The sequence below is a fragment of the Phyllostomus hastatus genome, unplaced genomic scaffold (genome assembly GCF_019186645.2).
Source record: "Phyllostomus hastatus isolate PE091 unplaced genomic scaffold, TTU_PhHast_1.1 phas_contig_98, whole genome shotgun sequence".
Taxonomy (NCBI): Eukaryota; Metazoa; Chordata; class Mammalia; order Chiroptera; family Phyllostomidae; genus Phyllostomus; species Phyllostomus hastatus.
This window is the reverse complement of record NW_025333999.1, coordinates 1,965,028-2,037,116: the sequence shown is the minus strand read 5'-3', so window position 1 is coordinate 2,037,116 and position 72,089 is coordinate 1,965,028. Positions and strand designations below refer to the sequence as shown.

At 39.7% G+C, this 72,089-nt stretch overlaps 2 protein-coding genes and 2 pseudogenes across 2 annotated transcripts; 1 reads left to right on the top strand and 3 right to left on the bottom strand.

Annotated features, from left to right (window-relative positions):
- Positions 1-3,148: 3,148 nt before the first annotated feature.
- On the bottom strand, positions 3,149-4,074 carry LOC123828391 (annotated as a pseudogene).
- Positions 4,075-26,712: 22,638 nt separating this feature from the next.
- LOC123828375 (olfactory receptor 7A17-like) lies at positions 26,713-27,636 on the bottom strand. Its single transcript, XM_045853272.1, has one exon. The coding sequence runs from the start codon at positions 27,634-27,636 to the stop codon at positions 26,713-26,715; it is 924 nt and encodes a 307-aa protein (XP_045709228.1).
- Positions 27,637-49,199: 21,563 nt separating this feature from the next.
- On the top strand, positions 49,200-50,156 carry LOC123828538 (olfactory receptor 2Z1-like). The gene has a single exon (XM_045853586.1). The coding sequence runs from the start codon at positions 49,200-49,202 to the stop codon at positions 50,154-50,156; it is 957 nt and encodes a 318-aa protein (XP_045709542.1).
- A 1,345-nt stretch (positions 50,157-51,501) lies between these two features.
- On the bottom strand, positions 51,502-55,177 carry LOC123828537 (annotated as a pseudogene).
- Between the last annotated feature and the right edge of the window lie 16,912 nt (positions 55,178-72,089).

Sequence of the window (72,089 nt, the reverse complement as noted above, 5' to 3'; positions counted from 1 at the left end):
CTGGATCCTCTGTATGTCCTCCTTGGAGAAGTGTCGTTCAACATTCAACAATCAAAGGAATCTTGTACACCAACAATGAAATATCAGAAACAGAGATCAGGGAAAAAATCCCATTTGATACAGCAACAAGAAAAATAAAGTACCTAGGAATAAACCTAACCAAGGAGGTAAAAGACTGTACTCAGAAAACCACATAATACTGAAGAAAGAAATTAAGGAAGACACAAACAAATACAAGCATGTACGATGTTTGTGGATTGGAAGACTATTTCTTTAATAATTTCATGAGACTGTCAGAGTAGCCCTAAACTCCCTCCCCAACTCTACACCTGTGATTTGCAAATAAATAAAGATTTAATTTATTGAAGTCTTTATTGTGGCAGAACTTCCCTTTAAGCTTATTGCCAGCCCAAAGTCAACACACTGTTGTAATAAGTGTATCTATATTTTTGATAATTGCTGCACACAAATGGTTCAGTTGGTTGGAGCATCATCCCATACACCAAAAGTTTGTGGATTCATCCTGGTAAAGCACATACTAGGTGAACAGTGGGATACTGGTTGCTTCCCAATCAGTGGTTGGACACACTGATTGGGAAGCAACCAGTCAATGTTTCTCTGTCACAATGGTGTTTGTCTCTCCCTCCCCCTTTCTCTCTGTGTAAAATCAATAAACATATCGTAGGGTGAGGACTTTATTTTTTTAAAAAAGCCTTGAGAAATTAGAAGACTTACAGAATATAATCATTAATATAGACCCCCCCCCAAAATGCTATACCCAGACCAAATAAAAAATTTAGACATTTTTCTCTGCATAAGTAAATACTTAGTGGTCACAGAACCTGCCCTCCACCAGAAAGGAACCTGGCATGGATGGATACTTGTGACATCACTTACTGCCCTCCCTGACAGGTACTTTGCAGTCTCCAGAGATTCTCATCTCTCCTCAGCCCTCACATTCAGGATATTCACTGTGGAATTTATGCAGCAACAACCCCTCCTCTTTTAATTCCTTTCTCTGTTGTCTCTGCATTTCAAATGTCACCTCCATCTATCAGGCACCCCACCCACAGCAAATACAAGTATCAGATTGGGAATCATTATGAATATGTGAAGAGCAGGCCAATTATATAAGCACTATCTACATGAAGAGACCCAAAGATGGTACAAGGAAAGGAAGAACTCCCTCCCTCTGTTAATCTGTGAGTTAAGTCCCCAGACTCCAGAAGTCTGGAAGGAAAAGTTTTATTTCTTTTCAGCCAATAAATGGCAAGCTGAAGGCCCGGGGCAGGGGTGGGAGTGTTCATATTCAGAAGGGTTTGATCCTTTAGAGTGGAATTTCCACATCAGCTCATTAAACATATTTTTACTCTCACTTTTTTCTCTAAGATCATTCAGCTGTTCAGGTGGGAAATGCAGAAATAAAACTTGACTGAATTGAAATTTACACAAGTGGTAGGTAGCCTGTATGCAGAGTTGTCCCCAATTCTTTGTCTGTTTCCAGTCTTTGGCAATGTGACTGTGAAGCTCCTCCCATCCAGAAGAGGAGTTATTGCTCCACCTTTGAAAGGGGGTAACTTACAATTTTGTATTTGTATTAGCCAATAAATATTGTGGAAGTGACAGTGTACTTTACCATGGCTTGTCATTTCGGATGTTCTCACCTGGAATTTTTAGTACACTAGTGGCTCAGCTGTGAGAACAATCCAGGTGGAACTTCCAGAGGAGGAGGGGACATGTGGGCAGAGCTCACTTACCCAGCCAAGACCTCCCTAGATCAGCCACAATAGCTGAGCCACTAGTGTACTAAAGCCCAGCACAGGTCAGCAGACACACCCCAACTGACCTATAGCTGACGACAGACTCATGAGGAGACCAGCAGAGATCAGAACACCTCCCCACTATACAAACCAATTCGAAAATAAAGGAGTTATATTAAACCATTTGCTTTTGGGATGGCTTGTTATATAGCAATAACAAACTGATGATATAATCAAAGCAAGCAGAACTGAGGGCAATTATACTAATCTGCTACTTCTTTTAGCATTTGTACTGATGGAGGAGAGCATTCACAATTGTGCTTTTATTCAGATGTATTTCAGATAACTGCATAAAAGCAAGTACACTGAGGTTCCCTACCAGGCAGTCAGGACAGTGTGGAATGATGAGCATGTTTGTGCAGGAAAATTGGTGATCTCTTTTTTCTTGACTGGGCAGGATTTTAACTCCTGTGTGATTCGTCCTTTAATGACAAAGACTGAAGACATTCCTGAGTACAAATGAGATATATATTGTACGATATTCATATTGGTCACTCACTGTCCCTTTGGTTGATTTGGAAACATTTGGAAAAGGGGAGACATTTCATTTAGAGCACTAGAAGCAGTCCCATCTGCAGGAAGCACACTGAAAGTTTTCAAGCAGAAACAGCAAAATACTTCAGAAAAAAACACAAAACACTCCACATAATTCTTCACCCCTCATACATGGACATCATATTCCACAATTCAATGAATAGATGTGCAGCATGAAAAATATTTTGTATAATAATAAATTGTCTGGCTCTTTTTCCTTCATTATATGTATGGCCATCGGTTACATATTACATCAGTCTATTTACTAAAATGTATATTTCATAGTAGACTCTTCTTGGAAACATGGTATTGATAGTCAGTTTTTTCCAGGGCCTATGTAGGCATGTGGACACACAGCTGAATAACAGAATGAAGTATACAAAACCAGGAGACCAGCTATAAAACCTACCAGCATGTTCAAGTCTACATTATCAAGAAGCATAGTAAAAGTAGTGCTATAGAAAATGATGATGACCATGTCAGTGAAAACTGTGGTCTCAGATGTACCTGTACAGCAAGATTACATACATGACCTCAGTATCCAAGTGTGCATTAGTCCATAAAGTAGTATAATTCATGACAATTTTTTCAGTAAAACAATATAAATATTACTTGGAATGACATAGGTCATAAGAAAATAAATATACTAATATAATTCATGTTAACTCATGAGATATATGAGAATTTCTAATTACACATGGTCCAAAGATTATATTAACTTGTGTCAGATCTTCTTGTTCTGAAGTTTTGAACATTTGAACATCAGGGGCCTCATATAGTTGGCCCTTAAAAGCCTACCTGCCAAGGAATCTTTCCAAGGCCATCTTTATGTCCTTGTTCCTGAGACTGTAGATGAAGGGGTTCAGCATGGGTGTGACCACAGAGTAAATCACTGAGGCAACTGCACTTGACTGTGAGTGGTGGGTACCAGCAGAGCCCAGATACACGCCTAGGCTAGTACCATAAAATAAGGAGACAACTGAGAGGTGAGATGCACAGGTAGAAAATGCTTTATACTTCCCTTGAGCTGATGAGATTGCACATATGGAGGACACTATCTTAGAGTAAGAATAAAGGATCCCAGCCAGGGGACCACCAGCCAGCAACCCTGCTGAAAAGTACATCACCATGTCATTAGGAAAAGTGTCAGAACAGGCAAGTTGGACCACCTCTTTGAGTTCACACAAAAAGTGGGGGATTTCTAAGTCTGAGCAGAAGGACAGATCCAACACCATTAAGCTTTCTAACAAGGAATTCAGAATACTAATAATCCAGGACACCAGAACCAGCAGCCCACAGAGGTGGGGGGTTCATGATGACCATGTAGTGCAGGGGGGTGACAGATGGCCACATACCTGTCATAGGCCATGACAGTAAGGATTAAGTCATCTAACCCTGCAAAGTGTATATAAAAATACATCTGGGTGATGCAACCTGCATAGGTGATGATTTTGCTCTGTGTCTGGATGTTCACCAGCATCTTTGGGATGGTGGTGGAGGTGAAGCAGATGTCTACCAAGGACAGGTTGGAGAGGAAGAAGTACATGGGGGTGTGGAGGTGGGAGTCTGAGCTGACAGCCAGGATGATGAGCAGGTTTCCCAACACAGTGATCAGGTACATGCAGAGGAAAAGCACAAATAGGAGGTGCTGCAGTTCTGGTTCCTCTGATAGTCCCAGGAGAACAAACTCTGAAATGTGTGTAGCATTGCCTGGTTCCATATGGTGTAGGTGACTACCAGAAAATAGAAGAAAATAAATTACTGATTTTCACATTAGTAACTGAGAATAAATGCTACATTTTTCTTTTAGAATCCAAAAAATAATTTCTATATTTGGTTAGGATCTGGTTCCCATTAAGGCATGTCTATTGCCATTGTTCATTAGAATTCCCTTTTCTACCATCAACTCATTCTTCAAACACCATGTATATTGCTGTTTTATTGGGAATATAGTTCATGCACTCGAGGAATATACTCATATGTTGACTTTAGACCATCTTCGAGGCACTGTTCAGAGTATGGGATGATGAAAAACAGAAGTCTCCACAAACTAATGATAGTCAAAGAATATAATTAGACAAAAATAATACTATAACATATCCAATAATGCAGATGCTATATAGAAGAGTAAATCACATTACATGGAGAGAGTGGGGAGAAGATGTTTCTTATTTTAATTTTCATTGCAATTTTCTTATTACCATTTAACCCCCTGATATTGCCTACTCCCCCACAATCACACACTGTTGTCCATGTCCATGAGTCGTTTTTCTTTTGCTCAATGCCCCACCCCCTAACCCTCCAATTCCTATCTGTCACCCTGCAGTTTATCTATTCATATGTCTCTATTTTGCTTGTTAGATCACTTTGTTCATCAGATTCCACATATAAGTGAAACCATATGGCATTTGTCTTTCTCTGACAGGCTTACTTGACTTACCGTGAAGTTCTCCAGGGCTTTCCATGCTGAGGGTGTTCTTTTTTATAAAGTTTAGCCAAGGTTTGCCAACAGACAACACTTTAACAGGCACCTCAAAGAAGACTAAGCAGGAGGCTAAGGGTGAGAAAGTGTTTTCCACACAGCAGGGACAGACAGTGCAAAGACCCTGAGTAAGATGATTGTTTCAGAAAGTCAAGGCTCAGAAGGAGCCAGTGTGTCAGGGGCAGGAGAGGTGGTGTCAGAGTATTAAGAAACATGGGGGCCTGCATGTTGCTGTTGAAACTTTGAGTCACAGAGAGTCCCCAGTACACACTTATGTAAACTTGGCACTGTATTATTCCAGTTGCAAAAACACCCTGTGAATTGAAAAGAACTACCCCTTAGTCCTTTCTCTTGATAGTGTTCTGCCCACTGGGTGATAAGTCACCTTGGAGTACATGAGTCCAGGTACCCCTGCTCTGAGCACTGCTCTCAGGTTATGGGGCACACACACACACACACACACACACACACCTGGCCTACTCATGTATGTGGTCTCCATGTTTGTCTCACTCACTATTTAGGCTATGAGTACACACAACTAAAGATGTCCAGATCAGGTTTCTTTTCCAAAAAGAATTTAGACATGCTACCACCATACTGCTATGGTTAGCCTGCATGCACAAATAAGCTTGTAGTTCTAGATTGGAATGTCCATTTTATACCCTGTATTTAAAGAAACATAAATGTGGAGGGAGAGAGAGGAATAAAAAGGACACCAAGAAGAAAAAATATCTGTTGATAATAAGCTCAGGTGATCTCTGAGAGATGATGAGGAAGAAATGTCTTTGGATTCTGGCAGCTTTCCAACCCTAAGTACACTCCCTTGAAGTCAAGCAAAAATAATAAAGGAGAAAAGGTGTATTTGTCCAAAACACAAAGGTAGTTACCTACATATGGTGTGGAAACACCTTGCAGATTGACTACCCCAAGTAAAAACTGACCAACAAAATAAACTAGTATTTCACCAAAGTAAATCTCTTTAATATCAAGTAGTGGAAGACTGGCTTTTCCTGTGCCTATGCTATAGTTATTTGACCAGTGGGTTTTTATAAGGTAAAAATGCAGCTGAGACAAACCCCTCCCTCACTTTTCTCATATGGCCCCTTTCCTTTTCTTGGACTTTGGATTTGGATCTCATTTTTGGCAAATCAGCAGATACTGTCAGTTCTGGTTCTGGTCTTCATCCAACATGCAAAGGCCTCCCCAGGACGTGACAAATAAAGCCTGCACATGCCATGACAATCCATCCTTTCACACGAAGTAACTTTCTTCATGTAATGGAAGCCCGTCCACCGTATCACGCAAACATTTATTTCACCATACTGTGCCTTCACCATCACAGTGGGGTGGGGGAGAGTGATGGGGGAAAATGGAGACAACTCTACTGGAACACTAATGAAAAATTAGTGTGGAGATAAAAATAAAAAATAAATAAAAATTAGAAATTGAAAAATTTCTAGAAATTTTTCTAGAATTTTTTCTAGTGAAAATTTTTCTAGTGAATTCAGAAATTCACTAGATTTCAAACAAAACAAAACAGTGCCAGATCTCAACAAGCAGGGCTTCACCTGCTTTGTACACCTCTGTAGTCTTACAAATGTGTGTATATATTTGTGCATTTACCCAGCAAGCCATTTAAGTAAAAGTGAAGTAATGGAAGGAATGACAGGGAGAATAAAACCTAATTAAACAGAGTGATTTAGCAACTGTGTTAAAGAAAATGAGGGGAGCATCAAAAACTAATGAAAACAAGATATAAATACCAATGTGCATTAGTAGTTAAATTGGCAAAGGCACAGACACAGAAGGTAATGCATGATGTTCGTGGACATGGTGGCAAAGCAGAAGCTCAATTTTCTTTGTTGGATGATTCAGGAATTAGACCTAAGTAGCCAAGTACAATTAATACATGGTAAGGTTGTATTTCTATATATTTGGAAAGGTTGGATTGTTGAATAAAAGCTGGAAAAATAAACATCCACCTGGAAGAAAATGAAGTTGATCCTTTCTCTCTGTCACATTACATAAAATCTGGGGGATTGCCTGCTCACTGGAAGAGTAACTAGTCCTTTTAGGTGAACAGAATGAAAACCATATATTAATATTGATGGGTGGGCCAAACCACCCCAATCAAGTCAAGAGATTCAATAGTAAAAAGACAGATATATTTTACAAATAAAATGCAAAACATTTTTATGGCCAAAACATCCCTAAAGTCATTAAAAATAATAGTTTTTCTTTTTTTTTATTTTTACTTTCTTAATTTTTATTAAATTTATTGGGGTGATATTAGTTAATAAAATTATATATGTTTCAGGGGTACAACTTTCTAATATATCACCTGTATGTTGTATTGTGTGTTCAGCGCCCCAAGTCTCCTTTTTTCAACATTTATCTCCTTTTTACCCTCTTCTACATCCAACCACCATAATTTTTAAAACTCATTGAAAAGGCTGACAATGAAGAAATAGTAACCATATAGCAATGTTCCAATTATTCAAAAACATCAAATATGAATCTTTGATCAAAATCAGAAGAAGTTCAGCAAACAACAAAAAAGTTCTTTCACACCTGTCAGCCTGGAGAAAAACTTAGAAAAATGTCACATTGACTGGGGTGCAGACCTTTATACAGGTAAAAATGGATGCTCTTTTTTTTTCCTGGCAGAACTGTCAAGTGTTACAACATCGGGAAAACAGTCTGAAGGCAGCTGCACACACTACAGGGACCTGTGTCTCTAACACAGGGCTCCTCAGTCTCTGCAGCACTGACATCCTGGACCAGGTCTTTGTCTGAGGGGTGGTCTCTCCTGGGCATTGCAGGATGTTCAGAGCATCCCTGGACTTTACTGACACCTCCCATGTGAAAGCCAAAAATGTCTCCAAACATTGCTCAGTGGCCCCTGGGGGAACAGTATTGCGTCTGTTGGAGAACCAGAGTTTTAACATAACAATCTCAAAATAAATATTTTGCATATTGTTATATTGTTATAACAGCAATGTATTGAGAAAGTGTACCTTAGATTTCAGGTGTGACCTGCAGAGCCACACCACAAAATATTATGTAGATATGGAAATAATGAATCACTGTCTTACACCCTTTTTGACTGAAGGGAAGACCATAGATATTGTTGAATAAAAAGGGAAAGTGGACATATAGAAAAAAAACTGTACAACACACAAAGAGCATTTCTGATGGGCCAGGATGCTGTTTATGCATTTGTACAAAAGCCCATGAGTGTGTATGTGAACATAATGTAGGAAGAGAAGATTTAAAGAAAGAAACTAAGCCCTAATGGAATAAAGATGACCAGCAGGAATGTAATTAGGTTACGTATACTGATCACAAAACTACTGTATGAAAAATAATTAAGTGAGAATCAAATTAATTTACATTAAAATAGAAAATAATAACAATATCAACATGGGCCACTGATCCCAGATTAAATTTCCAAAGACTTGGAAATTATAAAGACGTTTTTAAAATCAGGGAGAAAGCAGTATCTAAATTACAATTTCTTCTTATATAGAGATATATGGATTCAAATTATCTTATGGAAGGTACAGGTAATCTTCAATCAAATCTTTATAAAGAATGCCTTCCACTTTAACAAGAACCTAATCAACAAGATAACAAGCAAGTAAAATATAACCAAAGACCTTGAAATTGAGAAGAACAGGCTGACAGTGACCAGAGCGGGGGTGGGGAAGGCATAATGGGGCAAAATGGTGAAGGGTTTACAGGAACAAGTATAAAGGACACATGGACAATAACAAGAGGGGTGGAAATGGGAAGGAGGTGGGGAGGGCTGGGGAGAAAAGCAGCAAACTACTTGAACAACAATAAAAATTTTGTTAAAAAAACAATAATAATGCTGCTGTGAACAGTTTGTTCATAATTTTACTATACCCATGCACTCCTTTCTTTTGGATATGTAATTAACAGAAGAATTGCTTAATCATATGGCATATTTATGTTCATATTGCACTAGTTCCAATATTTATGAATAATCACAAACTTCTAAAAGACCTGGGGTCATAAAACAAAATGAGCTAGTCTTTTAAATGCCTTTTATTTGGATACCTCCCTCCAGCATGCATTGATTTTGTATGTTGTGCCTTTGCTGAATTCATGAATGTACATGAAAACTATTGTGTGAAAATAAAAATAAATAAAAATAACAAAAAGGGTAAAAAAGAGTGCCTTCCAGAGGACGGTAGAAGATGATACCAATTTTGAAAATAGAGCTAACCACAGAAGGCCAAGGGAAAATAAAGAATGATGGAGATGTGAACAAGTTGGCAGTATATGTGTAGGGTGATTCATTAGTGCTGAGTACACAGAAGAACATTCACTCTCTTTGTTTGATTATAGTAAGGATTCACAAGTGAAGAACATAAAAGTAACAGCTGTATATTTTTCAGTAAGAAAAGTAAAAAATTAAAAGCAATGGAGAGAATACAATGTGACTGAGTGATAGATTTGAGCCCACTCAGTTAATAAATACTCACGATTCTCCACATGTTGTACATAAAAGTACTCAATGACAACAACAAAGTTGGTGGGGAAAAAAACCTCCAACTCCTTGTTTAGAAGAATGCAATGAAAAACAGGAAGCAAAGCATGCTGACCCCACTCTGCAAATGTCAAGAATTTGGAGACAATTTACAGTAGAAAAAACAAATGAATAACTAACACACAAATGTATTCAGGTCACAGGTAATGAAGCAATGGCAAAATTAAGCTATTTAGCACACCTCTTTTTACTTATCAAATAAACTCTTTTTCATACTAATCAAGTACCCAGAGTGAAAGAAGATAGTGTGGAATGTACATCTCATGACCACTGTTGCAAGGTAATATTTGCAAGACATATATTGAATATGGATCTGCCTCATCAATATGGAAACAGTCCTGAGTATGCCCCGTGACAAAAATAAAGAACTGCCCTCACTTGACTGCACAGCTCTCCACACCTGGTACTCTATTTCCTACTCCCTTTAGTTGCAAAACTCATTGCACATGTTCTACTTTCACTTGACATACTTGATGCCTCCCATTCCCACCTCAACTGGGATTCCATCAATGAGTTTTTAGCAATGACCCATGTGTTGCTGATTTCAATGTTCACTTCTCTTTTTAGCATCACAAACAAATCATGAACTAGTTAATTGGGCAAGCAAGCAACCATAGGCTGATGGCTGTCAAAACCTCAGGTGAATGTGCTTGGCTTTGGCTCTCTCTGACCCTTTTCTGAAGCACCTGCTGCACCCTTGGCCTCACCTGATCAGGAGCTCTGAGACGATGAACTCCCAGTAAAGAAAGTCTAGTCTCCTGGATGGATGATAATGGAGGAAGAAGCTCTCTCCTCAGACAAGACAGCAGGAAGGAGGCAAGCATTGGTCTCCTACACAAACGTATGGTTCCAAAAGCAACAACTAGTTCCCATTCAGCCCAAGGTCACACATGCTGAGAGATTGGAGATGAGGAGCTATTTGCAGCTCCCTATGTCTGCTCATTAGTTACATTTGTATCTTGTTATTCCAACCTCTAACTGCATGAAATCCCAGTGGGTCTAGACAGAAGGGGCCATTTTCCTGGAGATTCTGTGTTCCCTAAAGATCAGTTGGGAAGTCCAGGGAATCCTATATTTAGGATACTTAGCCCCTCCTCATAAAGCCTGTGGGTTCCAAAAGATTAACCTCCCAGCACTTTATCCCTAGCCTCATTTAAATTTTTCCAAATTTAAGACTGAGCATCCAGTCTGGATTAGAAAACTCAAATCCACAAATGTTGAATTGTGATAGGGACTTGGCCCCTCATGTCCACAGAAAATTGCTATTTTTCTTTTCAACAAGGGGGAGAACTAAGTTCCTTTGAGTAAACCTTGAGTGTTCCACACTGGACTTCATGATACATTGGCCAAAACAATTTGGAATTTCAACCTCATATCACAAGAGCTGTCATTTAGTCCCTCACTATGAAATATTTGTTACTTGTAATAAATACATTTAGATTTTTTTGCACTATGATCTAAGCTTGGAATTGGAAATAAATAGGTTCTTCCCATAGCCTCCAGAAGAAAGGTAGCCCTGCAAATGTCTTGACTTTAGCCCCATGAGACCTCAGGAATATAAGAGCATAAATGTGTTTGTTTTTAAAACACTGGTGTGATAGGTAACTTTTCATTAGCATTAAAACTTGAATACAGACATTTATCCAAACAAATTTTGTTCAAGAAACTGAGTTAATGTGTCTCGTTGCATTCATTTAGTCTCCCCTGGGTAAAAGCATTTTGTATTCCCCCCTTAAATGGAAGACACATATAATCATTCTATAAATATTCAGCCTGTCTGGCTGGTAGAGAATTTCTTCTTGCCAAAGTGTCAATGGACTTCATATTTTATGCTTTTGAGACATTAATATAAGAAAAGGAAATCATTTTAATTTATGTGTACTATTTACTTTAAATTTTTGTGTCTAAATTTCTCCATCTTTAAATTTCATATTTAAAATTATTAAATTAAATTTTATATTCATTCTTTTCATTTTTATCCTTTCAACTTTCTCTTAAGTTTCCTTTCAAATATGAGATTATATATGAGTCTCTATTTGTATACATATATGTGTGTATTCATTTGAAATAAAAATGTACACAAATAAACATGTATACATGCATACAGTTTTATCTTTGAACCCAGTATATTTGGACCCAACAAAACACCTCCACATCTCATTTATTTCTTGCAACATTCATCTGAAGTTATGTTTGCTATCCTTCTTTACCTTCAGAAATAAGGAAACTGGAGCTCAGGTTTAACAATTACATTGAGAAGCCATTAAAGTTTATTGTGCACTTTCTTGACTTATTACACAACTGGAAAGATAAGGTATGGACTACAATTTTTATGGCTTTTATTCATCACATTGTATATTTTAATCATGCTCCAGTTGTAGTATACAATTATACTTCAATAAATTACTGAGAAGGTAAAAAGCATATCAGTGTGTGGATTGGAGTAGGATCTAGAGCTCAGGTAGCTGATTCACACTGAGAAATGGTAGAAGGTGTCTCTTGTACCTGGTAAAACAGCAAAGTGCAATCTAAAGAAGAAAGTAAATAAACAATATGAAGGAGAAACAAATTCACAGATACAGAGAACAAACTGATGGTTACTAGAGAGGGAGGGAATAGCAGGAAGGAGATTAAGAAGTATAAACATTCAGTTATAACACAAGTCATGGGGATGTAAATACAGCATAGGGAACAGAGTTGATAATATTATAATAATTATGTACAGTGACATGTGGTTACCAGACTTACTGTAGTCATCACTTTGTAAACTATATAAATATTGAATCACTATGTTATATACCTATAGTTATTATAATTTTGTATGTTAGCTATAATTAAAAATAAATTTAAAAGGTACAATCGGCAATAACTACATTGGGGAGGCTAATGTAATCTCCATGGTTTTCTGAATGTAGAAGAGGAAGGGAGAAGATAGAGCTGGTATCAGAGCAAGGATTAAAAATGCTACACTGCTGCCTTTAAAGATGGGTGAAAGGCAGTGATGTCAGAGAAATGGCAGCATGAGAGATCCCCTTGGTCTCTCCCCCAAAAATGTCAACAATTTGAATAGCTATAATTTGACAAAGGATTCCCTGCTCGATGTACATGTATGCCTCAGAGATCTGCACATTGAAACATTTAAAGGTGGGCCAGAGGGAACAAACAGGGGAGGCAGGAAGAAATGGTGGACCCAGAAAAGGACGCAGCACAGGGGCTTAGATGCAGCTTTCAGGCAGTTGACATTCCAGACAAAGAAAAAGAGCCATTGAGTCCTGCTGTTCTGTAGACTCCCAAAGCTCACCTTCTGTCACCTTGGGGGTCAGGTTGTGGAGCACTTTATCTGCAAAGCCAGAGATGGTTACTATAAAATCACTATTTCCCCTGAGTAAAGGTTGCACCCTGTCACTAACCCCAAGTTGTGCGGCTGAGGGGGCTCCACAGAGGTCTCAGTTCACCTATAACAAGAAGGCAAAACAAAAAAGTCAGTCTGGTTATCTCAGAAAACCCCACCCTTGAGCATTGCTGCTACACTGACAGTCAGCTACTGGGGTCAACTTTGGGATTTCACAGAGCTCCAAAACTGTTGACTCAGTGCCACTTCTTACAAAATAATGGCAAGGCCTCTTCCTAGTATTCTGCTAGAGAAGTGCCACACTACAGAGATGCCTAGACAGAGAAGTAACCCATCAGGTAGTTTGAATGACCATGGTAATGAGGCAGCTTAGAAAGAAAATAAAAGTCTCCAGAAAGCAAACTTGAACACATGGAAATATGTGCTAAAAATGACAAAAAAAATTAAGATTGCAATACTGAACATACTGAACAAGATGCAAGAAAATACAAACAGACAATTTCCTATTTAATCATTTTTAAAGGTGAATTCAGTGGCATTAAGCACATTCACAATGTCCATCTATCACCACCTTATATTTTCATCACCCCAAACAGAAATCCTGTATGTATGAAGCAATTGCCCCGCATTTTCTCTTACCTCATTATCTGGTAACCTCTTTTTCTCTGTGAATTTTCCTACTGCCATCATGGTAGATCCACTTCATCATCTTTATCTCTGAGTTTGATATCATCACACGAAGATAAAAACTTCATCTAGGAAGACCTTTCCACAGGGTAAGACTGATTCTGGACATCACTTGCCATAAATCCTGAATTGACTCTCCACTAATTTTAGAATTAATCACAATTGTTTAGCCAGAATATAAGATTCTCTGTTATCTGGTGGCTAATATAAGGAAATAAGTCAGACAAAAATATTCAAATACTGTATATTATCTCCATCTAAAAATAAGAGCTTATAGACAGAGAACAGATTGTTGATTGCTGCAGGTAGAAGATGGGGATATAGGTAAAAGGGATGGAGCAGGTCAAACAGTACAAACCTCCAGTTACAAAATCAGTAAGTTCTGGGGATGTAGTCTACAGCACAGTGACTACATCTAGTAACACTGTACTGTGTATTTAAAAGTTGTCAAGAGATTAAATACTAAAGGTTCTCATCATAAAAAAAACATTTTTATAATAGTGTATGGTGATGGATGATGACTTGACTTATTTGGTGGATCATTATGTTGTACAGATGAAACTACTATGATGTTAAGAGTCAATTATATGTTAAAAAAAAACCCCCACACACATTTATTACCATTCAGTTCTTAAGGTCAAAAGTCCAAAACATGCCTCATTCTATTAAAGGTCAAGGTGTCTGCAGAGCTGTTCCCTCTTTAGGGGGCTGTAAAGGATAAGCTGTTGGTTTGCCTTTTCCTGGCTCTGGAAGATGACAACACTCCTTGGCTTGGTGCCCCATCCCCATCTTCAAAGTCGGCAATGGTGAATCAAGTCTTTCATGCATCACATCACTCTGGCCTTCCTCTTTCTCGGTTAAGGAAATATGATGACTTTGGGTCCACTCAGATAATCAAGGATACTCTCCTGATTGAAGGTTAGCTGATTAGAAACCCTAATTTCATCTATAATCTAATTCATGTAGCCTAATATTCACAAATGTTGGGGTTCAGGAGGTGGACATCTTTGAGAGGCCATTGTTCTGCCTGCCAAAATACATGACACAGTTTTAGCCAAAGACATGTCAATGGAAGTCTGTTAGGTGGAACTTTGTGGAAATCCTATAGTTTTAAATTTAAATAATATTTTTAATTAAAAATATCAATACAAACTCACATGATATTGAGCAATGCAAGCATAACATTGAGCAAACTATGGCAGGCATGAAAATACACATTGCAACATTCTATTTATATGAAGTTCAAAATAGGCAAGAAGTAATCTATGCTGTTAGAAATGTGGACAGTGGGGAGAAGCAGTGGCTGCAATTAGGCACAAAGGAAACTACTGAGTGGCTGGACATGTTCTATTTTTTGGTCTGAGTTACGATTACAAGGAATGTATTAGGTTTGTGAAAGTTCATTGAACATTTAATATGATAATTTACCACATGTATGTTTTACTTCAAAGAAACAAAAAAATTCCTTCTCATACTCTCCAATACTACCCTCCTAATTCCTCCCAGTCTTCCTGTATTGCTGATAAATTGAGTGTTTGGAGTTGCAGCAGCTATTCTGTGACCATGAGGACAAAAAATACACACAAGGAATCATGGTGCAAAAAAATAAGACTATTTCTTTAACAATATCCTGAGACTGTCAGAGTAGCCCTGAACTCCCTCCCTAACTCTACAGCTGGGATTTCCAAATAAATAAAGGTTTCATTTATTGAAATCTTTATTGTGGCAGAACTTCCATTTAAGCTTAGTGCCATTTCTAACTCAACGCACTGTTGTAATAAGTGCTTCAGTATTTTTGTAGTTGCTGCAACAAATGGTTCAGTTGGTTGGAGCATCGTCCCATACACCAAAAGTTTGTGGATTCATCCTGGTAGAGCACATACTAGGTTAAGTGTTCATCCTCCTTGGGGTACATAGGGAAGCAAGCAATCAATGTTTTTGTTTTCTCACACATTGATATTTGTCTTTCTCTCTCTCTCTCTCCCTTCCTCTCTTTGTAAGATCAGTAAACATATCCTAGGGTGAGGACTTTTTTTAAAAAAAGCCTTGAGAAATAAAAAAACTTACAGAATATAATCATTAATATAGACCCCCCAAAATGCCATACTGAGACCAAATAAAAAAATTAGAGATTTTTCTCTGCATAAGTAAATACTTAGTAATCACAGAACCTGCCCTCCACCAGAAAGGAACCTGGCATGGATGGACACTTGTGACATCACTTACTGCCCTCCCTGATGGGTACCTTGCAGTCTCCAGAGATTCTCATCCCTCTCAACCCTCACATTCAGGATATTCACAGTGGAACTTACACAGCAACACCTCCTCTTCTTTCAAATTCCATTCTTTGTTGTATCTGCATTTCAAATGCCACCTCCATCCATCAGGCACCCCACCCACAGCAAATACAAGTATCATATTGGGAATCATTATGAATATGTGAAGAGCAGGCCAATAAAAAGTAAAGCACTGTCTACATGAAGAGTCCCAAAGAGATGGTACAAGGAAAGGAAGAACTCCCTCGCTCTGTTAATCCATGTGTTAAGTCCCTGGAATCAAGAAACCTGAAGGGAAAAATTTTATTTCTTTTCAACCTAGAAATGGCAAGCCTGAGGCCAGGAGCAGGGGAGGTGATGTTCATATTCAGAGGGTTTGACTCTCTAGAGTGGAATTTCCACATGAGCTCATTAAACATATTTTTACTCTCACTTTTTTTCTCTAAGACCATTCCGTTGTTGGGGGGGATGCAGAAATAAAACTTGACTGAATTGAAATTTACACAAGTGGTAGGTATACTATTTGCAGAGTTGTCTCCAATTCTTTGTCTGTTCCTAGTCTTTGGCAATGTGACTGTGCAGCTCCTCCCATCCAGAGGAGGAGTTATATCTCCATCTTTGGAACTGCAATGGACTTACGAATTTTTATTTGTTTTAGCCAATAAATATAGTAAAAGTGACAATATGCTTTACCATGCCTTGTCATTTCAGCTGTTCTTACTCGGAATGCTGGCTCAGCTGTGTGAACAACCCAGGTGGAACTTCCAGAGGAGGAGGGGACATGTGGACAGAGCTCACTTATCCCAGCCTAGGCCTCCCTAGATCAGCCACAATAGCTGAGCCACTAGTGTATTCAAAAGCCCAGCCCAGGTCAACAGGCACACCCTGGCTGACCCATAGCTGACTAAAGACTCATGAGGAGACCAGCAGATATCAGAACATCTCCCCATGACACAAACTCATTAGCAATAAAAGGGAGAGGAAAGATGGGGGCTTTGCTCCAGGGAGCATGATTCTCAGCTTCTGTGCAGGGGAGGGAAACTCGTGGATCGGCAGAGGAAGAGAGCAAGTGGCCTAGGTTACTGAAACATTTTTGAAAACAGGATATCAAAAATTATAGTGGACATTGAAAAACCAGACGGTAAGGAGACTGCTTCAGGACAACAGGGACACAGGGATCAGCTCGGGGACCAGGGGGGTTGCAGTCTCCAGGCCCGGTGCTCCCGGGTCTGCCTCAGGGCACCCGGGGTGAACTGTGGAAGTGTAAGCCCCCTTGGGAATCCTGACTCTTGCGCTGTGAACCCGGGAGGGACGCGGCGCTTAGTGAGTTCCTAGAGCCCGAAGCTGAAAAATTTGGTGGATGGGCACGCTCCTTTACGATCCCCAGAGATTGTACCGTGAATGCAGAAAAGTTTCGAGTGCTTCCCGAGAACACAGCACCCACCGCAGTGAAATGTGGGGGAAGGGCACATCTCCTTGTGATCCCTGGAGCTTGCATTGTGAAACCAAAAAGACGCAGGAACCCTGCAGGGCCCCAGAGCCCAGGAGACCAAGGAAGTGAGCTCCCGAGAGTGTGCTCGGGAGGGCCCAGGGTCCTGTAGGGGAAAGTCAGATTGCCTCTGGGGAGAGCGCCCTGCTGGCCCTGGGGATAGTACCTGAGAGACTTACTGAGATTTGACTGGAGTGATAAGCATTTCAAAAGCCCCTCAGCCTGCTAAAGCCAGCAAGACCAGAAAAACTGGTCTGGCAAGTAAGAAACCAACAGGAGGTTCTTTTGTTGTTGTTTTGTTTTGTTTTGTTTTGTTTTGTTTTGTTTTGGCTGTTGTTGGTTGATTGATTTTATTTTGTGTTTTAAGTGACTTTTTATTTTTCAATTCTTATTAATTTTATATCTCTCAGTCCCTTATGTTTCTCTTCCATTCATCCTAGTATTATTCCTTCCGCTCCAAATTTATCTCTCCTGTACCCCATCTTCTGCTCTTTTTCCCTTTTTTTTTGACCCTGCAAGTTACTGCAAATTTGTATTATCTTTTTCTCACTTTTCCAACATTTTTTATTTTAATAGTATTTTGGTACTCTTTTTCTTTCTGTATAATCTTCTTTTGCTTAGCTGCTTATACTGTCATTTGATAGGTTCCCCCTGTTATCTCAGTCACAATGTGTTGATAATTTACTATCCTTCATCTGTGTTCCATTAGTACACCTCTCAAGGTTCTATACTCCTTATTCTTGTTATCTAGATCTCATAGATTCTGCCACAAGATTGTTGCTTTAATATTACTGTAAATAAGACCTAGTCCATACAATTGTAAATACTACTCAACACCCCTACCTGATCTCAGCCCACTTCACAATTTCCTGAACTATATTATTGTAGGGGTTGTCTCTATTCTTTTACACACTACTCCTATTTCCTAATCTTTATTCCAACCCTACCTCAGAATCTGACCTCCCACAGCCTCACAGCTTTCTAGATCCAACTAACAATCCTTTTGTCCCCAGTAAGAGTCTTACCTTCTTTCCATCCTTTCTAAAACGTGGATAGTGGGTGGAGGATCATGGTTAACACTATATGTAGCCAAAAGATATCACATCGCTTCTCTACTGGCTGCTAATGTAAATATCATGGTATACTGTCTTGCTGTCTTGAACCATTTTGCCTTACTCCTCCAACTGATCACAAAAAAAGAGTGGGGGGGGGGGAGCTGTGAACACCAGGATACATGAAGGAAACTGCACCACTGAATCTCACACATATTCTACCACAGAAGTTCACACCATAAACACAGGGAACCAGAACAGATCAATTTAAGAAACAGAGGCTAACAAGAAGAATCCCATGAACAATGAGAAAACAAAGAAACAATCCCCAAATTAAGGGAAAGAAGGAAGCCTCAGAAAAAATGCTAAATGAAATACAGGCAACTCAACTATAAGATATTGGGTTTAAAATGATAATAATCAGGAAACTCAATAAACTCACAATGAGCAACCAGAAACTAGAGGGAAGCTACAATGATCTTACTGCAAACTATATAAAGATGAAAGAGGAAATAGAAACTCTCTACAAGGGCCAAGACAAAATGAAGAATGCCATTTCTGAACTGAGGAACACAGTAGAAGGAATGAAAAGCAGGACTGATGAAGCAGAAGATTGGATTAGCGAGCTAGAGGACAAAGTAGAAAGAACACCCAGAAAGAGCAAGAAAAGGAAAAGAGGCTCAGAAAGAATGAAGAGGGATTAAGAGAAATGCAAGACAATATGAAACGTAATAATATCCATATAATAGGGATACCAGAAGGAGAAGAAGAAGAGCAAGGGATAGAAAACCTATTTGAAAAAGTAATGAAGGAAAACTTCCCTAATTTGATGAGAGAAAAAGTCACACAAATCCAGGAAGCACAGAGAGTCCCAATCAAGAGGAACCCAAAGAGGCCCACCTCAAGACAAATCATAATTAAAATGGCAAAATTTCAAGACAAAGAGAATATATTAAAGGCAGCAAGGGAAAAACAGGAAGTAACATACAAGGGAGCCCCAATAAGGCTAACAGCTGACTTCTAAATGGAAACACTCCAAGCCAAAAGAGAATGGCAAGAAATATTCCAAGTAATGAGAACCAGAGGTCTGCAACCAAGGCTACTTTACCAAGCAAGGCTCTCAATCAAGATAGAAGGCCAAAAAAGAAGCTTCCCAGACAAAAGAAGTCTAAAAGAATACGCCTCCACCAAACCAGCTCTGCAAGAGATTGTAAAGGGACTGCTTTAAGGAAAGGAAGGAAAAGAGAGAGAGAGAGAGGAACACATGTACATAAAAGACAATGAATAAGTACCTATCAATAATAACCTTAAATATAAATGGATTAAATGCTCCAATCAAAAGACATAGAATAGTTGAATGGATAAGAAAAAATGACCCACACATATGGTGCCTACAAGAGACCCACCTCAGGACAAAAGACCTACACAGACTGAAAGTGAAGGGCTGGAAACAAACCTTCCAAGCAAATGGACAGGAAAAAAAAGCCAGGGTAGCAATACTCATATCAGACAAAATAGACTTCCAAAAAAGGTCCATAAAGAGAGACCCAGAAGGTCACTTCATAATACTCAAGGGAAGAATCCACCAAGGAGACATAAACATTGTAAATATATATGCACCAACATAGGAACACCCAAATACATAAAAAAAATCTTAGAGGACTTCAAGAAAGATATAGACAGCAACACAATTATAGTGGGGGACTTTAACACCCCACTATCAAAAATAGACAGATCTTCCAAACAAATAATCAACAAAGATATTGTGGCATTGAAAAATACCCTAGATGAAATGGACTTGACTTATATATACAGAGCCCTCCATCCAAAAGAAACTAAATACACATTCTTTTCAAATGTACATGGAACATTTTCAAAGACTGACCACATGATAGGACACAAAACAAGCCTCAACAATTTCAAGAAAATTGAAATCATACCAAGCATTTTCTCGGATCACAAGGGACTGGAGCTAGAAACCAATCCCAAGGAAAAAAAAACCAAAACACTCAAAATCATGGAGATTCAATACCATGCTATTAAACAATGAATGGGTCAAGAATGATATTAGGGAAGAAATCAAAAGGTTTCTGGAAACAAATGAAAATGAACTCACAACAACCCAAAACTTATGGGACACAGCCAAGGCAGTCCTGAGAGGGAAGTTCATAGCAATACAGGCCCACCTAAAAAGTTAGAAACATTCCAAACAAACAACCTAACCCTATGCCTACAAGAACTCGAGGAACAACAACAAAGACAGCCCAGAGCCAGCAGAAGAAAAGAAATAACCAAGATCAGAGCAGAATTAAATGACATAGAGACTAAAAGCACAATTCTAAGGATCAATGAATCCAAGAGCTGGTTCTTTGAAAAGATAAACAAAATCGACAAGTCTTTAAGCAGGCTCATCAAGAAAAAAAGAGAGAAGACCCAAATAAACACAATCAGAAATGAAAGAGGAGACATTACAACAGATACCACAGAAATACAAAGGATCGTAAGAAATTACTACAAAGAACTGTATGCCAAGAAATTGGAAAACCTAGGTGAAATGAACAAATTTCTAGGAAAATATAATCTTCCAAAACCCAATGAAAAAGAAGCGGAAAGCCTGAACAAACCAATAACAGCAAAAGAAATTGAAGCAGTAATCAAAAAACTCCCAACACACAAATGCCCTGAAGCAGATGGTTTCACAGGAGAATTCTACAAAGCATTTAAGAAAGAGCTAACCCCTATCCTTCACAGACTATTCCAAAAAATCCAAAAAGATGGGAGACTCCCAAACTCTTTTTATGAGGCCAACATCATCCTAATTCCAAAACCAGGTAAAGACACAACAAAGAAAGAAAACTTCAGGCCAATATCACTGATGAACATTGACGCTAAAATCCTCAACAAAATACTGGCAAACCACATCCAACAATACATGAAAAAGATCATACAATGTGACCAAGTGGGATTCATTCCAGCTATGCAAGGATGGTTCAAATTCACAAATCAGTAAATGTAATACATGACATAAACAAAAGCAAAGACAAAAACCACATAATCATATCAATAGATGCAGAAAAAGCATTTGATAAGGTACAGCACCCATTTGTGATAAAAACACTTGGCAAAGTGGGAATAGAGGGAGCATTCCTCAACATAATAAAGGCCATATAGGAGAGATGTACAGCCAACATCATACTCAATGGGCAAAAATTAAAATCTTTTCCATTAAGATCAGGAACAAGACAAGGCTGTCCACTTTCACCACTTCTATTCAATATAGTACTGAAATTTTAGCCACAGTTATCAGACAAAAAAAGAAATAAAAGGCATCCAAATCAGAAAGGAGGTTACAAAACTGTCACTGTTTGCAGATGACATGATAGTGTACATAGAAAATCCTATAGACTCCACCAAAAAACTGTTTGACCTAATAAATGAATTTGGCAAAACAGTGGGATACAAAGTCAATATCCACAAATCATAGGCATTTCTGTACACCAACAATGAAACAGCAGAAGCAGAAATCAAGAAAAAATCCCATTTGAAATAGCAAAAAGAAAATTAAAATACCTAGGAATAAACCTAACCAAAGAGGTAAAAGACCTGTATTCAGGAAACTTCATAACACTGAGGAAAGAAATCAAGGAAGACACAAACAAGTGGAAACATATACCGTGTTCATGGATTGGAAGAATTAATATCATCAAAATGTCCATACTACCCAGAGCAACTTACACATTCAATGCAATTCCTATTAAAGTACCAATTGCTTATTTCACAGACATAGAACAAATACTTCAAAAATTTATATGGAATCATAAATGACCCTGAATAGCTGCTGCAATTTTGAGAAAGAAGAGTAAAGTAGGAGGGATCACAATACCTGACACTAAACTATACTACAAGGCCACTGATATCAAAACAGCCTGGTAATGACATAAAAACAGGCACATGGACCAATGGAGCAGAACAGAGAGCCCAGAAATAAACCCAAGTCTCTATGGTCACTTAATATTTGACAAAGGAGGCAGCAACATAAAATGGAGTAAAAATAGCCTCTTCAACAAATGGTGTTGGGAGAACTGGACAGCCACGTGCAAAAACATGAAACTCAAGCACCAACTTACACCTTATACAAAAATAAATTCAAGGTGGATTAAAGACTTAAATATAATATGTGACACCATTAAAGTCCTAGAGGAGAATGCAGGTAGGAAAATCTCAGATATTTCACTCAGAAACTTTTTTACTGACATGTCCCCCAGAGCAAGGGACATAAAGGAAAGAATAAACAAATGGGACCTCATCAAAATTAAAAGCTTCTGCACACCTAAAGAAAACAGTATCAAAATTAAAAGAGAACCAACTGTATGGGAAAACATATTTGCCAATGATACCTCAGACAAGGGTTTAATCTCCAAAATATATAAAGAACTTACAAGACTGCACTCTAAGAAGACAAGGAACCCAATTAAAAAAATGGGCAAAGGACTTGAACAGACACTTCTCCAAGGAGGACATACAGAAAATCCAAAGACACATGAAACGATGTTCAATATTGCTAGCTATCAGAGAGATGCAAATTAAAACCACAATGAGATACCACTTCACACCAGTCAGAAAGGCCATCATAAACAAAGCAACAAACAACAAGTGTTGGAGAGGTTGTGGAGAAAAGGAGACCTTAGTGCAGTGTTGGTGGGACTGCAGGCTGGTACAACCACTATGGAAAACAGTATGGAACTTCCTCAGAAAACTAAAAATAGGTCTGCCTTTTGACCCAGCAATTCCACTGCTGGGATTTTATCCTAAGAACACTAAAACACCAATCCAAAAGGACCTATGCACCCCAATGTTGATAGCAGCACAATTTACAATAGCTAAGTGCTGGAAGCAACCTAGATTCCCATCAGTAAATGAATGGATCCAAAAACTATGGTACATTTACACAATGGAATTCTATGCAGCAGAAAGAAAGAAGGAGCTCCTACCCTTTGCAACAGCTTGGATTGAGCTGGAAAGCATTATGCTCAGCGAAATAAGCCAGGCAGTGAAAGACAAATACCATATGATCTCACCTTTAACAGGAACCTAAACAACAAAACGAAGAAACAAGCAAAATATAACCAAAGACACTGAAATAGAGGGCAGGCTGATGGTTACCAGAGGGAAGAAAAGAGGGAATTTCAGGGGAGAATGGGAAGGGTTTACAGGAACAAATTTAAAGGACACATGGTCAAAAACTAGGGGGAGGGTGGTAATAGAAGGGAAGTGGGAGGGTTGGTGGGTGGGCTGGATTGGGAGTAAAAGGGAGAAAACTGTACTTGAACAATGATTAAAATAAAAAAATATAATAATAATAAAGAAAGAAAGGAATTAACTTCCAGCCAAGACGCAGGCATTCGTTCATTCATTCAGACTGGTAGAAGGTGTAGAGTCAGGCAGCCAGGGCAGAGAGGACTCACAGCAAGAGCCAACTGCAACACTGAGTGGGTAAGGGAGCTGTGAAAGACAAGGTAGTCCCACATTTGTGTGCAGATAACCAGGAAGAACACCTGAGGAGTGAGACAGACTACATAACAAATGGTTCCAGTGCAGGGAATAAAGCCTCAAAACCTCTGGCCTTAAAAACCCGTGCAGGTTGTAGTGGCGGGAAAAACTCCCAGCCTCACAGGAGAGTTCATTGGAAAGACCTACAGGGTCCTAGAATGTACAATAACCCACCCACCTGGGAATTAGCACCCAAAGGGCGCAATTTGCTTGTGGGTAGAGAGGGAAGTGACTGAAACTGGGGCAGGATATGAGCAAACCACATTATTTTCTCTTCGACCCCAACCACATACAGCACCACAATGCAGAGACCTGGGTTGCCCTGCCCTGGCGAATACATAACCATCCGTTCCTTACAATGTAACAGCTTGGCCAAGACAAAAAAAATATATATATGCACCTAATGAAAGAACAGATCAAAGCTCAAAAAATAGAACTAAGCAATGAAGAGATAGCCAACCAATCAAATGCACAGTTCAAAACATTGGTAATCAGGATGTTCACAAATATGGTTGAATATGGTCACAAAAATGGAGGAAAAAGTGAAGGTTATGCAAAGTAAAATGAAGAGAAATGTATAGAGAACTAACAGTGAAAGGAAGGAAATGGGGACTCAAATCAATGATTTGGAGCACAAGGAAGAAATAAACTTTCAACCCAAACAAAATGAAAACAAAAAAAAAACCTCAAAAAAAATGAAGAGAAGCTTAGGAACCTCCAGGACAACTTTAAATGTTCCAGCATCCAAGTCATAGGGGTGCCAGATGGACAACAGGAAAAGCAAGAAACTGAAAACTTTTTTGAAAATATAATGAAGGAGAACTTCCCCAGTCTGGCAAAGGAAACAGACTTCCATGAACTCCAGGAAGCTCAGAGAGTCCCAAAAAAGTTGGACCCAAGGAAGCACACACCAAGGCACATCAGAATTACATTACCCAAGATTAAAGATAATGAGAGAGTCTTAAAAGCAGCAAGAGAAAAGGAGATAGTTACCTACAAAGGACTTCCCATAAGACTATCAGCTGATTTCCCTAAAGAAACCTTACAGGCAAGAAGGAGCTGGAAAGAAGCATTCAAAGTCATGAAGGTCAATAACCTACATCCAAGATTACTCTATTCAGCAAAGATATCCTTTGGAATGAAAGGGCAGATAAAGTGCTTCCCAAGCAACGTGAAGTTAAAGAAGTTCATCATCACCAAGCCCTTATTATATGAAATGTTAAAGGGACTTATCTAAGAAAAAGATGATCAAAAATATGAATAATGAAATGACAACAAAGCCATAACTATCAACACCTGAACCTAAAAACAAAAACTAAGTAAACAACAAGAACAGATTCACAGAAATGGAGATCAGATGGAGGGTTATCAGTGGGGAGAGGGAGTGGGAAAATGGGTAGAAAAGGTACAGGGAATAACTGTAATTTGTTGATACAAAATAGAAAGGGTAGGGGGAGGTTAAGAATAGTATAGGAAATAGAGAAGCCAGAGAATTTATATGTACAAACCATAAACATGAACTAATGGGGATGAATACTGGTGGGAGTGGGTTTGCAGGGCAGAGGGGATAAAGAGGAGGAAAAAATGGGACAACTGTAAAAGCATAATCAGTAAAATGCACTTTTAAAAAAGAAAATAAAGAAATTACATTAAACCATTCATCTTATTAGGATAACTTGTTATATATTTTTTTAAAAAATAAAGAAATTACATTAAACCGTTCATCTTTTTAGGATAACTTGTTATATAGGAATAGCAAACTGATTATATCAGAGAAAACTGAACTGAGGGCAATTAATAATCTGCTACTTCTTACTTTTATCTTTTGTACTGATAGAGGACAACATTCACAATCATGCTTTTATTCTCATGTATTTCAGATAAATGCATAAAAGTGAGCCCACTGAGGTTCCCTTCCAGGTAGTCAGGATAGGATGGAATGTGCATGTTTGTGCAGGAAAATTGGTAATCCTTTTTCACACACTGGGTAGGATTTTAATTCCCGAGTATTCATCCTTTCATCATAAAGACTGAAGACATTCCTAAGCATAAACGAGATATATATTATATGATATTCATATTGGTCACTCACTGTCCCTTTGGTGGATTTGGAAACATTTGGAAAAGGGGAGACATTTCATTTAGAGGACTAGAAGGAGTCCCATTTGGAGGGAGCACACTGAAAGTTTTCAAGCAGAAACAGCAAAATACTTCAGAAAAAAACACAAAACAATCCACATAATTCTTCACCCCTCACACATGGACATCATATTCCACACTTCAATGAGTAGATGTGCAGCATGAAAGACATTTTGTATAATAATAAATTGTCTGGCTCTTTTTGCTTTATTATATGTATGGTCATCTGTTACATATTACATCAGTCTATTTACTAAAATGTACATTTCTTAGTAGACTATTATTGGAAACATGGATTTGATAGTCAGTTTTTTCCAGGGGCTATGTAGGCATGTGGACACACAGCTGAATAACAGAATGAAGTTTATAAAACCAGGAGATCAGCTATAAAACCTACCAGCATGTTCAAGTCTACATTATCAAGAAGCATAGTAAAGGTAGTGCTATAGAAAATAATGATGACCATGTAAGTAAAAACTGTGGCTTCAGATGTTCCTCTACAACAAAATTATATACATGACCTCAGTATCCAAGTGTAGTTTAGTACATAGGAGTAGTATAATACATTACTACTCTTTCAGTAAAACAACACAAATATTACTTGGAATGATACATGTCATAAGAGAATAAATTATGCTAGTGTAATTCATGTTAACCCATGAGATATATGAGAATTTCTAATTACACATGTGTCAGAACTTCTTGTTCTGAAGCTTTGAACATTCTGGGGCCTCATATAGTTGGCCCTTAAAAGCCTACCTGCCAAGGAATCTTTCCAAGGCCGTCTTTATGTCCTTGTTCCTGAGACTGTAGATGAAGGGGTTCAGCATGGGTGTGACCACAGTGTACATAACTGAGGCAACTGCACTTGACTGTGAGTGGTGGGTACCAGCAGAGCCCAGATACACGCCTAGGCTAGTACCATAAAATAAGGAGACAACTGAGAGGTGAGATGCACAGGTAGAAAATGCTTTATACTTCCCCTGAGCTGATGAGATTGCACATATGGAGGACACTATCTTAGAGTAAGAATAAAGGATCCCAGCCAGGGGACCACCACCCAGCAGCCCTGCTGAAAAGTACATCACCATGTCATTAGGAAACGTGTCAGAACAGGCAAGTTGGACCACCTCTTTGAGTTCACACAAAAAGTGGGGGATTTCTAAGTCTGAGCAGAAGGACAGATCCAACACCATTAAGCTTTCTAACAAGGAATTCAGAATACTAATAATCCAGGACACCAGAACCAGCAGCCCACAGAGGTGGGGATTCATGATGACCATGTAGTGCAGGGGGTGACAGATGGCCACATACCTGTCATAGGCCATGACAGTAAGGATTAAGTCATCTAACCCTGCAAAGTGTATATAAAAATACATCTGGGTGATGCAACCTGCATAGGTGATGATTTTGCTCTGTGTCTGGATGTTCACCAGCATCTTTGGGATGGTGGTGGAGGTGAAGCAGATGTCTACCAAGGACAGGTTGGAGAGGAAGAAGTACATGGGGGTGTGGAGGTGGGAGTCTGAGCTGACAGCCAGGATGATGAGCAGGTTTCCCAACACAGTGATCAGGTACATGGAGAGGAAGAGCCCGAATAGGATGGGCTGCAGTTCTGGTTCCTCTGATAGTCCCAAGAGATGAAATTCTGAAATATGTGTACCATTGCCTGGTTCCATATGGTGCAGATGACTACCAGAAAATAGAAGAAAATGAATAACTAATTTTCCATTAGTAACTCAGAATAAATGCTGCATTTCTATTTTAGAATCCAAAAAATAATTTCCATATTGGGTTAGGATCTGGTTCCCATTAAGGCATGTCTACTGCCATTGCTCATTAGAAGTCCCTTTACTCCCATCAACTCATTCTTCAAACACCATTTATATTTGCTATTTTATTGGGTATATAGTTTATGCATTTGAGGAACATACTTGTATGTTGATTTCAGACCATGTTCCAGGCACTGTTCAGAGTATGGGATGATGACAAACAAAAGTCTCCACAAACTAATGATGGACAAAAAATATAATCAAATAACAATAATAACATAACATATCTAATAGTGCAGATGCTATATAGAAAAGTAAATCACATTAAATGGAGAGAATGGAGAGAGGAAGTTTCTTTTTTTTTTTTTTGTAATTTTCCTATTACCACTTAACCCTCTGATATTCCCGCACCCTAATCACCACATTGTTGTCCATGTGCATGAGTCTCCTTTCTTTTGCTCAATCCCCCACCCTCTAACCTCCCACTTAATAGCTTTCATTCTGTGGTTTATCCATATGTCTCTATTTTGTTTATTAGATCACTTTGTTCATCAGATTTCACATATAAGTGAAACCATATGGCATTTGTCTTTCTCTGACAGGCTTATTTCACTTAGCATAAAGTTCTCCAGGGCAATGCATGCTAAGGGTGGTCTTTTTCTATAGAGTTTAGCCAAGGCCTGACAACAGGCAACACTTTAACTGGCACCTCAAAGAAGACCAAACAGGAGGCTAAGGGGAAGAAAGTGTTTGCCAGGCAGAAAAACAGCCAGTGCAAAGGCCCTGAGGAAGATGGTAGTTTTAGAAAATCAAGGCTCACACTGAGCCAATGTGTCAAGGGGCAGAAGAGATGGTGTCAGATGATATTAAGAAACAAGGTGGCCTGCATGCTGCTGTTGAAACTTCAAGTCACAGAGAGTCCCTTTTGCACACTTTGAAAATCTTGCACTTTATTAATCTTGTTGCAAAAGCATCCTGTGAACTGAAAAGAATTTCCTCCTGAGTCCCTTCTCTTGATGGAGTTCTGCCCCCTGTGTGATAAGTCACCTTGGAATACATGAGTCCAGGTACCCCTGCTCTGAGCACTGCTCTCCATTTACGAGGCACACGTGCACACACACACCATGGCCTCCTCACGTGTGTGGTCTCCATGTTTGTCTCACTCACTATTTAGGCTATGAGTACATACAACTCAGCTGTCCAGATTAAGTAACCTCTCCAAAAATAATTTAGACCTAGTACCTCAATATTAAGCTTGGGTTCCATATTGGAATGTCCATTGTATGCCCTGTATTTAAAGAAACATAAATGTAGAGGGAGAAAGAAGAATAAAATGGACACCAGGAAGAAAAAAATATCTGTTGATAATAAGCTCAGGTGGTCTCTGAGAGATGATGAGGAAGAAATGTCTTTAGATTCTGGCAGCTTTCCAACCTTAAATACACTCCCTTGAAGTCAACAAAAATAATAAAGGAGAAAAGATATATTTGTCCAAAACACAAAGGTAGTTATCAACACATGGTGTGGAAACACCTTGCAGATTGACACCCCAAATGAAATCTGACCAATAAAATAAACTAGTATTTTACAAAAGGAAATCTTTTTAATACCAAGCAGTAGAAGACTAGATTTCTTGTGCCTATTCTATATTTATTTGACCAGTGGGTTTTTATAAGGTTAAAATGCACATGAGACAAACTCCTTCCTCACTTTTCTCACATGGCCCCTTTGTTTCTGTTTGACTTTGGGTTTGGATCTCATTTTTGACAAATCAGTGGGCACTGTCTAATTCTGGTTCTGATCTTCATCCAACATGCAAAGACCTCCCCAGGATGACCAATAAAGCCTGCACACACCATGACAATCTATTCTTTTACACTGAGTAACTTTCTTCACATGATTTAAGCCTGAGCACATTATCATGCAAACATTTATTTCACCATACTCTGCCTTCACCATCACAATGCCAGATCTGAACAAACAAGGCTTCACCTGCTTGGTTTACCTTTACATTTTCATAAATGTATGTGTATATATGTGCACTTACCCAGAAATCCATTTAAGTAAATGTGAAGTTATGAAGTGAAAGAAATGGCAGAGGTAATAAAACCTGGTTAAACAGAGTTATTTAGCACCTATGTTAAAGCAAATTGAATGGAGAAAAATGAGATTTCTGGCCAACATGGAGGTCTAAGTTGACTCACTGTGACTCCTCGTACAAACAAAAGAAGGACAACAACAAATTTAAAAACAAAATGCAACCAAAACTGACAGAAAATTGAACTGTATGGAAGTACAACAACTAAGGATTTAAAGAAGGAACATTCATCCAGACTAGTAGGAGGGGCCGAGAGGGGCAGCTGGGCAGAGAGGACTCCTGGCAAGGCAGTGGCTGGTTGAGTGGGTGGTCACCCATTAGCGTGCAGATAAACTGGGAGGAACAACTGGGAAGTGAGACAGAACACGCAACCCAGAATTCCAGTGTGGGGAATAATGCCTCAAAATCTCTGACTAAAAAAACCTGTGAGAGTTGAGGCGGCGGGAGAAACTTCCAGCCTCAAAGGAGAGTTCACTGGAGAGACCCAGGGATCCTAGAACATACACAAACGCACCCATGCAGGAATCAGCACCAGAGGGGCCCATTTTGCTTGTGAGCCGTGGTGAAAGTGACTGAAAGCCCACAGAAAGCTGACCAAGTGTCATTGTTCCTTCTCTGACCCCCCCCCACAAATAGTGCCACAATGCAGTGATGTGGGTTGCCCTACCCTGGTGAATACCTAAATCTCTGGCCCTTACTATATAACAGGCATGCTGAGACCAAAAAAAAAAAAAATGCCCCAAATGAAAGAACATATCAAAGCTCCAGAAAAGATACATCTAAGCGATGAAAAGATAGCCAACCTATCCAGTGCACAGTTCAAAACACTGGTAATCAGGATACTCACAAAATTGGTTGAGTATGGTCACAAAACAGAGGGAAAAAGTAAAGACTACACAAACTGAAATAAAGGAAAATGTACAGGGAACCAACAGTGATGGGAAGGAAACCAGGACTCACATCAAGGGTTTGGAACAGAAGGAAGAAAGAAACATTTGACCAGAACAGAATGAAGAAACAAGAATTTAAGAAAATGAGGAGAGGCTTAGGAACCTCCAGGACAACTTTAAATGTTCCAGCATCTAAATCATAGGGGTGCCAGATGGACAACAAGAAATGCAAGAAACTGAAAACTTATTTGAAAAATACTGAAGACGAACTTCCCCAATCTGGCAAAGAAAATAGACTTCCATAAACTCCAGGAAGCTCAGAGAGTCCCAAAGAAGTTGGATCCAAGGAAGCACACAACAAGGCACATCAGAATTACATTACCCAAGATTAAAGATAAGGAGAAGTATCTTTAATCTTTTCTTGCTGCTTAAAAGCAGCAAGAAAAAAGGAGACAGTTACCTACAAAGGAGTTCCCATAAAACTGTCAGCTGATTTCTCCAAAGAAACCTTGCAGGCAAGAAGGGGCTGGAAAGAAGTATTCCAAGTCATGAAGGTCAAGAACCTACATCCAAGATTACTCTATCCAGGAAAACTATCCTTTGGAATGGAAGGGTAGATGAAGTGCTTCCCAGACAAGGTCAAGTTAAAGGAGTTCATCATCACCAAGTTAAAGGAGTTCATCATCATTATATGAAATGTTAAAGGGACTTATCTAAGAAAAAGATGATCAAAAATATGAACAATAAAATGACAACAAACTCACAAATATAAACAACCAAACCTAAAAAGAAGAAGAAGAAGAAGAAACTAAGCAAACAACTACAACAAGAACAGAATCACAGAAATGGAGATCACATGGAGGGTTATCAGTGGGGAGAGGAGGGAGGACGGGGGAAAGGATACAGGGAATAAGTAGCATAAATGATAGGTGGAAAATAGACAGGGGAGGTTAAGAATAGTATAGGAAACATAGAAGCAAAAGAACTTATACGTATGAGCCATGGACATGGACTAAAGGGGGGGCAGGGAATGCAGGTAGGATGGGTGTGCAGGGCAGAGGGGAATAAAGAGGGCAAAATGGGACAAGTGTAATAGCATAATCAATAAAATATATTTTAATATTCTTAAATAAATAAAATGAAAAACAAATGAGCCAGGAGAAAACCACAAAAGGAACCATGCAATTAAGCAATAAAAATAAAAATGGGATAACTAATTATCCCATTAGTTATATGGGAAATTAAAATGAGAACCATAAAGAAATACACACCCACTAGAACAGCTAAAATTAAAAAGACTGGCTTTACCAAGTGCATATAGAACAATGCAACCTCCATATACTATTTGGGGAGTATAGATTGGTGCAACTACTTGCAAAAGCTGTTTGGCGGCATTACTAAAGCCGAACATATACACATTATGTGATCCAGCAATTCCACTACAGACATACATACATATGAGCATCAAAAGATATGTCCAAGGATGTTGAAAATAGTGGCACTATGTGTAACAGTCTCAAACTGGAAACAGCTCAGACATCCACCAACAGTAGAATGAAATGAATTTATACAATAGAATACAGTAGTCTTCCCCTTATCTGCCATTTTGCTTTCTCTGGTTTCAGTTACCCATGGTCAACCACAGTCTAAACATATTAAACAAGAAATTTCAGAAATAAACAATTACCAAGTTGTCAAAAAATTGAACAGAACATCAAAAACTAATGAAAATAAGGTATAAGTACCAATGTGTATTAGTAATTAAATTGGCAAAGGCACAGATACAGAAGGTAATGTATGATGTCCCTGAACATGATGGCAAAGCAGAGCTAAGTTTTATTTGTTGGATGAATCAGGAATTAGGCCTCAGTATATAAGTACATTTAATACATGGTAAGGTTGTATTTCTATATATTTGAAAAAGTTGGATTGTTGAATAAAAGCTGGAAAAATAAACATCCACCTGGAAGAAAATGAAGTTGATCCCCTACATCTGTCAGGTTACATAAAATCTGGGGGATTGTCTGCTCACTGGAAGAGTAACCAGTTCTTTAGGTGAACAGAATGAAAACTATATATTAATATTGATGGGTGGGCCAAACCACACTAATCGAGTCAAGAGACTCAGGAGTAAAAGACAGACATATTTAACTAAATAAAATGCAAAACATTTTTAAGGCCAAAAGTTTCACCAAAGTCAACTAAGAAATAACAATTTTTCTTTATTTTTCTTTATTTTTATTTTTACTTTCTTGAATTTTATTGAATTTATTGGGGTGAAATTGGTTAATAAAATTATGTAGGTCTCAGCACCTACTATCTAACATATCACCTGTATGGTGTATTGTGTGTTCAGCACCCTAAGTCAGGTTACCACCATTTATCCTCCTCTAATCCTCTTCTACATCACCCCACCAAAATAATTTTTAAAGTCATTTTAAAGGCTGATAATGAAAAAGTAATAACCATATAATAATATTCAAATTAAAAAGACCATCAAATATGGTCTTTGATCAAAATTAGAAAAAGTTCAGCAAACAACAAAAAAGTTCTTTCACACCTGTCAGCCTGGAGAAAAACTTAGAAAAATGTCACATTGACTGGGGTGCAGACTTTTATACAGGTAAAAATGGATGCTCTTATTTTTCCTGGCAGAACTGTAAGTGCTACAACATTGAGAAAACAGTCTGAAGGCAGCTGCACACACTACAAGGACCTGTGTCTCTAACGCAGGGCTCCTCAGCTGCTGCAGAACTGATATCCTGGGCCAGGTCTTTGTCTGAGGGGTGGTCTCTCCTGGGCATTGCAGGATGTTCAGAGCATCCCTGGACTTTACTGACACCTCCCATGTGACAGCCGAAATGTCTCCAAACATTGCTCAGTGTCCCCCGGGGGAACAGTAAATTGCCTCTGGTGAAAAACCAGAGTTTTAACATAACAATCTCAAAATATTTTCTTATATTGTTATAATAGCAATGTATTGAGAAAGTGTACCTTAGATTTCAGGTGTGACCTGCAGAGCCACACCACAGAATATTATGTAGACATGGAAATAATGAATCACTCTCTTATACCCTTTTTGACTGATGGGAAGACCATAGGTATTGTTGAATAGGAAGGAAGTGTGGACACATAGGAAAAAAAAACTGTACAACACACAAAGAGCATTTCTGATGGGCCAGGATGCTGTTTATGCATTTGTACAAAAGCCCATGAGTGTGTATGTGAACACAATGTAGGAAGAGAAGATTTAGGAAACAAAGTAAGCCCTAATGGAATAAAGATTACCAGCAAGAATGTGATTAGGGTAAGTGTACTGATCACAAAACTACTGTATGAAAAACAATTAAGTGAGAATCAAATTGATTTATACTAAGAGAGAAAATAATAATAACTTAACAATATCAACATGGGCCACTGATGCCAGAATAAATTGTGAAAGACTTGGAAATAAAAGAATATTATAGAAAGGCTTTTAAAATCAGGGAGAAAGAAGTATCTAAGTTATAATTTCATCTTATATAGAGCAATATGGACTCAAATTATCTTATGGAAGGTACAGATAACCTTTAGTCAAATCTTTACAAAGAGTGCCTTACAGAGGATTATAGATGATGCCAATCTTGAAAATAGAGCTAACCACAGAAGGCCAGAGGAACAATAAAGAATGATGGAGATGTGACAAAGTTGGCAGTAGGTGTGTAGGGTGATTCATTAGTGCTGAGTACACAGAAGAACATTCTCTCAATGTTTGTTTATAGCAAGGATTCACAAGTGAAGAATATAAAAGTAACAGCTGTATATTTTTCAGTAAGAAAAGTAAAAAATTAAAAAGCAATGGAGAGAATACAATGTGACTGAGTGATAGATTTGAGCCCACTCAGTTAATAAATACTCACGATTCTCCACATGTTGTACATAAAAGTACTCAATGACAACAACAAAGTTGGTGGGGAAAAAAACCTCCAACTCCTTGTTTAGAAGAATGCAATGAAAAACAGGAAGCAAAGCATGCTGACCCCACTCTGCAAATGTCAAGAATTTGGAGACAATTTACAGTAGAAAAAAACAAATGAATAACTAACACACAAATGTATTCAGGTCACAGGTAATGAAGCAATGGCAAAATTAAGCTATTTAGCACACCTCTTTTTACTTATCAAATAAACTCTTTTTCATACTAATCAAGTACCCAGAGTGAAAGAAGATAGTGTGGAATGTACATCTCATGACCACTGTTGCAAGGTAATATTTGCAAGACATATATTGAATATGGATCTGCCTCATCAATATGGAAACAGTCCTGAGTATGCCCCGTGACAAAAATAAAGAACTGCCCTCACTTGACTGCACAGCTCTCCACACCTGGTACTCTATTTCTTACTCCCTTTAGTTGCAAAACTCATTGCACATGTTCTACTTTCACTTGACATACTTGATGCCTCTCATTCCCACCTCAACTGGGATTCCATCAGTGAGTTGTGAGCAATGACCCATGTGTTGCTGATTTCAATGTTCACTTCTCTTTTTAGCATCACAAACAAATCATGAACTAATCGGGCAAGCAAGCAACCATAAGCTGATGGCTGTCAAAGACCTCAGATGAACGTGCTTGGCTTTGGCTCTCTCTGACCCTTTTCTGAAGCACCTGCTGCACCCTTGGCCTCACCTGATCAGGAGCTCTGAGACGATGAACTCCCAGTAAAGAAAGTCTAGTCTCCTGGATGGATGATAATGGAGGAAGAAGCTCTCTCCTCAGACAAGACAGCAGGAAGGAGGCAAGCATTGGTCTCCTACACAAACGTATGGTTCCAAAAAGCAACAACTAGTTCCCATTCAGCCCAAGGTCACACATGCTGAGAGATTGGAGATGAGGAGCTATTTGCAGCTCCCTATGTCTGCTCATTAGTTACATTTGTATCTTGTTATTCCAACCTCTAACTGCATGAAATCCCAGTGGGTCTAGACAGAAGGGGCCATTTTCCTGGAGATTCTGTGTTCCCTAAAGATCAGCTGGGAAGTCCAGGGAATCCTATTTTTACTTAGTCCCTCCCTATAAAGCCTGTGGGTTCCAAAAGATTAACCTCCCAGCACTTTATCCCTACCCTCATTTAAAATTTTTCCAAATTTAAGACTGAGCATCCAGTCTGGATTAGAAAACTCGAATCCACAAATGTTGAATTGTGGTAGGGACTTGGTCCCTCATGTCCACAGAAAATTGCTATTTTTCTTTTCAACAAGGGGGAGAACTAAGTTCCTTTGATTAAACCTTGAGTGTTCCACACTGAACTTCATGACATATTGGCCAAAACAATTTGGAATTTCAACCTTATATCACAAGAGCTGTCATTTAGTACCTCACTATGAAATATTTGTTACTTATAAGAAATACATTTAGATTTTTTTGCACTATGATCTAAGCTTGGAATAGAAAAGTAAATAGGTTCTTCCCCGTAGCCTCCAGAAGATAGCTAGTCCTGCAAACGTCTTGATTTTATCCCCATGAGACCTCAGGAATATGAGAGCATAGATGTGTTTTTTAATCACTAGTGTAGTAACTTTACATTAGCATTAAAACTTGAATACAGACATTTATCCAAAGGAATTTTGTTCAAGAAACTGAGATAAAATGTCTCATTTCATTCAATTAGCCTCCCCTGAGTAAAAAAACATTTTGCATTACAATCTCTCCTTAAGTGGAAGACACGCATAATCATTTTGTAGATATTCAGTCTCTCTAGCTGGTAGAGAATTTCTTCTTGCATAAGCATCAATGTGCTTCATATTTGATGCTTTTGAGGTAGTTATATAGGAAAAGAAATTCATTAGATTTATGTCTACCATTTACTTTAAATCCTTGTGTCTAAATTTCTACGTCTTTAAATTTTATGTTAATTTAAACATTCATTCTTTTCATTTTTATCTTTTTCAACTTTCTCTTAAGTTTCTTTTCAAATATGGGGTTATGTATGAATATATTTGTGTCTATATGTGTGTGTGTATTTGAAATAAAAAATGTGCATGAATCAACATGTATATGCATACATACCACTTTCTCACTGAACAGTTTATTTGGACTCAACAAAATATATCCACATGTCTCATTTATTTCTTTTTTTGCAAGGAGGGAATAGTATTTATTTATTTTTAATATGTTTTATTAATTATGCTATTACAGTTGTCTCAATTTTCCCCCTTTGCCCTACTCCATCCAGTACCCTCATTCTCTCCAGCAATTCCTCCCTTAGTTCATGTCCATGGGTCATGCATATAAGGTCTTTGGATACTCCAGTTTTTATACTGTTCTTACCATCCCCCTACTATTCCATACCTACCAATTTGTACTTCTTAATCCCTGCACTTTTTCCCCCATTTTCCCCCCTCCCCTCCAAACTGATAACCCTTCAAATGATCTCCATATCTTTGATTCTGTTTCTGTTCTGGCCATTTGTTTAGTTTATTTTTTAGATTTAATTGTTGATAGTTGTGAATCTATTGACATTCTACTGTTCATAGTTTTAATCTTTTTCTTAAATAAGTCCTTTTAACATTTCATACAAAAATGGCTTAGTGATGATGAACTCCTTTAGCTTTACCTTAAAGTCTGGGAAGCACTTTCTCTGCACCTTCAATTCTAAATAATACCTTAGCTGAATAGAGTAATCTATGTTGTAGGTCCTTGCTTTTCATGACTTTGAATACTTCTTTCCAGGGCCTTCTAGCCTGCAAAGTTTCTTTTGAGAAATCAGCTGACAGTCTTATGGGAACTCCTTTGTAGGTAACTACCGTATTTTTTGGACCATAAGACACCCCTAGGTTTTAGAGGAGGAAAATAGGAAAAACAATTTTTGAAGCAAAAACTGTAGTAAAATATTTAATAACATAAATAACATAATATTTCACCAATGTAAATGTAAAGTTACATTCAGACTATAAGACTCACACCCCTTTCCCTCCCAAATTTGGGGGTGCATCTTATAGCCTGAAAAATACAATATCTGCTTTTCTCTTGTTGCTTTCAAGATTCTCTCTTTGTCTTTAAGTTCTGGCATTTTAATTATGATGTGTCTTGGTATGGTCCTCTTTGTGCCCATCTTATTTCAGATTCTCTGTGCTTTCTGGACTTGTATGTCTATTTTCTTCACCAAATTAGGGATGTTTTCTTTCATTACTTTTTCAAATAAGTTTTCAATATCTTGTTCTTTCTCTTCTCCTTTGGCCACCCTTTTGATTCAAATGTTGATACCTTTAAAGTTGTCCCAGAGGTTCCTTAGCCTATCTTTGTTATGGAGGATTCTTTTTTCTTCTTGCTGCTCTGATTGAATGGTTTTTTTTTTCTTCCTTGTGTTCCAAATCATTGATGTGATTCTTGCCTCCATCCATTCCACTGTTGGTTCCCTGTAAACTTTTCTTTATTTCACTTAGCATAATCTTCATTTCTGCCTGTGTCTTTTTTTATACTGTTGATGTAGCCCATGAGTTCCTTGAGCATACTAATAACCAGCATTATGAACTCTGCATCTGATAGATTGCTTATCTCCATTTTGTTTAGTTCTTTTTCTGGTTTTTTGTTCTGTTCTTTCATTTGGGTGATATTTCTCTGTCTCCTCAATTTGACAGACTCCCTGTGTATGTTTCTATGTATTAGGTAGAGCTGTTTTGACTCTCTGTCTTAGTAGTGTGGCCTGCCGCAGAAAACCACACCAGTAGGTTGGATGGGGTAGAGCCTTACATAATTTCCATGTCAAGGCAGCCCATATGAACCAGGTTGATGGAGTCTCCAATATGGTGTTGCCATTCTGTGGCTCTGTGTGTGAGAGGGCTCAGAAAGGGGCAATGCTGCTTCCTGGCCTCTGGAGCTTTGTCTGGGAGGAAGCTGTTCTCCAGCACTCACCCTGATACTAGTCACTTCAGTTTTTCCCCATATGCCATTAGTGCCATATTCCAGTTTCTCCCCATAATCCAGCTGCTGCCACTTATGCTGGAGCCCAGAGGGAGTGAGTCTGTGTAATTCCTAAGTCCATTGCAGGCCCTTTAAGAGGAGACATGTGAGAATCCTGCAGTTTCTTCCACCACCCCAAACCCCACTGGTTTTTACAGACAGAAGTTATGGGAACTTGTCTTCCTGGCACTGGAACCTTGGGCTGGGTGGTCTGGTGTGGGGCTGCGATCTCTTGCTCCCAAGGTAACCCTCCCAATTTTTATCTGCCAAACATGGGCATAGGACCAGCCATTCCATATCTCCATGTCTCTGTGTCTCCATGCATCTCTGCTCCTCCTACCCGTCTGAATGCATGTGACTTCTTTAATTCCTGAGTTGTCAGATTTCCATACAGCTCAATTTTCTGACAATTCTGGGTGATAGTTGTTTTGTAGTTTAATTGTAATTTTTGCTGTGGTTGTGCAAGGAAGTGAGCCACATTTACCTATGTCTCCATCTTGACCAGGCTCACTTATTTCTTGCAACATTCATCTGAAGTTACATTTGCTATCCTACTTTATTTTCAGAAATAAGGAAATTGAGGCTTAGATTTGACAATCACATTGAGAAGCCATTAAAGTTTACTGTGCACTTTCTTGACTTATATACAACTGGAAAGATGAGGTATGGACTATAATTTTTATGACTCATATTCATCACATTGTATATTTTAATCATGTTCCAGTTATATTCTATAATTATACTTCAATAAATTACTTAGAAGGTAAAAAGCATAGCAGTGCATGGATTGGAGTAGGATCTAGAGCTCAGGTAGCTGATTCACACCGAGAAATGGTAGAAGGTATCTCTTCTACCTGGGAAAAAAGCAAAGTACAATCTAAAAAAATAAATAAATATACCAAATGAAGCAGAAACAAATTCATAGATACAGAGACCAAACTGATGGTTACTTGAGAAGGAGAGTGTGGGATGGGGGAATAACAGGAAAGGGATTAGGAAGTATAGACACCCAGTTATAACACAAGTCACAGGGATGTAAAGTACAACATAGGGAATAGAGTCAATAATACTGTAATAACTATGTACTGTGACAGATGATTACTAGACTTATTATGGTCATTATTTTTGAGGTAATAAATATTGAATCACTATGTTATACACTTGAAATTAATATAATGTTGTATGTTAACTATAATTTTAAAAAAATTTAAAGGTACAATTGGCAATAACTTCCTAGGTGAGACTAATGTAACTCCATAGTTCTTTGAAGGTAGAAGAGGAAGGAAGAATATATAGTTGGTATCAGAGCAAGATTTTAAAATGCCACACTGCTGGTTTTAAAGATGGGTAAAGGGGAGTGACATCAGAGAAATTGCAGTGTGGGAGATCCCCTTGGTCTCTTCCCTAGAAATGTCAACAATTTGAACAACTACAAATTCAACAAAGGGTTCCCTGCTCAATGTACATGCATGCCTGAGAGATAGATCCTCACATTGAAGCATTTAAAGGTGGGCAAGCAGGAACAAATAGGGGAAGCAAGAAAGGCGGAGGGCTCAGAGTAGCCACAAACACAGACTTACAACCTGGAGCTCACAGCAGGGTTCATCCTGGAGAGGGGAGAAAGCTGGTTGTGGCTGGCACCTCCTTCAGCTGGGAGGCCCAGAGAGAGTCAGTGGGCATTCCTTCAGGAGTGAGCAGTGTAAGCTGCATCTGAGCCAAGAGAGCTGGGAAAGGGCACAGCACAGGGGTTCTGTTGCAGCTGTCAGACAGTTGGCATTATGATAAAAAAATAAAGCCATTGAGTCCTGCTGTCCTATAGACTCCTAAAATTCACCCTGCATCACCCTTGGTATTTGGTTGTGGAGCACTTTATCTGCAAATTCAAGAACTTTTACTACTAATATTTCCTCTGAGTAAAGGATGCACTTGGTGACTGATCCCTGCTTGGGGTCCTCAGGTCGGGGAGACCCAAGCAGGTCCGAGGTCACCATGACCAGAATGAGAAATTAAAGAGGGTGGCCAGGTTACCCCAGACAACCCTACCCCCAAGCATTGTTGCTACATTGACTGCAGCTGCTGGGGTCAGCTTTGGGATTTCACAAGTTCAAAAATTTGTGATTCAGCACCACCTATTAGCAAATGATGGCAAGACTTCTTCATAGCAATCTGCTAGAGAAATGCCATATATACATAGATGCCTAGACAAAGAAGAAATGAATAAAATACCATGAATAACCAGGTAAGGAGGCAGCTTGGAAAGAAAATTAAAAATCTCCAGAAAGCAAACTTGAACACATGGAAACATGTGATATAAATTACAATTTAATATTGCAGTTCTGAAAATACTCAACAAGATGCAGAAAATACAGACAATTTAATGCAGACAGAAAACAAATTTATGAACAAAACAAGTACTTTACCAAAGAGATTGAAACTTTAAAAAAGAATCAAATAGAAATTCTGGAGATGAAAAATTCAGTAAAAGAGATCAGAATGAACTAGCGAGCATAGGAAATAAAGCCGACCAGAAGAAGAGAATTAGTGATATCAAAGATAGAAATCTAGAAATGATGCAGAGGGAAGAAGAGAGAGACTTCAGCATAAAAAATGAAAGAGCTCTACAAGTACTATCTTACTCCACGAGAAAAAAGCAATATAAGAATAATAAGCATAACAGAGAAAGAAGAGAGGAAAAAGGGAACAGAGAACCTATTCAAACAAGTAGCTGATGAGAACTTCCCACACCTATGAAAAGAGCTAGATCCTCAAATCCAAGAAGCAAACAAAACAACTAGTCATCTCAATTCAAAGAGACCCTCTCTAAGGAACACTGTGTTAAAACTTTTAAAAAATAATGACAAAGAAAAAATTCTCAAAGCAGCCAGGCAAAGAAGGAACTGACCTACAAAGGAAAACCCATTGGGTTATTATTAGACTTCTCAGCAGAAACTCTACAAGCCAGAAAAGAGTGGAACCGAATATTCAAACTACTTTTGAAAGAGAAATTACTAGCCAAGAATAATATATCCAGCAAAGTTATCCTTTAGATATGAAGGAGAAATAAAGACTTTGAAGACCTCCATTGCAAGAAATACTCAAGGGGATTCTTCTACCTGAAACAAAGAACAAAAGGTCACAACACTAGTAGTAAGATCGCCAACAAATCTGAAGAATAAACAGGGATAATTTGTGACAACAAAACATAAACAGGGAAGGGATAAAGGTCTGAGTTTGCAAAGGAGGCTAGAGATCGGATGCATTCAAAAGAAAAAAAACTACTGTATATATGAAACTCTTTTTTCATAAACCAAATTATAACCACACACAAAGAATCCAAAAGTAAGACACAGAGCTTACAAAAGAAGAGGAAAGAAGTATGGAACACCACCAAACAAAAACAATAGACCAAGACACAAAGGTAAAAAATCAATAGAGACACAAAAACACCAGAAAAAAAAAGATTAAATAGCTATAGGAGATCTTTATACATCAATAAATAGCTAAATGTAAATAGGCTGAATTCTCCAATAAAAGAGGCACACAGTAGCAGATTGAAACAAAAAACAAAACCCAACCATATGCTACCTTCAGGAGACACATCTAAGGTGCAAAGACAACAGTAGACTCAAAGAGAAAGTGTAGAAAATGATTCTCCAAGCAAATAATACTCATAAAAAAGCAGGTGTAGCTATACCTATATCTGATGAAATAGATTTCAAAATAACAAAAGTAATGCTACATCAAGAAGACATAACACTTCTTAATATATTAGGGAGACCCAAAACACCAAAGTTTATTTGTTAAAAATTGTGTATTTATTCTTACATGTTTAAGCTTCAGTCACCTTTAAAGTACTCTCCATTTGATGCAATACATCTACCAAAATGTTTTTTCCATGTCTTGGAGAAAATGTTTTTTTAACTCATCAATTTTGATGCCTTTTGGTGCTTCTGCTGTTTCTTGTTTCACCTCTTCCACATCACCAAAACATTTATTTTTGAGGACTTCTTTTCACCCGGGGAAACAAAATAAAGTTGCTCGGTATGAGATCAGGGGAATGGCATGGTTGGATACAGGGGTCATGCCATTTTGGGTCAAAAACTGCTGATCACTCATCACAGGGTGGTCAATTATACTTGTAAATCACCCATCATAAAATGGACAAACTGATTAAGAATCTTCAAAAAAATTCATTGAAGCTGAAGGCAGCCTCTCACAACACCACCAGCTGGCCCACCGATACAGGTGGGATCCCAGAACACTCATGTAGAGGAGGAAACCTGTACTATAAGGGGCCAGCTCTCCAGAAGATAATTCTAGGTTTTGATAACTACTTCTGGTTTGATAATTCTGGGTATGGGGGGGTCCCCTCTCATACAAGAATCAACCAATGAATGCATAAATAAGTGGAACTACAAATTGAAGTCTCTCTCTCTCCCCTTCTCTCTTTTTAAAATCAATTTTTTTAAAAAAGAATGGTGCTTAAAGGGAGAAATGTTCTGACCCAGGAAATCTGCCTCCTGGCTGTCCCACCACCATCACTGCCTCATTATATAACTCAGGAGAAGTCTCCTGGACACCAGAACTGGGGCAGTGGGGCATAGCATACATTTGCTGTAATGGACTCCTGCATCTCTTCTTCCTGACTATATGTAAACAGGAGGACTTGGACATCTGTCATATTTAGTTATCCACATCAGTGTTTCCCACTCTTCTTATGGTTGGGAGATGCATGAATGTTTTTCCACAGCCTTCCAGGGACAATCCAAATACCAAGGGCTCTAGACTCTCATTATAACTAGTTTTCTCTCTAGCAGAACTGGAGACCCTGAGGGGTTTCTGATGCAGCAGCTCTCCCTGGAGCCTCTATCCCCAGAGGATGACATCCATCTCTGCATGCACAGAGGCAGCACTGAGTAAGCCCATGATGCTAGCCCAGGGAGGTTTTATTAGGGTCTGTCTTGGAATAAGGGTGGTTGACAAGGTCATGGGGTGTTGAGAAAAGCCTCACTCTGCACACAGACTCTGGTGAGTTGGGGTGAGAACTTGAAATCCAGCATGTGGGGACCATGGGGGTCCAGGTATGATTGGCATTCGACATTAGTGGAAGGATGGATCTAAAGACATGCTGATGTTGTTTTCCACAAATATGATGGGTTGAGTGTATATAGGTATTTGGATGCAAAGATGAATTTTTGTCTACTTCTTTGACATTTGCCAACCCACAAGCAGATGTCCTATTATGCTGAATTCTTAGTCTTTCCTTGTCTGTCTTCATTGCTATGAATCCAAGAAAGTCAGGCTTCTAGACAGAAGGAAGTCATGTATGTTGGTGTTTAATCCATAAAAGCTGTTGGAAGCAGCCAGGCATGGGCACTTGACCAAAATAACTTATCTGGCATGGTTTGGGCTCATCCTCAGTTCACCTCCTGAGGACCTGTCATTCTCCCCTCTTCTCCACTCCCAGAGGACTTCTCAGTTCTGAATTCCTGGGCAGAAGAGCTGAACACAGATTTCAAGAAAGATGCAGCATCCAGAGTTGAGAGTGCATAGGATTTAGAATCAGATGAGGCTTCAAATTCTAGCTTGTCCTCTTAGTTGGTGTGTGACTTTAAGTTAGTCACTTACCCTCTCTCAGTCCATTTGTCAATAACATTAGTTCCAAAAAAAATACTGTTTCCCTGCAGAATGTACTCATTCAGCAATGATTAGTTGAACAAACTCTGCTGTGGATTCTTGAGCTGGGGTAATTGGATGTGAGGATTAAATAAACAGTAAATGACAGTGTCCTGCAAACTGCTATTTGATTAAGTAGGTGACCAAGGGTCCAGATCATGCCTGGTCATGACAGAGAGATGTGAATGTTTTATTGGTAACAAAAGGTAAGTAATGTTGGTGCCTCTCCCCGGTCACTTAGTGTCACCAGAGGAACCCCTAGACCCAAATTTCGACATCATTCAAATAAATGGGGACAGGAAGAAGTGAAACCACAACTTGGAAACTTTCCAAAGGGGCTCTTCTTCAGCCCACGTGAGATGTATTGATTTAGGAGTCACAGTGAGAAGACCCAGCTCAGACTAAAATAAGCCATGGTTAGTTCTGCCCAGCTCTGCCTGTCTGACTGATAGGGAAGAGGTTGGATGGATGGACAACTTTTTTTCCAAAAGATATCTTGGATGGAAAGAGTTTATTAAAAGCTCAGGACACAAGGGAATCACAGCCAGAATCTCCAGCCACAGAGAAACTGCATGTTAGAGATTACAAACACCCCAGGGTGTGCCTTTTTAAAAAGATGGATCAATAGCAGTGGACCACCTGCACACCCTGGAAGGAAAGGTGAGTTTGGGGGCCTGCAGGACTCTGTGTGTGTGTGTAACAAATCCTGAAACATCTATTACAGTGTTTGGGGAGAGTGGGTTGAATGTAAAGGGAAAAAACAGAGACTTTGGAATCAGATCCCTCTTTTGCTCAAATTTTGACTGTTACTTCTTTAGTGAGTGATGCTAGAAAAGTCACCACACTTCTCTGAAACTCTGTCTTTTCTTCAAAAAAAATACAAATAATATCTACAGTGTTTCTTTTTTATTGTGATAAGATATACACAGTAAAAATAAAATAAAAATTTACTATCTTAGCCCTGGCTGACGTAGCTCAGTGAACTGAGCACGGGCCTGCGAAGCAAAGGGTCACTGCTAGGATTCCCAGTCAGGGCACATGCCTGGGTTGCAGGCCAGGTCTCCAGTAGGGGTGCATGACAGGCAACCATACATTGTTGTTTCCCTCTCTTTCTCCATCCCTTCCCCTCTCTCTAAAAATAAATAAATATAGTCTTTTTAAAAAATTACCATCTTAATCACTTTTAAATGTACTGTTGATGACATTAAGTATATTCACATTGTTGTGCAAACATGTCCACCATCCCTCTCCAGACTTGAGGATTAAAGTCTTAAGCATGTAAACACTAGATGCCTTCCACACAGCACTCAGTTGGCATCAACTCCTTTCAGGGTGAGGATATGAGAGTGGACAGAGCAAGATCAGATTTGTTTGGCCACTTAAATAGCCTGTGATCAGAGTTTTCAGGAAAAGCTATTTTACCAGCTGCGAGACTTAGTGGTTTGGAAATTGATAAGTTGGCAAAAAATTGCAGGAGTTTGTTTGTTTCTGTATGAAGACATATAAATAATGAGATATTCCCAGAGGTTTTGCTAGGTCTGAGTTTACTATAATTCTAGAATAAAAATCTGGAAGAGGAATTGCTGAGTCCAGTCCCTGCAGGTTATAACTATCCTGTCTCTAAACCAGAGGTTCTCAACTGGGAGTGGTTCTGCCTCTCTGGGGTACATTTGACCAGGTGTGGAGACATTTTTCATTTTCACGACCAGGGGTGGAGGAGAATACTGGTATTAAATTAATAAAGGCCAGGGTGCTGCCAAACTTCATGCAAGACAGTTCCGCACAACAAAGACTTACCTGTCTCTGAAATAGCTGAGGTGGAAAAACCCTGTTGTACACTAGTGGAGTTGGAGATGAATGAACTTTTAGAGACCATGCTATGGGATCTCAGAGGCCAGAGAAGGGACATGCAGGTTTCTCTCCAGGAAGTACAAGGACATCATAGAGCAGCACTACAGATGACAATCTAGGCAGGGTCAGCCTTGACCATGGAAGAGGGCCTAATATTGAACATAGTAGTTGTGCTGTATCCACAAGGGATATGTTCTTAGATCCCCAGGGGATTCCTGAAACTGCAGAGAGTATCAAACACACACACATATGTATATGTATATTTTTCTCCCATATATAGTATATCTATATATACTATAAGTATATATATTTTATGTTATACATAATATATAATATAATACATTTATAATTTATATATTATAAGTATATAAATGTATAAGTATATATACTATAAGTGTATATATATATATATAGTGTGTGTGTGTGTATATATATATATACTTTCACTTAAAGGAAGCACTTAGTGTGGCATATCCAAATCTCTAGCACCACTACCCTTACACTTTGAGGCCAGTATTAAGTGAAGTAAGTGTTCCTTGAACACAAGCACTGTGATACCGTGACTGGGTCTGATAAGCAAGGCTGTACCAAGTGATGATTGGTGAGCAGCACAAGCAGTGTGGACATGCTGGACAAAGGCAGTATTCACATCCCAAGCTGGACAGAGCAGGATGACATGAGAGTTAATCACGTTGCTCAGAATGGTGCACAGTTTAAACCTTACACGTTGTTTATTTCTGAAAAGCTTCATTTAATATTTTTGGCCTGCAGTTAGCTGCAGATAACTGAAGGTATGGAGAGTCTACTGTAGTAATGACACTAGGAGCCAGCACTGCTGAGAATGTCCTGTGTGTCTGGCATGGTGCTGCACACTGATCATCCATACTCTCTCCCCAAGAGCATTAGCAATAATTTTATAATTATACAATTTATATATTATAATATATTATATTTAATAATAAGTATCACAGTTTACTTATTGAGCACTTGCCACATGACAGACACTAAGCTCTTAACATTATCCTTTTGTTTAATCTTCACAGCAGTGCCTGTGACCAGATTACTGCCATACATTTTATGGATGAAGAAACTGAGGTTGAGCAGCTACCCAAGGTCATGCTGCTACCAAAAACTTGAGCTGGTATCAAGATCATTTTAGTCTTACTCCTTGGTACACTCTCCTAACCACCAACCCGTACTGCCCATGTGCTAAATTCCTTCCTGGAACTATTTTGCCTCCTCTAAAACTCCTACTAGACCTTCAACATTCAGCTATAATGTGTCCTCCCTTGTGAAGCCTTTCTCAACCTGATCCCAGGCAGAGTTTCATCCCCTGGGTACCCAAAGCACTGAGCATGTGTCTCTGTCACCCTCCTGATGAGACTGTTCTGAAATGTGAATAATGCTCACTTTTCCTCAAACTCTAACTTTTATAATCACAGAACTAAGTTATCTTATTCTCTTATGTCACTGACTTCAGAAAATGTACCAGTAAGGCAGCCCTTTCTATTTTTAGTTGGATTTCACTACTGGAAATGTCTTTGTTGGGGTGAACCACACGGCTGGCCTCACTAACATCCACCTCCCAGTAGCAGGGAGCAGCTGGTTCTACCACATCCTTTTTATTGAAGCTCTTCTGATACTGAGAGCATCTGTCATCTCTCCTTAGAGGCTTTCCTGACCATGTCCTGTGGTGCCCCCAGCCATTCCTACAGAACGTTCTACCCAGTTTCCTCATTGTACTTCCCTTTAACACAAAGAGCTTGTCCACTATCTCTTTTGCATTGGTACCCTGATGGAGACTGTGGGGTCCAGGGAAGCAGGGACCTTGTCTGGGTGACCCACCTTTGAAAGTTTCGTGCCCAGCCCAGCACGTGACAAATTTTGTTGAATGCATGTGTGAAAGGGTCTGGGATGTGATAGAAAAATCAGATTGGTGAATAATTAAAGACTGCCTTGAAGGCCATGTGAAGATGGCAGCCTTAGGGCAAAGAACTTCAGTGAGGACCTCAATAGAATCCACTTGCCTCTAAATAACCTGTCTTGCTGCTTTTGTAACTACCAGCAGTTGGGAATAAACACTCTTCTGGCCCTGCATTGTTCACTGTTCAAATTGTGTGTGGTGTATAGTATTCCAGGGCAATCTGGGGTTGCTTGGGGGCTTGGAGGTTGCCAAGGGAATTAAGCACCCCTGTTTTAGATGGGAAGTTCCTTCTTGTCCCTGGCCATCTTTCTTGTCACTCAGACAATATTTATTAGAGACTCACAACCTTCCAGGCCTGGTGATTTACTCTAGTCCTTGAAATTGAGTCAGACTACTCACATGTTGCTACTCTCCCATCCAATGCAACAAAGTCACCAATAATTGTGAGCTCATTGACAACTGTCCCACCTTCCTAACCCTAGGCCATTTGACCCCCAAGTGGCATCCAAGTGCCCCTATGGCTCAAACTCCCTAGATTCACACCTTCCATTTGACCCCAGTGCTGGCTCACAATGCATTTGTCTTTGCTCCAGATGCTTACCCAGGTATTCAGCCCCTGGCCTATTTCTCTGTTTTCTTGCTTGGATTGTTGCTTCAACTCCATCCCCTATTTCACCTCCCAGCATTTTCAGAATCTCGCCTGTACTTTGGCTCCAGGATCATTGAGGTGAGGGCTGTTGAGATGTTCTACTGGGGCTGTTACTGTTCTTGGCTTGGACCTCAAAATTTGTAATAGAAGAATCAGTGGGAAGCTCTTGCCTGGCATGTGGCCAAGCATCTTATTCAGAGATGCAAGTTCTGCTCTCCCATCCCATGGCTGTAACAAATATCACTAACTGATTTCACTAACTGATTATGGCTTCCCCCTCTACTAATTCTAGCTGTGACTTCACACCTCTTCTCAAGATGGCACTCTAAGCAACCACTACCACTTGATGGCCAGGTGGAATGAAACTTATTTTCCAGTCCCACTCGGTCTTTTGCCATTGCTCTTCTGTTCTGCCTGTAGCAAAGGCATATTCTGTAAAAATGAGGGGTGTGAATCAATCAGTGACCTCTGACTTCCTTCTGGTGGGCCTCTTCAGTCACTCAGAGTCAAGCCAGCTACTCTTCTCCCTAGTAGCTGTCATGTTTATCATGGGCCTTCTGGGCAACGCTGTTCTGCTCTTCCTGATCTACATGGACTCCCAGCTCCACACACCCATGTACTTTCTGCTCAGTCAGCTGTCCCTGTTTGATGTTGGCTTCCCCCTGGTCACCATTCCCAAGATGGCATCAGACTTCCTACAGGTGAAAAATTCCATCACCTTTGGGGGTTGTGCAGCTCAAATATTCTTCCTTACACTTATGGGTGTGGCTGAGGGCATCCTGTTGGCCCTCATGTCCTATGACCGTTATGTGGCCGTGTGCTATCCCCTGCAGTATCCTGTGCTTATGAGGCGCCAGGTGTGCCTGCTCATGATGGGCTGCTCCTGGATGGCAGGTGTGCTCAATGCCTCCATCCAGACCTCCGTCACTCTGCACTTCCCCTACTGTGCCTCCCGCATCGTGGACCACTTCTTCTGTGAGGTGCCAGCCCTACTAAAGCTCTCCTGTGCAGACACCTCTGCCTATGAGTTGGCGCTGTCCATTTCTGGGGTGCTCATCCTCGTGCTTCCCCTGTCCCTCATCACCACCTCCTACGGCCATGTGTTGGAGGCTGTTCTACGCATGCGCTCAGAGGAGGCCCGGCACAAGGCCTTCACCACCTGCTCCTCGCACATCACAGTGGTGGGACTCTTTTATGGTGCAGCTGTGTTCATGTACATGGTACCTGGTGCCTACCACAGCCCACAGCAGGACAACGTGGTCTCCCTCTTCTACAGCCTTATCACCCCCATGCTTAACCCCCTCATCTACAGTCTAAGGAACCGGGAAGTGCAAATGGCTTTGGTGAAAGTGATCCACAGAGCTGCGCTCAGACCACATAGGGGGCTGCTGGTGTGATCGCAGGAGTCTTCCATCCCACCCATCACTTCAAAGCACCCACGTGTGAGGCAGCTGCTGAGAGCCTATCTTAAAGGTTGTGTCAGCTTCTTCTCATGTCATGACTAGCTGAGTTCATGTTTTCTCCCATGGATTTGTGGAAATCAATGGTATCAGCTCCAGTCACTTTTCATATATTCTTTCCCTACTCTTTAGTACTATTCACATGAATGAAAAGCCCTACTTGGTAAAGTTGAGATCTTGCTGAAACAACAGAAATTTTCTTCTCATTGTTCTGGAGGCTGGGATGCCTAAGATCAAGGTACTGGCTTATTCTTTTCCTGGTGGGGGCTCTCTTTCTGGCTGTAGATAGCTGCCTTTTCCCTGTGCCCTTAGATGGAAGAAAAGAAGTACTCTGGTGTCTCTGCCTCTTCTCATAAGTACATTGGGCCTATGGGATTAGGGCCTTCCCATTATGACCTCATTTAACATTCATCCTTCCTCACAGACCCTATCTCAAATACATTCACATGAGAGTTTAGGGCTTTAGTACATGCATCTAGGGGGTACACAAACATTCAGCATATAACAGTGAATTAATAATTATAAATATGACCACAATTAATTATAATAATTAAAATAAGATATACTTGATATAAATAAAATATGTAAATTATAATAGTCATACATGATCAATATTAATTATAATAAGTCAAGATTGGTAAAAATAATTAGTAACACTAACATTAGTTGACCACTTGTTTTGACAGTTGTACAGCACTTCATCCTCTCAGCAGCTTTGTGATGCAGGAACTGTGATGCTTTATGTGTGTATGAAAAAAAAATGAGTCCCCAAAGAGAAAGAGTAATTCACCAATGGTTGCACAGGGGCAAGTGACAGAACTGGTAGTTGAACCCAGATTTTTCTGTTGGCAAAGACACGGTTCTTTAAACAATTGTGCTTTATTCGCTGTTGAACAGGTGATGACTGCAATGGATTGTATGTTTGCATGTGTTGGGTATTTGGACCAGGCAACAACAAAGTGACCATCAAACTCTGGATAATGTAAAAGGTGATGGGGTCAAACTCCATGGTATATTAAAAACATTTGTTAAAACTTAAAAAGCTATTAGCATATCCATTCTTTATCAAGGAATGACTATTTTATCAAGGCTTTTTTTATCCTGATCATTTCTCTTTTTTTTTTTCATTTTACTTATTTATTCTTAGACAGAGGGGAAGGGAGGGAGAAAAAGAGGGAGATAAACATCAATGTGTGGTTGCCTCTCATGCACCCCCTGGTGGGGACCTGGCCTGCAACCCAGGCATATACTCTGACTGGGAATCAAACCAGCAACCCTTTGGTTTGCTGGCGGCACTCAATCTGCTGAGCCACACCATCCAGGGCTAAGATCTATCTGCATTTTAGAAATGCACTTCAGCTCATCTATGGATCCAACAGGCTTCAAAATAAAAAGAAAAGAAAATGTTTTAAGAAAATAGCACTAGCTATTAATCTTAGGTGCTCTTGTTAAAGATGACATGCAGAATTATCTCACTTTAATACTTGTTTCTGAAAGTAATTAGTAGAAATCCACATTGCAGTGATGTCTTTTAAAATAGAGGCTTGATAAACACAGTATATTTACAACTTTATGAACAACTATCTCATGTTGAAAGTTTTCTGGAACATTATGGATGGGCTAATTTTCATCAAGCTTGTCCATGTTACTTACATTTGCATTTCTTTTTCGTGGGAGTTCACATGTGTAAAGATGTGGATCAATTGACATCTTTCCCACAGTTTACACTCGAGATTTACCCAGTAAGTCCTTTCCGGCCTTTGAAAGGAATTAGCATGACCAGAGTCTTTTCACATTTTTTTACATTTATATAATATCTCTACACTATGCCCTCCCATGTCTTCAGTTGTGTGGCAAGCAAAGTTTTTTCCACAATGTCTGCATTCATAGAATTGTCTCCAGTGTGAGTTCTTTAGTGTATTTCAAGCTAAATGAGAAATAAAAGTGCCACCACATTGCTTATATCATATCTCTCTGTAACTTTTTTTATGGCCTCAGAAACCTCAATAACATCTGAAGTTTTTGCAACTGTTGCGTTTATCGGACTTCTCTGATACATGAGTTCTTCTGTGTGTTTCTAAAGAATTGTAATCTCTGGAGGCTTTACCACATTGCTTACATTCACAGGGTCTCTCATGTGACACTTTCATGTTTTTGAAAGGACAAGGAACATATAAAGGCTTCACCACATTGTACATATTCATAGGGTTTCCCTCTGGTGTGCAGGCTCATGTGTGTTTTTAACCTTTGGTTGTTGGAGGTTTTCCCACATTCCTGACATTCATGGGATTTCTCTCCAGTATGAACTCTTTTGTGTGTTTCAAAGGAACTGTGGTCTCTGTGGGCTTTACCAGCTTGTTGACATTCATAGGGTTTCTCTCCAGTGTGCTGTCTCATGTGTACTTTTAAGGTTTGGTGTTGGGAGAATGCTCTCCCACAGCCCTTGAATTCATAGGGTTTCTCTCCAGTATGAGTTCTTTCATGTAACTGAAAGGAAGAGTAGTAATTAAAGGCTTTACCACATTGTTTACATTTATAGGTTTTCTCCCCAGTGTGAATCCTTTCATGTATCTGAAATGAACTGGGAGAAATAAAACCTCTCTGACATTCCTTATATTTATAAGGTCCTTCTCCAGTGTGAGTGATCATGTGTACATGAAGGCCTGACAAATCACCAAAGGCTTTCTAACACTCCTTACAGTCATAGGGTTTCTCTCTAGTGTGAGTTCTTTCATGTTTTTGAAGAGAACTGGGACTGCCAAGGGCTTTACGACATAGCTTACACTCATTCCGTTTCTCTCTTGTGTGATTTCTTTCATGGGTTTGAAAAGTATATTTATATCTGAAGGCTTTCCCACACTGTTTACATTCATAAGGCTTCTCTCCAGTGTGCAGTCTCATGTGTACTTTAAGGTTTAGTTATGGGAGAAAGCTCTCCCAAAATTCTTGCATTTGTAGGGTTTCTCTCCCATGTGAGTCCTTTCATGATAGGAACTGGAACAACTGAAGGTTTTCCCACACTGTTTACACACATAGGGTTTCTCTGCACTGTGAGTCCTTTCATGTCTTCGAAAGGAAGTAGGACAACTGAGGGCTTTACCACACAGTTTACATATATAGGGCTTCTCTCCAGTGTGAGTTCTCACACACACTTGGAAAGTGGTGAGCCAATGGAAAGGTTTCCCACACTCCTTACATTGGTAGGGCTTCTCTCCAGTGTGAGTTCTTCATGTGTCCAAAAGGAACTGGAACAACTGAAGGCTTTACCACACTGCTTACATTCATAGGACTTCTCTCCAGTGTGAGATCTTTCATGTATTCAATATGAACTGGGACAATTAAATGCCTTCCCACATTCCTTACATTTGTAAGGTCCATCTCCAGTGTGTGTTATCATGTGTCTTTGAAAGCTTCCAAGAGAAATAAAGGCCTTCCCACATTCTTTACAGTCATAGGGTTTCTCTCCAGTGTGAGTTCTTTCATGTTTTCGAAGAGAATTGGGACAACTGAAGGCTTTACCACACTGCTTACATTCATAGGGTTTCTCTCTGGTGTGAATCCTTTCATGTGTTTGGAAGGTTTGATGATATCTAAAGGCTTTTCCACATTGTTTACATTCATAGGGTTTCTCTCCAGTGTGAGTCCATTCGTGTTTGTGAACAGACTGGCAATATCTAAAGGATTTCCCACATTCCTTACATTTATAGGATTTCTCTACACTGTGGATTTCTCTACACTACTTTCATGTTTATCAAAAAATTGGAGATAACTGAAGGCTTTATCAAATTCCCTAAATTTATAAGGCTTCTCTCTATATGTTTGACCCTCATATGCTTCACACCCAGTGTGACATCTGACGTGCTTATTAAAGGACAAGTGATGCATGAAGACTTTTCCACCTGTGCTGCATTCATACAGTTTCATTCCAGTGGTTTCCTTGTTCAGATTCCTCTTTGGAAGAAGACTGAAGATTTCTCCATGTTGACTACCCTCTTTACTTTCAGAGTCTCTCTTCTATACGATTTCTATAAAAAACAAGTATAGTATTAATGATCCCTTTATTAACAAATTTATATTAATTAGTTGGGTATTTAAACTACCTTTTTAAAAATATTTTATTTATTTAATTTTAGAGAGAGGTAAAATATTTTATTTATTTATTTTTAAGGAGGGAGGGAGAGAGGGAAAGAAATATCAATATGTGGTTGCTTCTCATGCGCCCTCCACTGGGGACCCAGCCTGCAACCCAGGCATGTGCCCTGACTGGGAATCAAACCTGTGACCCTCTGGTTTGCAGACCAGTACTCAATCCACTGAGCCACACCAACCAGGACTAAACTACCTTTTTAAATTTATATCAAATGTGTGTAATGACTTGTCTGAATTGTTTAAAATATAAGAAATGTACCCATGCTATTGTCAAAATAGTAATAGTCATATGTGAAATTTATTGATACTATTTTGAAGTAAACTGTTTTGAAGATACTATTTTAATAATGACCATCTAATGTCACATGTAAGAATATATTTTTGATAAAAACATTCTAGGAATAACCAAATTTGAAACAAAGTTTATTTGTTTTTTTTTCCTCCTTTTAAGTTTTATAACATAACAGGATTTCCACATGACCCACTACTTTTTGTTGTGGATGTGACTCACCTTAGTTTTCTCCCCTGGTTTTTGTCCTGATCTTCACTATCATGATCTTCCCATTTTTTCCTTCAATGTAGGCCAAAAAGAAAAAACTTCTAAATATTAGAAACTAGACAAAAATTACTAGAGTCCAGCTCATTTTTTGCTGTGACAATGCCTAGTTTATTTACCAATGTCCTACCTTTTCACAAGCAAATCTTGGCAAAATGTCAATAAGCAAGAAACTTTTGTTCTGTAAGTGACGAAGTGATGGTAACTTGTAATCCTTAGCTATTGATTCCAAGTTCCTGAAGGTTTCCTGCATCACAACTCTGTAGAGCTTTTTCTGTGCAGGATGCAGTAATGCCCACTCCTGCAGACCGAAGTTCACAGTCACATCCTCAAAGGACACTGAGTCCTAAAACTTCCCAAATATTTGTAGAGTAGCATGCGTGAGATTGACAGCACTGGATGCCTCCATTTATATGAAAATCACATATAATTCTGTCATCTCCAAACATGTATTCTATGGCTGGCCAAGAGATACTTACTCCCTATTCATACTTACTTCCTCATAAACTAACAGCATCATGAATACATGGAAATTGTTTACACATTTTTACTGTGATCACATTATATCTAATTGCTCTCTTATGGCAGAGTCTACAGCATGTGGGAAAATGACAGATTCACATTTCAAATGAAACCAGTATTATCACTTTAAGACCTTCAATACATTGTGAGAAAAACTCTTTCATCTCCTTCCTTATTACCCACCATATACAGCCCTCCATGAGAGGAGAATTAAATCAATATAATATTTAATCAATAAAAACAGAGTGAAGAGCTCAATGCTTTTTCTTCCATTCCCATCACCATACATGAGAGTCCGGGAAAGCTGTGGAAATCCATAAGGTCCAGTGGCTATATCATCCCTAAAGCCCTCCAAGGCTTTAGTAGATAGACACAGCTGGCAGAAAGAAAATATTCTTGTTGAGAGAATATTTTCATTCTATTAGAATATTCTAATATTCTTTAACTTGTGTAATATTTATCATCTACTGTTCTTCCCTTCTATCTTTGATTTTACAGATTAGAAAGTTAATTAAAACATAGAATTTACACACTAGGAATAAGGCGTGAAAAATTAAGACCACAAAATCCCTATACTCATGTGTTTCAGGACTACTTGAAGCCAATTTTTGGCACACAGTAACAAATGTGCCAGAAGTGCTCTTTACAACAGAAACAGAACACTGCCCTGCACCTTCTCGACCCTGAGGATCAGATTGAGAGTCGCTGACTACAACCATGTCAGTGAAATCCACAAAAGTTTGAGGGTGAATCTGCCTGTGAGTATAACATACATGAATGGGAGGATTCAGCAGTGCTCTCCTTCAAAAGGACATAAGATCTCCGTTTTTACTTTGCAGGGGTATGTGTTTCCTGACCAGCCACCTTAGAGACTGCACTCCTACGTTGTCTAGTTCCCAAGTTCCCACGTGGAGTGAGGCAGCATGGTACCTCGAGCCCTGAGCATATGTCACATCCCTTTGGTGTTGACAGCACACATGGCCAAGAGTGTATAAAGGGCGTATTACCTCCACAACTGAGGTGTGTGGGGAAGACAAGGCAGGCCTCTCCAGCAGTCATGAAATGGCTTGAGAGAGCAAGAAGAGATGCCTGGACTTTTTGTAAAGTTGAGGTCAGGGGTTGGGTTAGTTATGGTTCACATACAAGATCAGGACCTCAGAGGGCTGAATCTCCTGCCACCTTTAAAGGAAGGAGCACTCTTACCACTTTGTGTAGATGTGAGGAAATGAGAAGGAATGAGACTGTAAAGCTATCATCTGTCAGTCATCAACAACTAGGCAGAAAATTCTGGTTTCTAGTCTGGTATTTAAGAAATTTGGAAGTTGTCATTCTTGACCCCGTAGAAAAAAAAAGAAAAAAAAACAACAACATCAAAAAGAGCACACCTGAAATAAACTTTTATCAGAAAATTAAGGTCATAGGTAAACCACTCTTTCCAAAACTGAGGGGGGAAAGGGCATTTTAAACCATGCCCCAGCCCTGGGTTGTGTGGCTCAGTGGATTGAGCCCCCACCTGCGAACGAAAGGGTCACTAGCTCAATTCCCAGTCAGTGCACGTGCCTGGGTTACCGACCAGGTCCCTGGTTGGGGGCAGGCAAGAGGCAACCACACACTGACGTTTCTCTCCCTCTCTTTCTCCCTCCCTTCCCCTTTCTCTAAAAATAAATAAATAAATTTTTAAAAAGATCTTTTAAAAAAGTAGATAGATAGATAAAGATAAAAACATGCCACAAATGTTCTGTCTTCAACAAGGCCTGTACTGAAAACAATCTATTTCACCAGAGGCTAATGCAAGGACAAAGAAGAATAGGACAGAAAACAATATTCTTGAACTGTAGAGTAATGGTGGAACGCTGAATACTCATAATGGGAATACATGAAGGAAAAGGAAGACAAAAAGGAATAGAAATAACTGATGTAATAATCACTGAGCTTTTCCAAGCATTAATTACAGATGGTAAGCTATAGATCCAAGCTTAGAGACCTCTAAACATTGAAAACAATGCACACCAAGCATATTATAGTCAAACTAGAAAAAAAAAGAGACAGATTTTTTTAAAAGACAGAGGAGCACATCTTAGTTATACATAAAAATATTAAAATTAAATAATACTTCTTTTTAAAAACCATGCACGCAATATAAGACTGGAATAAAATACTTAAAATGAAAAAAGTCTTGTTTTTAACCAAAAACTGGTCATTTAAAAAAATTAATTTAATAAAATTGATATTTAGTCAAGATAACTAAGAAATGAGGGCAGACAGAAAATATTATTATCATATTCAATAGGAGGGAAAAGGAACATGAAAAAGGACTGGATACCATCCAACGTCCATTTTTAATAACAAGCCAGTAATAGAGGAGTGCTATTTCTTCTTGAAAAAACAACATCTACACAACACCTGTAGGTAACATTATACTCAATGGTCAGAATCTAGATGCTTTTCTGGTAAAATCAGGAACAAGGCAAGAAGGCTTCCTCTCACCAATCACACTCAACACTGCAGTGGAAGCCCCAGGCATGTAATTAGAAAAGGATAAGAAAAAAATGGTACACAGACTGGAAAGCAAAAAATAAAACTATCTTTGCTCCATATGACATGACTGTCTATGTAAATATTCTGAAACAACAACAAAGATAATGCCTGAAATTAATATGAATATAGCAAAGTTGAAAGATACACTAATCAACTGTTTTCCTACAGACCCAACAAATATAGTGAACTGATAGTTGACAAAGGGACAAAGGCAATTCAGTGAAAAATAAAGTCTTTTAAATAAATACTGCTTGATAGAATGGATATCCACATGCAGCACAAGCACAAAAAAAGAAGATAAATGCACACCTTAATCTTTTGACAAAAATTAACTCAAAATAGATTACAGATCTAAATGTAAGATGCAAAAGTGGAAAAACTCCTAGAAGATAACATATGAGAAAGTGCCAGTGACCAGGTCTTTAATAATGAATTTTTAGATAAGACACCAAAAAAATCCATAACAGAAAATAATAACAAATTTCTCTTCATTAAAATGAAAAACTTGTGCTCTGTGAAAGTGTTAAGAGAATGAAAAGAAAATAGAAAGTCCCAACCTAGGAGAAAACTTTTTGTAAAACACTTATCTGATGAGTGACTGCTATCCAAAAAAACTCTTAAAGCTCAGCAATAAGACAAATATCTAAATAAAAATGGGCATAAGACTCGAACAGACAACTCATCAAAGAAAAGTACAGATGGGAAATATGCAAAATAAAAAATGTGCTCAACATATATCACTAGGGGATTACAAATAAAACAAAGAGATGTTACCATATACTCACCAAATGCTGAAAATTCAAACACAGAATACCAGATACTGGTACAGATGTAAAGTTACAGGCAATCTTCATTCTTTGCTGGGTGTACTAGAATTGGGAATGCCTACACTGGAGACAGGAACTTTCTGTCAAAACTAAATATACTTTTACTACATATAGTAAGATCTGGCAATCACATTCTTAGGTATTGACCTAAATGAGTTGAAATCTTATGTCCACACAAAAACCTACATGTGAATGGTCAAAGGTGCTTTATTCATAACTGGCAAGAGTGAGAGTTAAGGAAAATGTCAAACAACCAGTGGTAAATTCATGTGATGAAATACCATTCAGCGATAAATGAAATTAAGCCATTAGACTTCCAGTCAATCTGGTCAAGATGGAGGTATAGGTAGACATACTTCACTTCCTCACACAACCATAAAAAGAATTACAACTAGATCTCAAAACAAATAACACACTAAACAGTTCAGAAAATCAAGCTGTATGGAAGTCCAACAACCAAGGATTTAGAAAAGCCACACTCATCCAAATGAGCAGGAGGGGCAGCATTGTAGAAACAGATAGAAAGACACAGAGGCTCAGTGTGGCACACAGCGGCGGTGGCAGCATGGAGGGTCCCACATTCATGTATGGTGGAAAAAAATCAGGAGGGATACCTTGAGAGCGAGTTATCCCAGCCCCAGGCCAGACCACACAGCCCAGGGTTCCAGCGTCAGGAAGATAAATCCCCGTAACTTCTGGCTGTAAAAACCAGTGAGGGTTGAGGTGGCAGAAGAAACTACTGGACCTTTAGGACACTCAGCTTAAAAGTCCCACATAGACTTAGAACATAGGCAAACCCATCCACTCTGGGATTTACCACAAGGGCAACAGCTGGAAGGGTGCAAGTCATATACAGGAAGTGTGTGAAGTGACTGGAAATTGGGCAAGTGACAGGCAAACTTCCAGAGGTCAGGCAGCAGCACTGTCCACTCTCCAAGCCCTCCCCAAACACAGAGTCACAAAGCAATGAAGCAGGTTGCCCTTGCCCTGGCGATTACCAAAGTCTCCACTCCACACAATTTATAGGTGCCTTTTCTACAATAGGCCATGCTACAAAGACAGGAAATCAAAGTAGCTCTACCTAATGCACAGAAAAAAATACGGGAAGGGTGAAAAATTGAGGAGACAAAGAAATGTGACCCAAATGAAAAACAAAACAAAACCCAAGAAAAAGAACTAAAAATGGAGATAACCAACCTTTCAAATACAGAATTCAAAACATTCATGATCAAGATACTCAAAGAATTCGAGTACAGCAACAACATAAAGTAAGAAATGAAGGTTATACTAAATGAAATAAAGAAAAATCTGTAGGTAACCATCAGTGGAGGGGAGGATGCTGGGATTCAAATCAGTGATTTGGAACATAAGGAAGAAATAAGCATTCAACCAGAATGGCAAGAAGAAAAAAGAATTCAGCCCTGGCAAGTGTGGCTCAGTGGATTGAGAGCCGGACTGCAAAGCAAAAGCCACTGGTTCGATTCCCAGTCAGGACACATGCCTGGGTTGCAGGTCAGGTCCCCAGTAGGGGGCGCATGAGAGGCAACCACACATTGATGTTTCTTTCCCTCTCTTTCTCCCTCCCTTCCCCCCTCTCTAAAATAAGTAAATAAATAAATAAATTTTTAAAAGAATTAAAAAAAACAAGGATAGTATAAGAATCTCCTGGGACATCTCCAAACATACCAACATCCAAATCATAGGGATGCCAGAAGGAGAAGAAGAGCAAGAAACTGAAAACTTCCCTAATTTGGTAAAGGAAATAGACAGACAAGGGCAGGAAGCACAGAGAGTCCCAAACAAGTTGGGCCAAAGAGGACCACACCAAGACACATCATAATTAAAATGCCAAAGGTTAAAGACAAAGAGAGAATCTTAAAAACAGGAAGAGAAAAGCAGGGAGTTACCTACAAAGGATACCCATAAGACTGTCAGCTAATTTCTCAAAAGAAACTTTGCAGGCTAGAAGGGACTGGCAAGAAGTATTCAAAATGGTGAAAAGCAAGGATCTACATCATAGAGTACTCTATCCAGCAAAGCTAAAGCTATCATTTAGAATGGAAAGGCAGATAAAGTGCTTCCAAGACAAGGTAAAGCTAAAGGACTTCATCATCACCAAACCATTATGATATGAAATGTTAAAGGGACTTATATAAGAAAAAGATCAAAACTATGAACATTAAAAGGGCAACAAATTCACAACTATCAACAACTGAATCTAAAACAACAAACCAAGCAAACAACCAGAACAGAAACAGAATCATAGATATGGAAATCACTTGGAGGGTAATCAGCTGAGAGGGGGAAAGGGTAGAATGGGGGGAAAGGTTCAGGGATTAAGAAGCATAAATGGTAGGTACAAAATACACAGGGAGATGTTCAAAATAGTATAGGAAATGGAGAAGCCAAAGAACTTATATGCATGAGCCATGGACATGAACTAAGGAGGGGACTGATGGAAGGAATGGGGGTACTGGGCAGAGTGGGGAGGGAAAAATTGGGACAACTGTAATAGCATAATCAATAAAATGTATTTTAAAAGCATTGGGAAGGAATATCTTGGCTGTGGAGGTCCCTCCCCACTGAGTGGCAGAGAGCCCAAACTGAGATCTAAAGCTGGCAAGAGAAGTCCCTACAACTTCTGGTTGTCCCGAGTGTTTCTCTTAAAGGACCAGTGCACAAACTTACTCACTGGTGAACTCAGTTGCTCTAAGCTCCAAGACTATGGCAGCAGCTTGAAAAGCACCAGGGATACACAGGGAGGAACTGAATTGTCTGGCATCAGGAAATGGATGGAGGGGGAGCTTTCTCTCAGACAGAAGCTCTGAAAGAAGCCATTGTTCCTTACCTGAGCCCTCACCCTGCAGGTGCAGGCAGGCATCATATCTGAGTCTCCATTAACCTGGCTCTGTTCCCCATGCCCTGGTGATTCCCTGAGACATTGCCCCACAAACTTGCCAGCCTACCCAAGCCACTTCCAGTGGCTTTTGCATACAAATTACCTATCTTGGCTCATGCTATGGATTTTCCTAAAATTTCTCAAAGGTTCACAAACTCCAAACATGCAGCATCTGGCATCTGGATGCTCCATATAGCAGCCAGCCTCAGTTCACAGCTTAGCCTCTCCCAGGCACCTCCTAAGAGGTTGCAGAACCAATACATCCTTTGGTCAGCTTCAGAGCACAACAGAACACCACCTTGTCACCTCCACAAGTAACACACACAAAGGGAAGTCTCACCAAACACCAGAGCCCACCAAGGCAAACCATGCTTCAGTAGGATCAGCCCCTGTACAACAGCTCCTCCACTGCAGTCATGGCCGGTTGTCACAACCAATTGCCTGAGGGTCAATCTCCTGATGTGCCAACAGCAATCAAGCCTGAATTACAACAAGAGGGTGAACACAGCCCACACGAGAAACACACACCGCTCACCAAGAACAGGACACTTGGCAGCTCTACCTAATATAGAGAAACAAAAAAAGGAAGGCAGTCAAAATGAAAAGACAAAGAAACATATCCCAAATGAAACAACAGAACAAAACTCCAAAAAAGAACTAAACAAAATGGAGACAAGCAATCTCCAGATACAGAGTTCAAAACAATGGTTATAGGTATGCTCAACAATCTCAGTGAGAACTTCAACAGAGATAGGAGACATAAAAATGGAGATTAAAAAACATAAAAAAGAACCAGTTAGAAATAAAGAGGCCCTGGCCAGGTAGCTCAGTTGGTTGGAGCATCATCCTGATAGGCCAAGGTTGCAGGTTTGATCCCTGGTCAGGGCACATATAAGAATAAACCAATAAATGCATAAATAAGTGTAACAACAAAATCGGTGTTTCTCTCTCTCTTTTCCACTCCCTCTCTCTAAAAACTATCAATACATGAAACAAATAATCAAAGGGAAAATTGTTTTTAAAAAGAAATGAAGAATACAGTAATTGAAATGAAAAAATACATTAGAGGAAATCGATAACAATTAGATGAAGCAGAAAATGTTAAAGGAACTTCTGTTAAGTAAAAGAAAAATCAATAAAAGTATATGAATATACCCTGGAGGTCAAGCCCAGTGACACCATCGAGAACGTCAAGGCCAAGATCCAAGACAAGGAGGGCATCCCCCCAGACCAGCAGCGGCAGATCTTCGCCGGCAAGCAGCTGAAAGACGGGCGCACCCTGTCCGACTACAAGATCCAGAAGGAGTCCACCCTGCACCTGGTCCTGAGCTTGAGGGGGGGTTTCTAAGTTTCCCCTTTGAAGCTTTCAACACGTTTAATTGTACTTTGTTTCAATAAAGTTGTTGCATTCCAAAAAAAAAAAGTATATGAATAATAAAGAGGCAATATCTATCAACAATTACCTTAAATGCAAATGGTCTAAATACTCCAATCAAAAGACATAAGTTGGCCAAATGCATGAAAAACTATGACCCTTAAATATGATCTCCAAGGGACTCACCTCAGACTGAAAAACACAAAGACTGAAAGTAAAGGGATAGAAATAGTTAGTTCATGAAATGGAAAAAAACAACAAAAAGCTGGGTTAGCAATATTTATACCAGATAAAACTGACTCGAAAACAAAGGCTATAACTGGTGACAAAGAAGGACTCAGCAACCCCACTTCTGAGTATTTACCTGAAGGAACCCAAAACACTAAATCAGGAGTACATATGTATCAATATGTTCACTGCAACACTACTTACTATAACCAAGACAGGGAAGCAATCTAAATGGCCACCAATAGATTAATGGATAAAGAGGAATAGTTGCATATAGATGATGAAATATGACTCACTACAATAAGGAATGAAATACTGCAATCTGCAACAACACGGATGGGCCCGGCAGGTATTGTGCTGAGTGAAATAAGTCAGAAAGAGAAAAACAAATACCATATGATTTCACTTACGTGTTGAAATCTAAAAAACAAAATAAAAGGAACAAACAAAATAAATGTAGATACAGAGAACATTGTCATGGTTGCCAGATGGGACGGATCAGGGTGGATGGGTGAAAAGAAGGGGAAGGGATTAAGAAGTACAAATTGGTAGTTACAAAACAGTCTTGGGGGCATCAAGTATAACATAAGAAAAATAGTCAATAAAATTGTAATAACTATGTATGGTGTCAGATGGGTACTAAATTTATTGGGATTGATGGGGGCTTAAGACTTGGAAAATTTTAGCTTAAGGTAAATAGCCATAAATCTAGCAAGTAATGTGTATGTTAAGTTTTTGTTTCAGAAACTACGATAAGGCCCATCTGGTGCCTGAGAAAAAGCCGCTGACCTTCTGGGGTGCTAGCTAGAGATTACTGCCTGGAGATATTCATATGGGGAAGAAGCAGGCGACTACCCCTCCCCCTTGGAATTTCAAGGCTTTCACCAACCCATTTGTCCTCCCCCAACCCCCTTAATAAAAGATCTGGCCAGGAAAGAAAGGGGAAGATAGTTTGTTAGGGTATGAACCCGCCACCTTCTTGGATCGCCAGCCATCTGAATAAAGTGCCTATAAAAGATTCAGTCACTGTCATTGCTTATTGGATTTGGTAGTGACAGGCAGCCCAAACGCCAGTGTCTTTTCCAGTTACAGGATGACCACTTTGTAAGATATAAAAATGTCTAAACACTATGTTATACACCTAAACTAATATAATATTTTATGTCAATTTTAAGTGAAAAAAGAGCACTAGGATTTTGCAATTAAGTCCTGAAAAGGGCTAGGAATTACAGATTTACATAAGCTTTGAAATGTTTTCCTCATATCAATAAAGATACAAATTCAGCTGATTTTCCTTCACAGTCATTAAAATAAATTAGGACTAGTATAGCATTTTAAATGTCAAAGTACTCTAGGGACAAGCACAAATAATCATGTGCTAAAAACAAAAAGAAAAAAACACCTGAGTACTGAAACTGACCCATCTCACATCTTGAGATTTTCTTGCCTAATAAAAAAAATCCTGTTTAGTTCCACAACTTTCCAGGCTTGTATCACATCTCTCAATCAACTTACATATAATAGCCCAGGTGCTAGTGGACACTGCGATCAAAGGACTGCAATATTCAAAAGAGAAAGAAATTTAAGGAAAGAAACACAAATATTAGAATAAAAAAGATACACCACTTGCTTTACAGTAGTCAGAAGAAAACCCACATTCAGAAAGTTAAATAAACATAGCCCTCAGTTGAGACAGAACCCCTGGATTGGGACAGTCCTGGGGAGTAGGGAAGGGACACCTAAACAGGAACATGGGCACTCCACACACCCCTCTCCTGTAGGCACTGGAGCGTTCCCCCTTTCCCAGGCTCCCATTCTCACAGTGAGCAAACTCTCAGCCTGTTTCAGTTTATGAGTCTGACCCAAAAGATCTCCCAAATTCATAAAACCTTTGCCCATGAGACAGAACACTTGATCTTCACAGACTTCTCCATGTGTACAAATTACACTCTCGAATGCATCTAAACTGTGGATGCAAAACTCCAACATAATATCTAAGAATGGCTGTACTTACAAAGCCACAACCACAACCTGAGAAAGGGCATCGCCCCCCCCCTCACCCATGAGCATGTGCGCCTCAGCTCTCCAGGGCTGCAGCTTCTCAGTGTACAGGCTCCTTCCACAGCAGGTGTGAGCAGGTAAGACCCTGGCAGAGAGACACCCCCCAGGAAGATCCACTGGGCCTTCAAGTACTTCCCTTCGCAGGCTCAAGGGGGCCTTAGGTGGGGTCACTGTAGTTGCTTTGGAAGAATTTTGATTTTCAAATGACACAAAATCAGTGTTTGAACAATCCAACAAAATCACAAACCCAGCGTTCATGTGGAAGGGAGAGAAGAAAAGTGTAAGGCACTTTGCTAGCTCAACAAAAATCCTCAAGTATTAATTCTTGGGGGGGGGGGGGAGTGTCAGTTAATTATTGGATGTCAGTTGATTACTTTTAGGGCAAGAAATTGGTTTATAAATAATTGATCATACTTGAATATTTGTGCTCTGCAAATCTAAGGCCTGGAATTTCGCTTGAAAACACCCAAAAGTAAAGAGCAGCCCTCAGAAACTTATTACTCACGCTGAGGGGAAGAAAATAGTGAAACCAGAATTCTTAACAAAGGAATTGATAACCTGGAATGCTTTTTTTCCTGAAATTTACCTTTTTCTTGCTTGGTTGGAAATATTTTATAATACTGAGCTCTATTCACTAAGTACATTTTACCCTTACTGAAAAACGGTGACATAAATAAGTAAATAAATGTTTTCAAGGTGACAAACAGGGGCGGGGAGGGGACTGTGCTGACAGGTGAGGACCCCCCAGTAAAGTTTTCAAAGAGGAACCTCGGCGCAAAGAACTTCCAATAGGACGTCTGTGCCCAGGGAAGGTCCTGGGGGAGAGGTGCAAGGATTTCATGGAAAGTAGTTTGAGATGATCATTCTATTTTCTCTCATGTGAAATATCTACGGACAAATTTAACCTTTAAAAGTGATCCATCTCTGGCTCTGGATGAAAATTATAAATACTTAAATATAAGATCTGTTTGAAATGCACCATGGAGAACAAATTATTGATAATGATGGTGTGAGCTGCAGAAGTGAGCTTGGCTTTAAGAACTCGGGAGGGATCTGGAAATTTAGAAACTTATTTCCAGTCCTAGAAGAGCTAAGAACTTGGGCTGTGGATTTGAGACTGTTTCCCAAACATTTGGAAAACTCCGTTGAAAACTGGTGCCCCCTGTGGGGAGAAAGGAGGTGAGGCCGAACAGAAAGAAGTTGGAAAATCCCAACAAGAGGAATGAGAAAGTAGGAGCCCCCTCCTCCGCTCCTGATCCAAAAAAAAAAAAAAGTTATGGCAGGAAGACTTCTCTGGTAGTTGCAGAGATCAACAACAAGGACTGGCTAGAACCGGATCATTCCAAGACAAAGGGAAAATTGACAGAGAGGGATCCCAAAGCTCATTATACCATTATTATAATAAAAACTGACACCACAAGTAGAAGGCAAACTGACGGGCACAAAACTCCGAGACGCTGGAGAAAGGCCTACGTTAGGAACAAGGCCCCCTCCCAACAGGAGGCGGAGGCAAACTTTGGCGCCAGGAAGCTTTGAGATCCCCACCCCCCGCAACAACAGCAGCACTAAATCGAAAGGACTGACGGGGGCGCCACAAGCTCACCCTGGTGTTGGCCTGCGCGCACTCAGTGTGCGCTTCTCGCTTCTTTCACCCTGGTGTCCAGGCTCCGGCCTCTTTATTTTTCTCCACTTGAATAAAACTTGCTCTATTCTCACCCCCATTCATCCTCGAAATCTTTCCTAGTTGAGTCACGGACTTGGAAATCGCTTCACACCCGAAAGATCCTGGACTGGGCAGGGCGGGGCCAAGGACTGGGGACCGAGGACCACAGCTCCTCCTAGGTCCCAACCCAGAGACCGGCCCAGCCAACGCTCCTCGCAGTCACCGCACCACCTGCGGGGACTCGAGGCTGCGGGCGCAGAGCTGCCCAGACAGGCGCGGGCCTAGTTGCCATGGGTAGCGATGGCAGGAGACTGGGGTCCCGGCGGAGCCCACTAGTGGGCTCAGGACCACAGGCTCAGAAGGTGACCGTGGAAAGGCCCCCCACCACTTCCTGTTCCTGCCGACTGGGACCAGCCCCCGTCCAGTCCTGCAACCGCCGCACACTCTCCACGTCCAGGTTTCCTGGGTCTCCCTGAGTCCTGCCTACGGCGCCTGCTACCAGTGCTGATCACAGAGTGACAAAGGCTGCGGCACAGCCACCACGGATCGATGGTTAAGGGCACAGAACTCGGTCTCAAGTGCGCCAGGGGAAGTGCCAAGGGGGGCTTTCGGTGCCCCACCGTCTCACCCGGCAGCGGCCCTGATTGGACAGTTCACAAGACCCACCTCCTTGTGTCTGAGTGACAGCTGGTGAGAGGAGTTCTGGACCCCCAAACCAGCCTCCTCTGGAGGACACGAACCTGACCCATCCTGGAATATTTACATTTAAACAGAACTACATTTGATTTTTATTTTTTGCACAACTCTTTGTTAATAAGTGAGCACAGGCATACACAGAGAATTCCTGACTCGTTTTCTCAATGGAACAAGTACAAAACTTGAGGTGGTTCTGGCCAGGCCACATTGGAGCAAGAGGGTCTGATGTCCTGTAGGAGTCAAAGAATTGGCATAAGGATGGAAGGCCACTCACTGAAACTCTGACCCTTGTTTAGAAAACTCAAATGCCGCTTCACCATCTGTAATAAGGAGTCTGTCCCTAGTTTAGTCTTGATCCTTGCCAGCCTTCAGCCTTCTACCCATCCCTTCCCCAACCCATTCTTTTGGTCCTTAATAGAAAGAATCCCAGAGCACTTGGCTCTGGTGGGAAGTTGGAACCCAGCACCCCTAGTCTGGACACAAGGAAAATTCTCAGTCTACCCACAGGCTGTGAGATGTGTCCATTACATTCTCAGGTGTAGGAGGTCTGTCCAGAAAAAGTCCAACCATTGTTAACAAGAACAGTTTACATGACACTGATGTCATCTGGCAGGCAAGGAAAGTGGACTGGAATGCACATGCGTGAACAATGACAACTTCACTGTACTAGTCAGTGGAGGTAGTAGACCCCCATTCAGTGAACTTGTGTCCTGTGTGGCCATCACATTCAAAATGACTGAGAGAGTGGAGCAACACATCTGCATCAAATTTTGCGTTAAGTTTGAACATTCGTCCACAGAAACTATTCAGATGATTCAGAAGGCTGCAGCTATGGGCAACTGGTGATTAACAGCTTAATCAGGACAGCATGTCCCTCATGCATCATGTCTCCTGCAGAGATTTTGGCCAAACATCAAATCACCCGGGTGACTCAGCCCCCCTACAGCCCAGATTTGGCACCCTGCAACTTCTGGCTTTTCCCAAAAATAAAATTACCTTTGAAAGGGAAGAGATTTCAGAGACCATGGGGCAGCTGATGGTGATTGGGAGAACTTTGTGAGGTCCCAAGGTGCCTACTTTGAAGGGAACTAAGGTGTCATTGTCCTGTGTGCAATGTTTCTTATATCTTGGATCTTCTTCAATAAATGTCTCTATTTTTCATAAGACATGACTGGATACCTTCTGGACAGACCTTGTACATTTTATACTGGGAGGACATTTAATTTAGATCAGTTTTGCATTAGTCCCTAGAGAATTTTGAAATGTAAATGGCTATAATATCCCTAAAGCAACTGATTCTTATTTTCACTGCTATAAGAAAAACAATAGATTGTATAAATATGGGATGCACTTGGAAACTCCTTTTCCCCACCCCCAGCTTTCTTGAAGAATGGTTGACTATAAAATCTTTTTGTCTGTAGTTTAAGATGACATTGTGGTGATTTGATATATGTACACTATATTGTATACTTGAAATTTGCTAAAATAGTGAACCAAACTGTCTCAACACACACACACATACACACACACCACAAAGTATGTGAGGTGATGGATGTGTTAATTAACCTGCAAATTCTAATATGCCTGAGAGAGTAGATTGCAAAACTTTTGGCATTGTGTTTTGTTTGGGGAAATAATGCTCAGATACTGAGACTGCCTTTACCAACAGTCATTTAACACAAGTTCACTGTGGAAATTGTAATAGTTTCACAAGGCAATATCATCCAAAATAATGTCTCTTAACAAGTCAACAAAGAAGTAGCATACGCCACACCAATAAAAGACTAATTACACTTGTTCCAAGCAAGGGAAGATGAAAGAAATAAAGTTCAAATTTTGTTGAAGTGTACCTTTTCTAAGTTGGTTCTCTGGAGGCATGGCTTAGCCTAACCAGAGCTAAGGTACCAATGCAAAATAAAATCTGCTGTGACAGCACATTGGTAAGAACTACTGAGCTGGTGTTGACAGGCAAGATGGTCTTCCAGGGGCCACTGTAGGGTTTGAGCCACTGCTGGTAAAAGACTCACCTTTATCTTGGCAGGGGCTAATGCCCAAATGTCTTCAGAGGGTAATTTAGATGAGCAAAGGGCATCCCTGCCCAGACCAACACTCTGGATGGTCCTCATGTATGTTCCTATTTATAGTCTCAGTGTCCCCTAGCCATAGGTGCTTCTTCATATGTTCTTACCCATAAGCCTCCAGCAGGGACCCTCAGCAGTTGAGCTACTGAGTGCTTATTGATAGCTACAGACATTGAATTATGACACCTTGATGCAGTTTCTTTATGTTATAACAAATTTACTTATAAAAACCACTTCATTCTTTTATCAAAATAACTTCACTCTGAAAAACAATTTCATTTTTGTCATAAAAAAGTGAATTTGAAATCATATCAAACCAATACACAGTACATTGCATAGTTCCTAATGCATTAATTCATTAATTTCAACAATTTTGTTAAAATATAATGCATTTGCTATACATGGCACTTTGTTGAAGTGTACAATTCAATAGTGTTTTGTATATTCACAGATACATGCCATTGTCCCCAGTCAATTTTGAACATTTTCATCACCTCAAAGAGAATCCCCTTTCTCCTTCAGCTGTAATTCCCAAACTGCCAATCTTCCTCTCCAATCTCCAGTTTTACGGGTTCCACTCCAAACCCTAACTTACTTTCTGTCTCTAAAGATTTCCGTGTTCAGGGCTTTCATGTAAAAGGAATTCTACTATCTATGGTCTTTGTGATGGACTGCTTGATTCTAGCCATTGTAGTGGTTTTGTAGTGGTCTGTTATTAGGGTTTTGATTTGCATTTCCTTGATGACTAATTGTTTCTAGCATCTTTTCAAGTGCTCTTGGCCATTTGTATGTTTTACTTTAAAAAACAGGTATTCAGCCCTGGCTGGGTAGCTTAGTTGGTTGGAGCATCATCCTGATGCACCAAGGTTGTGAGTTCAATCCCTGATCATGGCACATACATGAAGCAATCAATGAATGCATGGACAGATGGAGCAGCAGGTCGATGTCTGTCTGTCTCTCTCTCTCTTCCCCTTCCTCTTTCTCTCACTGAAATCAACTAATACAATTTTTTAAAAAATGGATATTTAATTCCTTGCTATTTTAAATTAATTTATTTAACTTTTTATAGTCAAGTTATAAACTGTTCTCATTTTTCAATACAAGCTCCTTATCATATACATAATTTGCAAAATGTCCCTCCATTCTGTGGATTGTGTTTTTCACTCTCTTGCATTAAATTTTTTACTTTTAATTCTGGCAGTATACACATGCAATAACATTTACATTTTTAAGTGTATTTAGTTAGTAGTATGGAGTACACAGATATTGTGAAACCAACCTCCAGAAAAATTCTTATCTTGAAAATGGAAACTATACCAATTGGAAAACAACTACCCATTCTCACCATACCCCAGCCCCTGGCACCCACCATTCTACTTTTTGTCTCTATGGATTTGACTACTCTAGGTTCTCACACAAATGGAATCACAGAGTAGTTGACCTTTTGCGACAGGCTGATTTCACTTAGCATAATGTCCTTATGTGGCAGGAAAAGAAAACTCCAAAAGTTTCTTATGCTCTGTAACTGTAACACTTGCAAAGTTTCACACAGGACTGTAGAAGCTGACAAGTCGTAACCAAAGCAACCGCCAGTTACTCAAGGTCGTACACAGACTCCCATGATAAGCTCCTGTGCTCTGTAGCTTCTGCAAATTCCTCCTGAGTTTTCTCTTTGTCTCCCATATAAGGTAGCTGGACCTAACTTCCGCATTCGGCTTCTGTAACCTCGCTTAGCCACGTAGGAAGCCCGGGACTATTTAAACCCTGGGAGAGTGAGGATCGGGGCTCAGAGGATTTGGATGTTAACCACCTCCTCTGGGCCCCCGGGTAATAAAGTTTGTGCTTCATTATCTCCCCACGTGTGAGTGACATTTATGCAACATTTTGGTGCGTTGACTGGGAAGTCCTCACGCGAGCAGGTATTTTGCCTCCCGTGATGGCTACCGGGGGAGTCGGCAGGGGAGCCCTGCTGCAGGGGAGCCCTGCTGCAGGGGAGCCCTGCTGCAGGGGAGGAGCACGTGCCCTGGTGATTCCAGGCTTCCCGGGGCAGAGACTCCTGTGCTGCGTCCCCGACCGCTCTAACACCCAGGCAGAGGGGAGAGACGAACCACGAACTGTCGGAGGCGCCAATCAGGTATCTGTATGTGCCCTAGGGACCTGACCCGAGAATCTGAGAGGGACTGATCACCCCTCGACTGGAAAATTCAGGGGTCTGGGCTTAGACCCAGACCATCGGGCTCCTTCTCGGGGGAGGGACAGCTAACTTCTGTGTGGC

Coding starts and splice junctions, on each gene's coding strand:
- LOC123828375 (XM_045853272.1), bottom strand. CDS start 27,636: ATGGAACCAGGCAATGGTACACATATTTCAGAATTTCATCTCTTGGGA.
- LOC123828538 (XM_045853586.1), top strand. CDS start 49,200: ATGAGGGGTGTGAATCAATCAGTGACCTCTGACTTCCTTCTGGTGGGC.